General features: G+C 41.4%; 1 protein-coding gene across 1 annotated transcript; it reads left to right on the top strand.

Annotated features, from left to right (window-relative positions):
- Positions 1–35,454: 35,454 nt before the first annotated feature.
- LOC137282741 (LHFPL tetraspan subfamily member 2 protein-like) lies at positions 35,455–68,906 on the top strand. The gene is made up of 2 exons (XM_067814531.1): positions 35,455–36,759; positions 66,241–68,906. The coding sequence occupies exons 1-2, from the start codon at positions 36,393–36,395 to the stop codon at positions 66,465–66,467; spliced, it is 594 nt and encodes a 197-aa protein (XP_067670632.1). The 5' UTR covers positions 35,455–36,392; the 3' UTR covers positions 66,468–68,906.
- Positions 68,907–72,089: the final 3,183 nt, after the last annotated feature.

Raw genomic sequence — 72,089 nt, 5'->3', positions numbered from 1 at the left:
TTTCCCAGGTTCAGGATCCCTGGTTCCTTTGCAATTTTAAATGGGTTTGATTGTTACTGTCAAAATTATATATATTCAGAGACTAGGCATTAATCTACGTCTCTGTTTACAGTCGGTAGTTAGATGCCAAATCGCTTGTTACGAAACGTTATTTTAAGGTGGTACTTGTTTCCTTGCCTGGCGCTCGACCCTATGAGGGGCAAAATGACCTACCAGAAAAGGTATCGCCGTCACTCTAAATATTTGAGCTTTATATGGGGGGCGGGGTAGCCCAACGGTTAAAGAGATGGTTATGGACCAGGGTTCGTTCCTCACATGGGTATAATCTGTGAAGCCTATTTCCGGTTTTCCCCATCGTGACATTCCTGGAATATTCCTAAAAGCTGCGTAAAACCATTCTCACTCAAATTTGCTCTTTAACGCCGTTTTCAACAGTATCTCAGTTAGATAAGACGTTTCGGCATGATTACAGATACGATCCCAAAGTGATACACGCTTCAGATTTTAGTCAAACCCACAAGCACTAGTATAAGATTTAATTCTAACTAAAGTGAAACGCTATAAAAGCCTGAAGCCTCTATGAACAGTGATTGATAGCCCAAATAGTGTAATATACTGTTACAGTACAAAAAGCCCAAATGAGTTAACCTGTTTCAGGAAGTAAACAGAAACGTCTTGCTTTTTAAAGGTCTAGGTCATATTGACTCCCGATGACGTGGACGTCACTCAAACGTCGACGATCCAACTGAAGTGGCATGTAATACTGCTGGTGTGGCGAGTCCTCAAGCGACTCCAGTTCAAGATCAGTGTACAAATGCTGCTGTGAAAAAGGATGAGATTGAATTGAAAAACCTAATTCCCATTTTTTATATGTTTAGACCGACATATTTCATATTTGAGTGTGTCAGATGTGCTAGGTTGTAAAAGGGTATTAAGTTGTTGAGTTGAGAGTGGCAACCACTTGAATTAATGACATATTTCATTTCCAGATCATATTCGGCAAATTGAATAAAAAGGTTCACCGTGAATTTCTGCTGAACCTGTTATTTGTTGACAACTGACGAGTTGGAAAAACCGGTAGTGCTTCGAATCGTCTTCATGTGAAGAACAATTTAAGAACTGCAATAGCAATTCAATTTTTTCTTGTTGTTCGGACATTAGCATTGCTCCAAGGCTGTACTGAATGCTGATCCCATGGAAGTATAGTAATTCTATCCTTTGATGATTTCGCTATTCTGTCCTTCCTGGGGGCAAGTCTAGATAAACGGACAGACTCCAGTCTGTTATTTATTATTTGTTTAGAAATTCTCATTTAAATTATTAGTTTGTTGCCCTAGAGACTTTTACCTTGGAATGCAAGTCTTCTGCGACATATACAAGACTGTATATGTTTTAATGCGTGCTGTTTAACGCTGCGAGGAGCAATGTTACGGCTGTGTGACGGTGGTCTCAGCACAATCGATTCTGGACCAGAAAGCCCAGTGATTGACACGATGAACATCGATCTACGTAATTGGGATATCCTGAGGTGCATCGGAGACGTCATGAAGTCTGATCACTTCACCCTGTCAGTCGCCTCCTGCGTCACGAATACGTTGCAGAGGAACAAGCTGTAAGGTTATGTTAAGCTATGAGAGGTAAGACCACCTTAACCCTAAGATCGTTTTGTACAACGGCACCCAAGTCTAGCATGGCTGGCTCTTCACAGGCTGTATGTAGCCAAACTCTCAGGCTGTCCATGATGTTCTACATCAATGGTTCTTTTGGTCTGCCAGAAACTTGCAGTTGCGTTTAAGCTTGTGTTTCCAGGTGTGACATACTTACATAACGTCATGTTCGTGATCGTCTTTGATTCTGGGTTCGAATCCCGGTTTGCCCCGATAATGATTCTGTTTGTCAGCACCGTGCGCTGTACACCTTTTAAATTACTCATTCAGAGAGTTTTTAGGCTAAGCCCGTTTTGTAAAACTACGGTAGAAGCTGCTTTTGCCAGATGCTATCTTTATATTGATGTTTCAAGAAAACTGACACGCATATGGTGCTGGGAGAGTAAGAACCTCTTCCCGGAAGGAACTCAGACATGTGACAAATTAACATATCGGGCACAAAATCCTACCTAAAATACAATAAAAATACTATCTCAAGATATGTTTACAGAACCACGACCCACACCCACACCCACACCCACACCCACACCCACACCCACACCCACACCCACATCCACATCCACATCCACATCCACACCGAAAACCACACCCACTGTACCCCTTTCTCTTTACGCAATCGGAGCTATCGTAATGAGAGTTCTTGAACTGAATATCTTTCAACAAATTCAAAACTTCCCCTCCTCTCCTCACGCCCTGTAACGTGTTCTTCTGCATGTAGACATGCAACGACCTCGCCCACAACCGAATGTTCATATCACAACCAGCTTTATTTGAATTATTATATGTGTATTTACATACCATTTCTTTGCGTGTTTACTTATCTGTATGTCAAGGTCGTAAATTGCACCCTCATAACTGTGGTAACAAGCATTTGGTTATGCCAAAATATTCCAAATATTGACATATTCCATTCCCCATCTGACATAACACAGCTCACTGCGTGGTATTCTGGTCACGTTAGCTTAAAAGCCGTCGGGGAAATACAGGCACAAACATTCACCAGAGGCCCGGTGTAGATGTCAGATGATATAACAAGTCGTCACCTTAGCAGCATGAAGTAATCTCCCAAGTCGGGTCAGCATTCAGAACATCCTTTTGCCATTTGGCGGTCTATTAGCGCCAGATCTTCGCGAAACACGACACAGACGGGTTGGTCCGACACAATTGTAGTCAGATGTAGACCAGTGACCATAATTATCTGTACAAAACATGCCCCTCTCGCCACAACTCGCCAGTAATTGTACGGTCATTTGAATTACATTCGTAGATTAACGCCATACCTAATGCGACGTTGGCGTGTGAAGAGTCTAGTACATGCTACTTACTTACGACTGGCGCTCTTAGAGAGTGGATGTATAAGTCTGGTTTGTTCAAATTACCAAGAAGCATACGGCACTTAGAACATGTCATTCTGTATCGTGAGGAGGGCTCTGGTGGCCTAAACGCTTTAAATGTCCCTGCTGGATATTTCTCGTCTGGAGAAACTTTCTCGTAGCCGCTTGATGTGTATCCTATCCTGTAATGTTTTCATGGATAGTTGTCAGTAGAAACGAATTCTGTCTTTTCTTAGTGCACCCATATTTTGTTACAACTTTCAACTTTCATTTAAACACGGGCGGCGGGACGGCTTTGTGGTTCAAGCGTTTGCTCGTCACACTGAAGTCCCGTGTTCGATTCTCCACACGGGTTCAATGTGTGCCCATTCCTTGTGTCCCCAGTCTTGATATTGTTGGAATAACTGCGTAAAACTAATGTCAACCACTCATTCACTCATTTAAGCAGGATTGGCATTATTCTCTACTTAATCACCAGAAAACAATCGCAGGAATTTAACGTGTATTCTGAATGGAATTGTATTAAAGTAGGACACCAGAAATGGGCTTCACACATTGTACCCGTGTGGGCCTGTCAAGCGAACGCTTTGGCCTCTGGGCCACTCCACCGCCCCAGGGTCCAGATTTTCGAAGCTCTTTCAGCGCTAAGACAGTTGTAAGTCAATGTTAATGTATGGCACTTACGACTATCTTAGCGCTAAGAGAACTTCGAAAATCTAGACCCACAACTGTTAAAATAACCCACTTCACACACAGTTAGTCATTCACTCAACGTACAAGGCAGGGGAATATTGTGATCATGATTATGATTATCCTAGTGCCAAAATCCGATCGTGGGCTCGAATCTTGATCATGATCCTCTAAACGGATAGGACATCTGGGAGTTCCCCTGACAAAGCGCCGACCCGTCGTGATTCACTATTCTAAACAGAGTTAAACCACACTCTTTGATTAACATTATAGTAGGCGAGTGGTGGTGTAAATCGTTCGCTGTTCCTGCTGAAGATGGGTCAATTCCCCAAATGGTTACAATGTGTTTCGCCAATTTCTAGAGTCCTCCGCTATGATATTGCTGGAACCAAACACAATCGGTCTAGTGGACGATAGGATAGGCTCATGGTGAAAGTGTTTGTTTATTAGGTTCGATTCCCACCATGGGAGTAATCCCGTGAAGCTGTGAATGTGTGATACGTCATGAAAATGCAATAAAAGCGGCTTAAAACATGCCTAATTCACAATTTATCAATATTTCAAACATAGATCTAATGACTTTACATTGCGCGAGTATTGGTCTAATTCGCATAGCTATCTAGTTGTTGTTGAAGATGTGTTCCAATTGTGAAAACCATTTTCCAGAGGCATGCTTTCTGAAAAACCGTTGAAAGCTCTGTTCCAAACCAATCAAAAATTGAAAACATACGACTTAAAATACAACTTCAACAAAGCTGAAAACAAAATCAATTCTGAAGATGAAACATACAAGTTTTTTCAAATGTCAAAATTACCTCGTTTATGTTATAGGAAAAATGAACCCATACAATCATTATGAAAAACATTTTCTAAATAGAGCATCGTTATTCAGCAAACAAGATACTCATTCCATCTAGTTTGAACCGTTACACGGCAATACTTTTATCAATATTTGCCTTGATCGAACGCATAGTGAAACCCAGAAAAGCAAAACCAAATCCTTTACTCTTTTTCTCAACATCCTCGAGACCAGGATTTAGACATTTTTGGAGCCTACTCGTGTACGTCGAAAAAAACAGCGTATTTAACTTGATAACAATTTAATGGCGAGATGGTCTTTGATGTAAACCACGTAAACCCTGGCCAGGAACGACATCGATTGCTTGGTGAGCGACAGCGTCATCTTTCATCGACATATCAAATACTACGAGTTTTTGTATTCATCAGTGACGTGTAGGGATGAAAGAAGTCTGTAGCACGTTTATATCGTTGAAGACGTGGTAGAAAGGCTAAGTTTGTTTTAGTTCACGGTATGATCTTTATGATTGCTCTATGTTTCATCATTTATTTAGCTTGATCGGATCAATGTCAGATAGCTCGCTTCAAACAAACTCAGCATGTTCGCGTCGTTGCGTCATGTGTTCCCGGCTAAGCTGGGACACCGTCTAGTGATGACTTCATCCTGTTTGTCTGGTTGTGTGTGCCTGGGGAATGGTGTATGTCTGTAACTGATCATATTCGTCCAAGGGAATCAGGAAGTGAAAGGGCAGTTGGTGAGGTAAGGTGAATAATACGACGCAGTTGGGAGATGTTAGTTATGTAATGCATCTTGGGATATAGAATGAGGGTTTTTCCACTTTTGCGAATAACAAATCTGTGATTCTAATAAATGATTTACTCCCATTAGTTAGACTTACTAGTGCATCCCAACTGTCAGACACTGGCATGGTAATTAATTACTGCAACGCCCATACGTAAATGTTAATGTGCAAACTGGATGTTTTGCAACAGCTTTCATTTTACAACAGCAGAGCCCTAGATAAGGCACGTATTTGCGTAAAATACTATTTAGCTCAATAAAAATCACATTTACTCAATTAATTAAAAATTTGAGAGTACGAAACGCGTCAGAATCACTTAAAACCAAATAGGTCCAAAACACTCAGTTAACTAAATTGGCTTGCGTATGATTCGTCGTGCCGCACAAACTCTCCAACAACATTAGCTAATGGTAGCGATGCCTACTGTCCGCGGTTTACTCTAATAGTCACATGACTTCCATGTTGAGTATTTAGAAATAGCTGCCCAATGATTGGAGATATGACAATTACTAAAGAGTTTTAGTCTATTGAGATGCATTTATGTTCATGTATTAAGAAGAGTTAACCACCCAATGAAGAAAAGAGAGTCTGTGTAAAGGTACTGAATTCTTTTAACTAGTGGGAGTATAGAAAATGCTAGTTACTCCTGTAAAAATACAAATACTCGTACATAAACAGACATGGAAGTAAATACCCAATTGCTTGAAACATTATCTGGAGCTCTGCAACAGTTTGCATAAATCAGTTATATGAAGCTCATAAAAACTGTTCCCAGTGTGTTTAATGTGCCTGCTCTGTTATCAAGAACAATGATCTTTAGTAAATGCATAGTTTGGGTCAACTTATTGATCATAGTTAATTTAATGTTTATTAGAACTATGAAGGGAAACCTTTCATACAAAACACTTTTAGTTTCACTGCAGCTGCGGCACCAGAGCAGCGTAGATGCAAAACCAGTCATTCTCGTTAAAAAAGAATAGGGTTCGATGCCTGAAATTTGACGACAATTATCGGTGCCTATTCTCTAGCTATTGCATCTCTAAACTCGGTATATATACTCAGTCCCTCACTTACACAATCCTGGAACCCGTGATCCGCGTTCGCATTAGTCTTCAGCGATCCATCCTGGCGACTAACAGGTTAAAAGGGTCAGATTATCCCAGAAGCTTAGATCAATGTTCATGCCTTTGATCACCGGATTGCCTGGTCCAGACTCAAGTATTACAGACCGCTGCCCGGTGCGGCGATAAACAACAAACACATTTCACGAACGGCATATATGTCAATCTAACGAATGCTTGAAGATATTGAAGTACACAGACATGTTTCTACTTGATGTAGAACCCGCGCTTTTTGTTGTGACCTTGGAAAGAATGTGGTAAGAATTATCTATGGTCTCAGTTTTTAGTTCTTCTCTTTCAAACATGCGACTTTTTACTACAGTGTTGAAGGCCACACGCATAAAGTCGCTCATTCGCTCCCGGAAATACAGGAATTCCTGGTTTTATATACACAATAGTAATTCCTTCGCGACAGCACATTGTTCTGAAAGTGTGTGTGTGTGTGTGTGTGTGGTGGTGGTGGTGGTGGTTGGGGGGGGGGGGGGGGGGGGGGTAGTGACTGAAACTAAACTCACTCACTCACTCCGGAAGGGAGAAGTAACATATCGGCACTGACAAGAGAGTGACAGATTGATGGAATACTGCTGTGCACGGTGTAAAAGAACAAACGCAACATGTCATTGATCAAGGTTTCCAGACCGATAGAGTTCACAATACAACCTAGTTTGACTTACCGATTACTCTGTATTTCATTTTAATTGTATATTGTAATCTGCAAGCACTGCACGTGTCCAATATGCTGGACAAAATAATTTAAGAATATTGGTATTTTTATGACTGATGTTTCTTCAGATTGTCAATGAATAAAAGGATCATTAATCATAATTTCAAAATTTACATATATCCCTAAGTATATTGTCCAGTACATTTTAGATTGTGGCGTTACACACCAAACACACCAACAATCAACCAACTGTATCAAGATTGCGACAATGATATATTTGAAAAAGAATGTGTCAAATCATCGCTTAAATTATGTCACGCTTGTTTGAAAGACTTCACTGATCCGCTGCCCTTCACATTTCGCAACAGAGGTGTCACAAAACGATTTAAATTTTTATCGTTTACGCAACAAGTGTCGCTCTCTTGCCCCGCGACGCCCAATTGTACTTAGAGACCGCTAATAGGAGACCAGGAGACCGTTAGTCTTTGTCGTAGAGGGTGATTTGACGTGACACGCATGAATAATGGAAGGCACAGTGTCGTTTCCGTAACCCTGACGTAACCTTGTAATCACCCTTGACGTACACGTCCCGCTGTAAACAACACAATGATGTACCATCATGAACAGGAACGATCATGGCCACGATCTATTGATTCATCCAGTAGAGATTGTATCAGTGTGTTTTATGATTTATGAAAACACAGATACGATCTATAATCTAAAATCCCTCAGAGTTAACCATCCTTTAAGTCGTCCCACAGGCAAATCCGAGATCGGGTTTACGTTTTACTATCTCCACATGACGTGGTCCCCAATGCGCAGTAACAATATAAAGAATTCTGTTTATTGCCACGTTTTCAGTCACATGTTCGACAATTTCCCCTGTGTCGGTCCCGTAGTAGGGGCATTAATTACAAGTATGTTTGCTCGGGAGCTCGACCTTTAGGATCATATTAGGCAGAACTGCTAAAAAGCTGCGGCCATGTATTGTCGTAGAGTAAGCGTGTCTTTCTAGGCCAACTGTCATTATACGACTTTGAGATCAGCGTATTCGGCTATTGTGCGCGGTAATTGACTTGGCGAGTGCTGGATATTGCCATTAGATCGGAACTGATTGGAAACAGGATTTTGTGTGTTTCTTCTAGAGGTATTGTGGTGTGGAAGGTCTGAAAGGCAACGAAAATGTCAACTGTCAATCATTGTGACATTGTGTATAGTTGGACCTTATTAAACCAAATCTTTAAATTCCTCCGTCTGGACATTGTTGGCATGAACGAGGCAATGTAAAATTAACAAACTGAAATTTAACCTTGTTTGTGCGACCCTTTCGTATCCATAGCAAGGATAGTCCGGAAGAAGGGATATGACATTTAAATCTATTCATGTACATGCTGCATGTATACGATATAAGAAATCACGTACATTTCAATGTAGACGGGTTGTTAGAATTTGATGGTCAAGACGTGCGGGTGTCCGGACAGGTCCACGATAACCTTTAACAGGAAATGAGTCTTGTTTATCAACTTTCAAAAAACGCCGCTGTGGTGTTGCTGGAAATCTGTAGCCTGCAACAACATACCTGACCAACTCGCTGGAGGCATGAATGGAACCGTCTTCCAAAAAGCCAAGATTTGAACTCGTCCACCCACTCAACCAACGCGCTCTCCATACCAGTACTTACCAAACCACCAATTAACTCATCTACCCACCCGTCCACTCACACACCGCCTCTCACTCACCAACCCACCACGCTCTCATGCAATCTATTAACTCACTCATCCACCCATTCACCCACCAGCCCACCCAGTTTGCTCACTCACACAGCCACCTCCACACTGACCCGCTCAGTGTACTCATCTACTCACCGGCAAGCAACCAAACGCCCAACCCACTCACTCACTCTAACAGCAGCGTAGACACAGTTTAAAGTGTAGCTGTTGTTTTACGCCGCACTCCAGTTATTGTTCCACCTATTTAACGGCCGTATGTAATCAATCGTGTCTAAACCAGGCACCACAGTAATTCACATCACGACTATCGATAGGTGCAATTGAAATAGGATGTCAGCGAGTCTGACCACCCGATCCCGTTAGTCGCCTCTTACGACCAACACGGATTGCGGAACACCAGTTCTAACCCGCATCTTAACTGGTTCCACAAAGTCAGCAAAATAACAACAGAAAACAATCTTTAAGAACATAATAATGTGAAAAAGACGTTTGGGTATATTCCATGATGTACTTAATCATTCCATAACAAGCAATCAGGGCAATTGTTTTCGTCAATACACCCAGGAGTGTCTCAATGCATTAGTGTTAATTATAGGAGTAGCCACGATCATGGCGCTACCCATGCCTTCATCATTGGGAAATCAATGTCTGGGCTCCATACACCGACGCTTAGCCTCCCCTCACCTGTGGTAATATACAGATCAGAAATAGAACAGTTCACACATGTTTTCATCCCTATCCTATGTGTTGCCGATGCTGTTAACTAAAGTGTTTTGCTTTCTATACAATATTTACGCATCTTCCACATCAAGAGACAGAGCATACGTCATGTTAATCCTAGCACAAAGGGAACTCAGGCGAACGCACGAACTCCGCGCGGTCCATATAGATTTGTTTATTCGTGTTTTTCTCACAGTTTTCGTTGAAGGTGTTATTTGGTAAGTAAAGTAAGCAGGCTAGAGGTACTCCACCTGAACCCATGTATACGCGATGAGTGCAGTTCACCATGTCAGTTATCAAAGATGTATGAGTGAGTGAGTGAGTTTGGTTTTACGCCGCTTTTAGCAATATTCCAGCCATATCACGGCAGGGGACACCAGAAAATGGGCCTCACTCATTGTACCCATGTGGGAATCGAACCCGGGTCTTCGGTGTGACGAGCGAATGCTTTAACCAATAGGCTACCCCACCGCCCCTCAATAATGTATGACACGGCGCAAATTGAAGGCAATTACAGAAATATAATAACTAAAGTAAAACGTATAGTGATAGCGCATGTTGAAGGCGTAGTATTACTGATGAACAAAGGAGCGGATCGCTGTCAATGCTATGGGTATTTGGGGCGGTGGTTCGAGTGGGGCGAGGGTCTGAGTTCGATGAAGCCAATTTCTGATTTTTCCTGCTGTGAGTGAGCGAGCGTGGTTTTACGCCAATATTCGCAATATTGTTATACTATCACGGCGGGGAGCACCGGAAATAGGCCTCACACATTGTATCTGTGTGGGGAGCGAATCCGGGTCTTCGGCTACCTCATCGCTCCCTCTCCTGCTGAAATATTGCTAAAACATTCCTTCATGATATATGTGTTCAGATCATTCCGGAGAACTGAACTAAACCTGTTGGGCTGTGGAACTAAACACTGCTGCAGTCAACGTTTAGTGCAGCAATTCCTTCACTGACTTACGGATCAGTGTTGCTCACGTTTTTTTGGTTTTTGTTGTTGTTGTTGTTTTTTTTTGTTTTGTTTTGTTTGTTGTTGTTTTTTCTTAACTTAATTTTTTTTAACTAGCTAGATTACCTATTTCCTTTGCTTGAGTACGTCTATGCTATCCTTTGCCGCTGATAAGAACAATTCCGCTGCTATTTGAATAATCAAGCCGAAAACCAGTGGTTGATAGCACAAACAGAATCAAACAGTTTGATCGTTACTATTTTCCGCTCATGCTACAATGAATGGACACTGTGGACGTGCGAGGAGTGGCTGAAAGGCCGATAATCGTTCGTTGTTTATTAAACAGCCATAGTCTTGTGGCTTGGACCTGACAATCCGGTGACTGGCATCTCAAGGCTTTGATAGAGGATGTTTGCTTCCTATTTTCCCTCATAATGGTCTCCGAGGTCCACATCCTTCTGCCACGTATGCTGTAGTGAGTGAGTTTAGTTTTAAGCCACTTTTAGTAATATCCCAGTAATATCTCGGCGGTATGTGCTGGTAAACTAGGTCCCATTGATGTGGAAGGATTTCTCCTAGTGAAGTAACTAGTGACTAAGTAATGATATAGTTGACAGAAGAATGATATCGTTTTGCGACGAAATTACTCACATGCGATGTTAAACATGGAGCCTTTCCGGACAGGTGCTTTGATATCCAGGGTGCTGTAGTCTTTGACTGTCCGGTTCATTTCTTAGAACGTTGTCAACTGCTGCATTGTCTGTGGTTGTTTGTTTAAATCCACATTCAACACTTTTCCAGCTTGATACTTCACGCTGTAAATATTATACAATGTAAAACTGTTCATTTTAGGCTGCAGGGAGTGTTCTTGTGTCCGACTGTGACAGTGTCTTCATTATAAACTCATCGGTAAACATGAATTGCTGAAGATCACTTCTAACCCGGATCTTCACGGGTCCAATTGAAAGATCACTATCCATGGATCTTTAAATGAGATAGTGAGTGAGTTTATTTTTACGCCACACTCAGCAATATTCCAGCAATATGACGGCATTCTGTAAATGAGACTGGATCAGACAATCCAGTCATCAACATGAGCATCGATCTGCGAAATTTGGAAACGATGACATGTGTCAACCACGTCAGCGAACCTGACCACCCGATCCCGTTAGTCACCTCTTACGACAAGCATCTCACCTTTGTAAGGCAAGCATGGGTTGCTGAAGGCCTATTCTACCCCGGGACCTTCACGAGTTCTTCAGGAACATAAAAATATGGAAAAATAGACGTTTTAGCATATTCTGTGTTTCAGATTATTATTCCACTGTCAGTCTCATCTTCAAAAGGTTCATTGATATGAAACATGAAAGACAGATATGTATTTAAATGATGCAGAGCAGAGTCTGTTATCAAGTTATATAAATTGGAACAAAAAAGTGGTCAAATGAAGATGAAATACATCCACAAAGATGATTGATGATTTACTCTCTCCCTTACATCTCTGTTGTTGATGTACTTCCACTGACGTAATATGATGAGGCAATATTTCATAGAAACAGACATCAACCTGGCAGTGTTGTGCTGCATTATCACAGCCGTCATCTTTTAAATCAGCTGCCAGAGCCATCTGGTGGAGTCAGATCCGTTCTCTGTTTGCCGACGACGGAGTGAAACCCCCATATGGCTAGTTACCGTAAATCCTTGACTATCAACTACTAGTGTCAGTGTCAGTGTCAGTGTCAGTGTCAGTGTTAGTGTTGGTGTTGGTGTTGGTGTTGGTGTTGGTGTTGGTGTTGGTGTTGGTGTTGGTGTCAGTGTCAGTGTTAGTGTGTGTGTGTCTGTGTGTGTGTGTTCGTGTGTGTGTGTGTGTGTGTGTGTGTGTGTGTGTGTGTGTGTGCTCGTGTGCGTGCGAGTTTGTAGGTGTGTCTGCATGTACTAGTCGAATGCCTGGCTTATTTACCTCTCCTGTCCACTGAGATACTTTTAGTCTGTCTAACCATCCCTGAACCGCTTTAACCTTTCCTTAAGCGCTGTTCTGTCTGGCGTACTTAAACCCTAAATGAAGCAAAGCTAGATTCCCTCAGGTTCTGAATTTCACTTCTCACCGGGGCTCCTTTCCAGTTAATAGGAATTATTTATTTCCATCAAACTGTATCTATTCAAGCCCTCAGATGTTTACCAGGTTGATAAAACCCACGTGCGCTGACGTGCTGAAAACGATAGAAATACCATCGCGGCAAGCCGTGAATCAGAGCCAGAATCAGAGCACAAACATGATGTTACGTAAGCATGTCATGCCTGGAAATACACGCGTAAACGTTGCTGCAATTTTCTAGCAGGCCGAAAGAATCACTTGTGCAGAGCATCAGGCCAACAGCTTTCCTCTGTAGACTGTTTCCGGTCCCACAGTCCCTGAACCACGTTATTTTGCCTGCTTGTTTCCAAGAAATGAAGCAAGTCTAGATTCCAGCATGTTCTGAATGCCCCATCTCACTGGAATTATTTTTCAATTCAAAAGAACCTAATATTATTTATGTCTGTCCAAATTGTATAAATTCAACGATTATGAGATAGTATCTACTATCCACCAGTGACATGCGCCCATGTGTTTGAGTAGTCCGACTGACTTGCTTGATACATGTCATCGTATCCCAGTTGTGTAAATCTATGCTCATGCTGTTGATCACTGTATTGTCTGGGCCCTGACTCGATTATTTACCGAACGCCACCATTTAGGTGCAATGCTGCTGTGAGTGCGGCGTGAAACAGCAAACAAATGAAAACTACAAAAGTTTCAAAATAGATAAATACATATAATTAGAATAATTCAGCAAAGAAACAAACGAATATTCAATTATCTCATTTCAATTTCAGAACAGCATGGGGAAGTGAACACCCTGCTGGGACTGACAAGGAAATGAATTCTAAGGAAATAGCCTTGATTATTTAGATAATACTTCTGTGACTAGATAAAAACCACAATTCCTTTCGGTCACATCCGGCCTTTATTTAACAGCGGAAATTTAGAAAGGGGGAACATGTTAAGTTGTTTTCATTTTACTGTTTGACCACGTGACGTTTCAAGGATGGCGTCGGTTGCTTCTGCTTTTCATTCGGACAAAAGCATCGAAATCCTTTGCAGAACCGTAAGCAACCATCTTCTCGCTGGATCTTATGCTTGTGCATGGCTGCCTCAAAGAACTGGCTTGGATTTAAAACATGGATCAAATTGTTTGTTTTTTAAAGTCGCACTCAGCAATATTCCAGCAATATAGTGGCGCTCTGTGAATAATCTTGACCTGATAACCCAGTGATCAACAACACAAGCATCCATCTACGTAATTAGGCTACGATGATCCTTAAGGCGAAGTTATTTCACGTTATCTACTTTGAGAACCAAACAATTATACCCGTGAAGGTCCCGGGGTAAAATAGGCCTTCAGCAACCCATGCTTGCCATAAAGGCGACTATGCTTGTCGTAAGAGGCGACTAACGGGATCGGGTGGTCAGGCTCGCTGACTTGGTTAACACATGTCATCGCTTCCCAAATGTGCAGATTGATGCTCATGTTGTTGATCACTGGATTGTCTGGTCCAGACTCGATTATTTGCAGACCGCCGCCATATAGCCACTAAACTCACTCACTCACTCATCGTATCCCCAATGTGTAGATAGATGTTCACGTTTGTTAGTCATTGGATTGTCTGAACAGCCCGCCATCACATAGTTAGAATATGGCCCATTACAGCTTTCAATAACAAGCAAACACACAAACATAATTATGTCAGCATGTGTATATGACAGCATCATTATCGATGCGAATGTTTGTTTATTTTTTCCCCAAACAGTTGCAACAGTCTGCGTATAACATAATGATAATGATGCATGTGCATTTGTAAACGCAGAAAGTCACCAGTTTCAATAACAAACAATAAACACCACCATAAATATGTATCTGTGTGTGACAGCTTCTTAATCAAGTAAAGTGTTTTTTAGAGGAAAAACGGTTTTTGTGTTCTTGGATAACTGCACGTCCAACTCCACCGGGACCTCATGTTTCCAGCGTTGGTTTATGAGACGGAATTGATGCTGAACAACTGGAGATGTCCAGAAAACATATAGATTAGCACAATGAAAGGATGGCTCAGCGCTACAATGAGATGATGAGATTTACACGAAGGAAAAAGAAGACAATATATTTATCCGACACGTCTCCTTGGGGTTGTTTTCGTCTATAAGCTTTCTATTTTCAGTCATGCTTTCGTCATACATTGCCAACATTTCGTTTTGTCGGAATTATAAAAAATGATACGTTTGCGTGGAATCATGGATATACTAGTGTTAATCTGTGCCGTCATGGCGTTCTGTTCAGGGGCATGGTGACCTGTAGTGTTATCACCGGAATATATGGTCTTTGTCCATAATTGTTTTGAAACTGTGGGGCGGTGGGGTAGCCTAGTGGTTAAAGCGTTCGCTCGTCACGCCGAAGACCCGGGGTCGATTCCCCACATGGGTACAATGTGTGAGGCCCATTTTCTGGTGTCCCCCGCCGTGACATCGCTGGAATATTGCTAAAAGCGGCGTAAAACTAAACTCACTCACTCACTTTGAAACTGTTGTGGTGAATTATATCACGTGACCAAATCACCCAAACGAAAAAATAAAACTCCAGATATCATCCTTGGACCAAGCCCCATAACCAGGTACTTCTCTCTTTGGAAAGCACCTTTCTTGGCATTCATTCCAGACACGCCGTTCTGGGACCACAATTTCCCGGCACCAAAGTTTCATAGACAATCCTTGGAGACCATCAGTATCACTCAGCTTCCCACACAATCCCATCACTCGGTCACTACATACCTGAGATGATCCGGATCAGAAGATCCGGGTCAGAACTGATCTTCAGCAACCCATGTCCGTCGTCAGGGACGACTAACATGATCGGGTGGTCAGGCTCACTGACTTGGTTGACACATGTCATCGTTTCCCAAATGCGTAGATCGATGCTCATGCCGTTGATCACTGATTTGTCTGTTCTGGACTCGATTGTTTACAGATCGTTGTCACAAAGCCGAATTATTGTTGTGTTAAGCAGCAAACAAACTATTTTGAGTCACTTCACCTCCACTCATAACTCTCCCTGACGAGGAAAGCAAGCAATTTGTGCTTAACAAATTGACGTCCCTTCGTTGACCTTTGATGGCCTTTCTTACATTAAAGTGCCTATGTGGCATTGTGGTCAAACAGTTCACACTGTGGTTAAAGCCCGGGGTTGATTCCGTAAATAGGTACAACGCGTGAAGCCAATTTCTGTTGATCCTAGGGGTGGGATTGAGGGAATATTGTTCAAAGAAGCATTAAAACCAGTTTTACTCAGTCGCACGCCGACTCTGTAGTGACACTCCACGGTAACATATGTGAGCAGAACTCAGATGCTGAGATATTTACTTACAAATAGGTTCAGTGCATAAACAGAAAGATAAAATGCTTCGTATGTTTATAACACATCACAAACCATATCATGAAAACCTTTCGTGTCCGGTTTAGACGAAAAACTGCTTTATCTCGATGCAACCTTCACGTGATACCCTTTCCTAGAATTTCACATAATTGTGAAACCTCTTTAGACATGTTTCCGCGATACAAATGAACAGAAAAAAAACAACTCCTCGCCTATTGCTTTCAAACGTTAAAAAACCACCGTTCTGTAAGCAGTCCCCCCTTAATAAGCATGATTGATTGAGAACTTTATTCCAGCGCTGGGAGGAATGGATTCCAAGAGGATACCGTGATCCTTGTATATCATTAGACGAGAGCGACCGCTGGTTCAATCGCTCGTTGAAGTTCCTGCGTACATTATTCAACACATGTATGCATAGAGAGTAATAGTAGACAGATTTCCTCCAACAGCACGGGCTGTCGGGAAATAAAGCACGCATGTCGATAGATTTACCTTAAAAACGTGACTCAGATAAGTGTTTTGCGATGAAAGGCTTGTTTTACGTAATTCTACTGCGCGTGCACCGAATACTCCCTCTGCGAAAGGACGCCATCTTGAAAAACTGTCAGAACATATTCGGTCTCCAGTTTTTCTTCAGATGTTTCATCCTCTACTTTTTTAACTCTGCTAACATTTCTTGTGATGATAGGTGTTGCTTCTTGCCCATTCCCGTTCGATCTCGCTCTGCACGAGAGTTGATCATTATTCACGTCACGAGGGACGCCGTGACGTCATTACGAAGCAGGAAGTTGTATAATTGATGTGAGGGAGCATGATGGGACGGTCTGTCCCGCAACCCCCTGCGTTGTAATCGGCGGGAGAACGTGATATGTGTAATTTGTTCACGATAGGATGTAATTAACGCTCAGCTTTTTTCCTGACATCATTTTCAGGGAGATCTACTGGGGATAGAGTCAAGTATTGATTGCGGTCAGTGCAAATTGGAAATCAAACGTTTTGTTTTTTATAAATTGATTCAGCACATTTTCTAACATTCTTCGTGATTCTTACATTGGTACAACTTAAACCTAGTCTCACCTTTGGCGGTGGGTTTGCGTTTTGCCAATTCTAAACTTTCGATCCCAAACACTGGTATATTATGTGAAACCAACGTTAGTGCACCGAAAACTGAACGTCAATCACACACCATCTCCGCTCGCGGTCGATATTGCTTGACAGGTATCAAATTGGTTAAATTCATTCTCACATCTGATGTTTTCGGGTTGTATAAAGAGTAATTGTTCTGTCTACACCCATTTGTTTAGTTCTTTGATTTACCCACAGAAAGACGTGTGGTACCATAAGCCAGTGTGCGTTTTCTCAAACACTGAAATCGTTAGTGATGATCAAAACACACTCAAGTCAAAGCCAAAGACGTTTATTTTACCTAAGGTCTCGGACTATATACAAGTAATGCACGTATACATACAACAAATGTTACAGACATTTCACAAAACAAATAATTGCAATTTAGATAAGGGATTGCTGAGGATAACAGCATGCTTTACATAAAGCGTTAGATTCAGTATTACAATTTTTTTATTTTTTTATTTATTTATTTATCTATTTTATTTATTTTTTTTGGGGGGAGGGGGGGCTTCCTTTAGTTACTGATAAGTTCGACGACTCCAGTCGATAATTGGCAAATATGCGTCTGATATTTCTTCATAGATGGTAATACAGATAGATAATTATAGTTCTGGTTGAATACATACACTCAACGCTTATATACACTCAACCAATGCTAACCTTTCTATGCAAGTATACAGATTTCATATAACAAATAGTTCGGAACCTTAAAGGTATAAACTGCCAACACGTCTTCAATACATATTTAACAACTGACGTTCACTTTGGGTTAACTGCATTTGAGTCCCATCACCTCCGACAGGCTGTCGGCCGAACTGTATCAGCGTCGGAGTGGCTACACACAGGCTGACAGCCATGCAGCAACAATCTGTTTCTCAGACAGAAATGAGATATGACAGGAGCTTATGTATGCCCAAATTGCTTTACAGTCACATTAATATAATGTCGGTATTAGATGAGAAATGTCTGTTTAGATCTATGTCAGTCAGTTAGACGGGGAGCTCGTTGATATACATGTACATCGATCACGGGGGGCTCCTTTCACGAAGCAACCTTTACTGAGGTTAGCCTTAACTCCCATTCTTTAACATTACAGTAAGGTTACCTTAGTGACTTACGATAACCTTAGTGCTTTGTGAAAGGAGGTCCAAGTCTTCCTTGCACGAATCATATCGCTAAGGTTGAGGTATGTCTGTACGTGGCAGTTACGGTCGTCGTAGTGGTAAAGTCGCGTTGTGTGAATGGACCCAGGGACCTGCTTCACAAAGCGATCTCAGTTCTTCGACTTTCGTAAAGTTCAAGTGTAGGAGATACGATAGTCGTACCGCTATTTGATCGCTTTATAAAAGTTAATGTTAATGTATGGTACTTACGACTTTCTTAGCGCTAAGAGAGCTTCGAAAATGCAGGCCCAGACACGATCGACATGAGACATTTCTGAAGCTCGCAATATACTTGTGTCGATTCAGTGTGAGAGGTCTGTATTAATGTTGATTGTGAAAAAAAACAAAACACTTTTATATTTTCATGCCAGTGGATGCAAGGTGCATTGACATTATATAAAGAGTAAACTCCATTTAAAGCGAATTCAAAGTGACCACTAATTTTAGTTCGGTATAGCCGTAGTTTTTGTTTGAATTTCGACTAAATACACCGAGTGGTCGGGGCCAGAAAGATCAGTTCGTCAGTTCCGTATGAGCGAGTTCGACAAATGCATACTTTGCTGTAATTACAAACTATTATTAAGAAATCAGTGGATATGCAGCGTGTGCAAAACCAGTGCTAATACGTTTCATTAATTGTTTAGGATATTTCTTGAAACCTTCTAGTGGAGTGTTTTTGAAGAAAAGACACCACAGACATATTTCAGGGGAAGACTTTTCATCCAGACACATTTAAAAAAAAATAATGATAATTATAATCTCATTCATACGGCGGCGTATTAGGCCCACGGTGAAAAATTGTTTTGGTGTCACTATCTCCTACGTAGGACTTACTATCTCTTAGTCCAGATGAACGATCATTCCGAATTCATTATGAGTGAGTGAGTGAGTTAAGTTTTACGCCGCACTCAACAATATTCCAGCTATTTGGCGGCTTTCTGTAAATAATCGAGTGCAGACCAGACAATCGAGTAAGCAACAGCAAAGAGCATCGATCTACGTATTTGGGAACCGATGACATGTTTCAACCAAGTCAGCGAGCCTGACCACCCGATCCCGTTAGTCGCCTCTTACGACAAGCATAGTCGTCTTTTTAAGGCAAGCATGGATTGGTGAAGGCATATTCGACCTTAACGGGTCGAATTCATTATGCAGATGTGGCGACCAGCTGATACTTCAGCGAAATATATTGTTATAAACTGTTGTTGAATAGTGTTTTGACAAGGCCTGGATCGACTCGAAAGTCTGGATGTGAATTGCTACGTTTTGCTCACTGGGACGGCTGGTAGTGAGAATGTTTGGCCACGGGTATGCATGCAGTCAAATGTACAAATGTATTAAAAAGAAGGGTCAAGATTTAAGGTTTCATTTATCAGAAACCAAGCATCTGCATTTACTCGTGATAAGGTATTTTCGGGTTTTTTTCTCGGGAATTTGGAAGTATAATCAAGAATATAGTCTCCTCGCGGCAAGAAGGCTTCTTGATAGCACTTACGTATTCAGCTGATGATAACACGGGCATGGAGCCAAAACATGGAGCCAAAAAAAAAACAACAACTATAAATATGCGTTTGAGTGCGTGATTACCCGTGTGTTTCTGTTCGCGTGAGTGCGTGCACACGTATGTGCTTGTGTGTGCGCGTTTGGGCACGTGCATTCATGTGTATATGTTTGTGTGTGTGCATAAGAATGTGTTTCAGAGTTCTATTCACCACTGTTCAGGAACAGTCCCCGACAGATGTATATAAATATCTCACCGTGCTAGCACGAGTACATAAAACAATATCTCCGTGGGGAATGTCTCAAGGTATATATCGGATTCTTGTCAGGTTTTTATCGGACAATCTTTCCACCATATCACCAACATGTAACATCTAATTTCTCCGATGTCTTGACAACACGTGCGTTTCACGTTCATAAGTGCATCTGTGCAGTATGCATCAAACATTGACGGGTTATGTTTCCAGGTAGCTGGTGTGAGATGAAGATATACACGTGTACTTGATATCGGGGTTAAGCCTGAGATAAGCTCTCTCTGCAGACAAGGTCAAGACTATTGGCATCGCTGCTACGTACAGCCCCGTGTACTGTTTCGATTATAAACCCTGAACATTATATTAAGGCAATGGAATTTATCTAAAAAATGCTCGTCGGTGAAGAAATCTCATTCCGTTATATTAGGTACTGCTGGTTACTGCTTTTATCATCAATTCAGGATTTTTCAGGACGTAAAATGGCATAAAACTGAAATTGCTTTTGTCTTTTTGAATTTTATATATATTATATAAACAATCACAGTTTTAACAGGATACAATTTACATGAACTGAAAACCCCATTTCCAAATATCTTTATTCAATGTTTGGTTTTTAAACAAGGAAAATTCCACAAAATGTGTATAGATGCGCAAATGTCTCCTGCTGTTTGTGGTTTGCACTGAGATCACCTTTGGACACCATTTCACGAGCAAGAAGTCAAATGAATTACGGGGGGATCTGGCAGAGCGGTTACCCTGGGTCCCTCTATCACGTGCGGGACCCCCAAAAGTGTTACGTACGGATCTGATACGACTCACACCCTTGGACCCCCTTTCACGTGCATGTTCCCATGAAAGAATTACAGAGGGAACTGGTAGTATGGTTATGCGTGTCCCAGTTTCACGTGCAGGACCCAAAATACGAGTTACCGTTGTTGGAGCGGTTACACTTGTACCCCGTAGCTTTTCGTCAGAGGCAGAAATGTGACGCCATGGAATTGTGTCCATCATGTCATCAACGAGCATTACATTGGATGAACCGTTCAGAAGGAAAAGGACAAATCACGTAGTGAGTGAGTTTTGTTTTACGCCGCACTCAGCGATATCTCAGCAACATGGCGGCTGTCTGTAAATAATCGATTCTGGACCAGTGGTCTGGACAATCCAGTGGTTAACAGCATGAGCAATCTACGCAACTGGGATACCACGACATGTGTGAACCAACTCAGGGAATTTGAGCTCCCGATCGCGTCAGTCGTCTCTTACGAAAAGCGTGGGTTACTGAAGATCAGTACTTGTCGAGATCTTTACGTGACGTCTAATCAGACAGATTATGTGTTGGTTATCCGGTGCTCAGCACTCCTCAGACAACGGCATCGACTTACAGATGCACTTTATAATTTTAAAAACTTTTTCACTGTGTCAAACACAAAAGGCTCAAGCTGCTTGTGCTCGTGGGTTCGATACCTAACAATGGTAAGCTGTGCGGGTCCTATTTCTTGTGTCGTTGCCGTCGTTTTGTTAAAGGCGGTTGTAAACAATACCCACTCGTTAAGTCAAATATTCGATGACCCAGAGACTGATCCAGTTCATCGTGTTCAAACTGTATCCTTAGTGTCACTTATGACAATCGAAGTAACCAATTTATGGCCTCGTCCGACTTCGAGTTAAGGGCATATAATAAATAAATGAATATACAATATATACAGAAGAAATCAGACATAATCCTGCCTTCGTCTCAAACGGTATATCCTGTTGAAACTGTTCGAGTTAATGAAGTTACAAACAGAACTTTTACCACTGATAAGACTCGGAAGCAAAGTTTGAAATTCCGATCAGTTATATCATGTGCCGTCTGTGTTATCTCAAAAGCATCCGATGTTGTCCCACTGAAGGCTTTCCTTTTTTATTACTCCCTTGTTTTGAAAGAACGCACACTTAATCACACATAGAGATATACCCCCTGTATACTCCTTGCTTCTAAACTGTCTGTATCAGACGCTCAGGTTCACCTCGGTACTGCTTCCCGCATGGAACTTTGACAGAGAAAGTAGGTTTTCTTGTTGTGCTGAGTATATAAACAAGAAACACAATCCCGATAGAGTCCTACTTGATGTGTTTAGGCTCCTGCATAAGAGGGAAACGATGCTACTACACACTCTGGGAGGCTGTCATTGTGAAGGCTCACAGGCTCTCGTTCCCCTCTCAAGGGCTATCGATTATGGGGAACGTTGGCCGGGGGAGGCGGATAACGTCGCCTACAGCTGTATACAAAGCCACACTTACAAAGGTCAATCGCATTATATCTACCTAAGAAACAAACTGCAGACATTGCATGGGGATAATTTGGCAGGTCGTGTTATTATAATTCCTGATAAAATCGACTCTGGTATACTGCGAACTGTGTGATTGTTCGTAATTTACATGTGATGGTCTTTAATGCTGGAATATCGCCAGAAATGAAGAAAATCCGGCTGGTGAATTTTCTGATTTTATCACAGCTAAACTGAATCTATTTCGTTTTGCTGGTTAATTCCGCTGAAGAAAAAAACTGATTTAGTACTTGATATGAAATTAGATCTGATGAAGCTTTCAAATGGATGATATAGTTACAAATTTCGATGATAAAAAAAAATGATTAGATGTCAGATGACGATTTTTTTGTGGAAGACATTTTTTTCACTTTTATTATATTTTTCATGTGTTTGTTGTGTAACCTTGCTTTCGGCAACAGTACAACTTTGTAAAGGGGATCAACAAAGAGAGTATGGACCAGTTGATCCAGTAACTTAAGTCGTGAGCATCGATCAACGCAGTCACTAATTCGGATTGAACGATGTACGATCTCACAGCCCCTTCCTCTTGCGATGAGCACAGGTGGCGGAGCAGCTACATATTTACTAGGATTCTCGAGGTTGTATTCCACGCTACGTGTGTGAAACGTTATAAATTAATGATTTCAGTTTATTTACCTCAGATAATATCAGGTAAAAACGACAGAAACAAACGTCCTAACCTGTTTCTCACCACTTAAACAAATGAGGGTGGCACTATGGACCCAGTCGTCGACAGTGATTTGGTTTATGTACTCCCAGATTGGCGTTAAACATATTTCTGTCTCTACTTTATACTGTTATTGTAAACTTTATTTCTAGGATTAAATGTTTGTCCCTACGTGCATCAATGCCGCAAGCACAAATGAATTTATTTCCACGGTTTACAATAAGATCAACCGTTTACAACAATATCACCCGTTTACAACAATATCACCCGTTTACAATAAGATCACCCGTTTACAATAAGATCATCCGTTTACAACAATATCACCCGTTTACAATAAGATCACCTGTTTAAAATAAGATCACCCGTTTACAATAAGATCACCTGTTTACAACAATATCACCCGTTTACAATAAGATCACCTGTTTACAATAAGATCACCCGTTTGCAATAAGATCACCTGTTTACAATAAGATCACCCGTTTACAACAATATCACCCGTTTACTATAAGATCACTCGATTACATTAAGATCACCAGTAAAAATCCGGTTTAGAAATAGGTCTTCAGGCACCCTTGCTGTTCGTATGAGGCGACTAACGGGATTGGGTGGTCAGGCTGTCTGACTTGGTTGACACGTGTCATCGGTTCCCAATCGCGCAGATCGATGTCTTTGATGTTGATCATACGGCGTCATGCATCTCGAATATTACCGAGTGCAGCGTTGAATAGCAAACAAACAAATACAATAACATCAACAAATGAAAATGCTATCAATCTGTCGAGCATGTGTTACTGCCTTGTCGTTTCCTAGTAACGTTCAGTTCCACGATAATTAGTTTTTGTTCTCTGAAATACTGATCACGTTTATACCTTTAAATCTAATGAGAGCGATGACAGGAGACTCAAGTTCAAGTGTCTCAAGAGGCACTTCACTCGTCACGGTCTACCGCCGACGTCGCCGCTACGTTTATTGACGTTATCACAGACCGGAACGGCGTCGTCGCTACCCGCGGTGCGTGGAGCCACACAAGACGACCAGAAAACATAAACAATTTAAACTCCTTACAGTGCCGTTAATGAAGCAGATTGCATTCCGCGTGTGAATTTTCCATCGTGTGTTTGTACAGCATGGCATTAGGATCTTGGAGCACTGGTTTCGCTCTGCGAAGAATATTATTACTGTGTCTGATGGTTGCAATAGTTCTTCGTGTAAAGAACTAAAACTTTAACTATCTGGCAAAACAAGGTATACACCCATGTGTAATGGATGAAGAAAATTAAGCAAAACAAGAAATGGTTAATCAATTGCGATGTATTTTATCAGGTACTTTAGTTGTATTTTTGGCATTACCTTTGAAGTGTTACGGTTACAGTTTTTAACCAGTTAACATTTGGATAATGTTTGTAACTTTTTGGCCGAATGTAATTTTAAGGTTCATGTTTTGCTGCCAGACGTTTAGTGCATACTCCCGTTGAAGTGAGACCTTTCTAACTCGAACCTATTGCATATTTTATGATTATGCACCTCAACTGTCCAAGCATAATTTTTATCTGAACCACATGAATTTCCCTACTGTTAAGCCCTCCCTGCAATGCCTAAAGCCCTACGTGAAGCAAGCTCAGATTTCCTCAGGTTCTGAATTTCCCATCTCACTGGGACTTCTTTTCAATTTAAATCTCTTTGTTTACAATATTATATATATTCAGAGACCAAGCGCATATCAGTTATGGTATACGGTTGACGTCGAACTTGTATGAAAATTTGGTCATTTCCTTTCAACAAGGCTGATAAGAGTCGAACACTGCTGTTTCAAATTTGAAGGAACCAGTTTTCATACTTGATAACAAATAATGATAACAATTACTCTATACAGCGATGAAACCCATCTGGGAGATCCTCTGTGGCGCTGTACACGAATGAGAGATAATAATTTCCATATCAGATTTGAACCTTGTGGTGGTCATTGGCGTCCTGAGTGATAACGGACGACTGTTCGAGTTATCTGAAGTTCAACACAACCGCACAATGATGACTCAATGCGGAATATGCAGAGAACCAGCTTCGAGACAACGGTGTTCGACTGTGTGAGGTTGTCTTTGAACTCAATGAAATAAAAAACATATTTACGACAGAACTGTCATGTTTCGATATCCGGAAGGGCGGTGGGATAGCCTAGTAATAAAGCGTCCGCTTTTAACGACAAAGACCCGAGTTCGATTCTCATATGGGTAGAGTGTGTGGAGCCCTACTTTCGGGTGCCCTCCGCCGTGATATTGCTGGATATTATTGCTAAAGGCGGCGTAAAACCAAGCTCACTCGGTCAATCGTTTTCCGGATACAGCTGAACTGTATGAGGGTAGTGAGTAAATACCAGACACAGCCACACAGCTGACTCATCGAACCACACCATGATACCATGACATGCCATCTATGTGGTACCGAAACAGTTTCCAAATTTTGCTAGCCAGTCGGACTAGTTATGACTTATAAAATTATAAACCCACAAAATAATTCACTATCCCTAAATTTGGCTGTATAAACCACGCAAAAGAGAATATGATATTGTCAGCATGACACGGCCTTCATCACTGAGCTGCGAATATCATGAAACTTTTTATCGGTCCATATATCTTGCATGATTTAAAAGTGTATTATATTTTTACAAGTCGGAGAGAGTGATATATTTTCAATATGACCCCATGACTATAGAGAATTACTGGCCCGACTGAACTGGCAAGTGGAACAGTGGCTTCTTCGCACACTGACTTGAAGGACAGGATATGGGGACCTGTTTTGATCCCCTATGTAGTAGCTACGGTAGACCAGTAGAAAGTCACTTAAAAGTTAAAAGGATTTGCTGCTGCGAATGGAAACCATTGGTTGGGTGAATTTAACAGGTATATATATCTTATGTAATCTTAAACCCGGGTTAGAACTGGTCATTAGTAGCCCATGCTTTTTGTAAGAGGTGACTAATGGGACCGGTGGGTGAAACTCGCTGACTTGCTTGGCACATGTCACATATCCCATTTGCGCAGATCGATGATCGATGACTGTCGCCATAAAACTGCAATATTGCTGAGTGCATCCATGTTTCTTGCGTTCTAGTCAGCCTCACAGTCCCGAACCACAATATTGTCCCAACTGCCTGTAATGCTAAATCCCTGCTGAAGCAAGTCTGTGTTTCCTCTGGTTCTGAATCTCACATTCCACAGGTGCTACTTTTCAAAAACATTTTTCTCAAATAAAAATGTTTCTTTATTTTCAAATCATATATTTTAACGCAAGTGTACATGGGTTACAGGCCTGGCCCAGAGTGTTTGGTGAAAAACATGCCTTCTGTCATCAGGCAGTAAATGGGTACCAGGTAGTTTGCAGCATAAATGTGGTTGCTAACCTCTTGGCTTATCACAGGCTTGTGTACTCCTTATGAAGCTGAATGTGAAATTCGATGGCACGCAATGTCGCTGAATCTTTTAAACATATAATATCGGGCATATAGATGACCCATACTGATGGAATATTCATTGGGAGCTTATACGCCATTGTCAATTATTTTACAAACACTGTATTTGAATGTATTTTTTCATGATAAACACATGTTTGTGTACGGTGCAAAATGGCTGATGAAAAGAATGTTCCTAGATATATTAAGACTTAGTATAATACTGACCGATCTAACTGACTGAACGCAACGCTTGCTAGTAGTCCACTTACGTCATTGGATTCAAGAACGGCGACTCTGCACAGGTTTCCAGTGATGAAGAGTGAGTGGTTATCTACAATACATCCTCTACATTCCGTCAATAAATTTACAATTGCATTTGAATGGAAATAAATATTAATCGATTCCCAATGAATCGACGGGATACCGCTTGCTGAAGCTGAGCAACAGATCTAAAACACATAAAGTTTATCACGTGGGTTTCTCATTTGAGATCCAAGTTCCAATAAATGTAACGGCTTCTGTTTATTTCTGCAAATAACATCCTCAAAGGTACAGTCCAGAGTGTTTATTTCCTTATTTTGACCATCACTCCCCCAACAACGTACTACTTGGCCCGTTCCCTTCAACAAATAAAGAGACGCCGTTCCCGCCCTGGCTTTAATTCCTTTCCTTGGATCATTTCCACGGTAATAGTGGCCGCAGCGTCTGAGACAACATGTGGTCACTGTCTTGTCCGAACTTCACAGACAGCTTGGACACTTTAAAACCGATAGAACAAGGACCATGCCTTCTGACCACAACGCTGGACATAAACCGTCCACCATTAAATCGGCCATCTTTGAAGACTGGCCTCAGGAGTGATTACCTGATTGTTGTAATGTGAATTTTAGTACAGTTCCCATCAATATCAGTGACCTGGTCAGTTCGGCAACGCTGACCGCACAGATGACCAGGAGATAAGCCCACGAGGGTCAAATCACGCCGATATGCATTTCAGAAGCATGTCCAATCGCGCTTTCTTAGTCTGCAATATCGTCTCGCTGTTAACGGCCATGGTTCGGTGAACCGGAGGATCAGATATGGCGCTAGGCAATTTGTTATCAAAAGGTGTTACATGTCTCCCTCTTAGGTGCAATGTATAAATTCTCTTGAATCGCGTCCTGAAATTATTCCACGGGTTCAGAATTACCCACACGTCAGCAATATAAACGAAATGCACTACACTGCTATAAAACCAACGATAACGCGTTGTAAATGTATCCCATATCAGGGATATTATCGTTTGAAGGTGGACAACAAAGGCGGTTGGGATATATTAAATTTCTTATATGTGGGCAATTAGTTCAAAACTCTCATTGTGCCAATATTGAAACATGATTCCAGTTGTATGGACATTGATTAAACGGCGCCCCTCGTGTGGATTATTTTCGACATATAAATAAAGGTTTTATGGCTGGGAGTTCCGGTAAAAATTGAATGTTTTGTCTGATATAGATACGAGTCTAATTGGATTCGACAATTTCTTCAGCAAATGAGTCTTTTTCGGCAGACAAGAATACGAGATCCTGCAGAGCAATAGATATTGTCTGTTTCAATTTAGTTACGTTCTAAGTTTAGCTTATGGACTTGTGGCGCCAGATTTATTGAATCTAGTTTTTTTCAAGACAGAATTACCGTAACTGTGATTACACCATATATCGTCGTTTCTACATTAATTACAATTCATTGAGACAAATATATACTTTTGCGAGTCAGAGTTCAAAAGGCAAGGTTCACGAGCTTTGGGCAGTCTTTGTGTAGAGCTAATGATAAGCTCACGGACGAGCTAGGGATAAATTCAATATCATGCGAATGGAATCATTTAGACAGTATTTCATCAAATGTCAGCTTTCTCTCTCTCACACGGGGCAGTGACGTAGACAAGGTTAAAGCTTTCGCTCGTCTCGCCGAAGATCCGGGTTCGATTCCACACATGGATACGTCCATTTCTGATGTTCCCAGTGATACTGCTGGAATATTGCTAAAAGCGGCGTACAACCACACTCACTCCTTCACTACAATGTGGATCTGGCGTCCACGATGTGTGATAACATTTTATGATCTCCTGACAATGTAAATCGGTGTTCATGCAATCAATCCCTCGAACCAGCTGCTTGATGTAACCAGCCCGTGTCGACCTTGTCACGACAGCCTTAGTCATATTAGATTCTCTCTCGTCCAGTTGGTTGGTTGGTTGGTTGGTTGACGCCGCATTCAGTAATATTCCAGCTATAAATAGTCCAGTCTGGACCATACTGTGCAGTGTTCAACAGCATGAGCATCAATCTACGCACTTGGACTTTCGCCCATTCTGTGATGAACCATGATATAGGTTAAATTCAAATCTTTATTTTCCCGTGTTTTACCATATGACTGGTTCTCCTTTCCAATTATGCAGTTGATTGTCTCTATGAAAATGTCATATTTTCTTTGAGAACGTATTTGGATATTGCCAAGACTACAGATTGTTGCTTTCTGCGGGGGCAAAATATTCACCCCTAATATGAAAGTTAGCAAATTTGTCCTCTTACGTTAATGATAGGACAACAATAATTCATTTAGTTTTAAAAGTACAAATAACACAGTTATGTCCCCGAGCCACCGCTCATTAATTCTGTATCATAACAAGCACATACTCTCAACATCTAACCAAACAAAACCCTGTAACGAGCTTATACTTTTTAAAGCCCGCATATACATCGATCTCAACATCAAAGCAGATGAAAGGCTACTGCAGCTTTCAACGTGATTCTTGTTTGTTTGGTAAGAAGGGAAAAAAAGGTTTGTGAAGAATAGAATAAATATTTCTGATGTCTCTTTCCGAAGCAATGTAAATTTGAACGAGAGCATGAATTGTACCGTGCATCAGGGAGTTGTCTTACTTAAGCTATTATACTGTTAATTGCTTGTTAGTCAATTTTACAAAAGTGGTGTATGGAGTTTATCAAAACGACGGAATAAATGGATGGTTGCTGAAGCGAACAGCGTGTAAGCGTTGATTAAATTAGGTAAAAATAGAACCCGTTTGGAAGCGCGGCAGATAATATTGAGTTTAACTATGCCATACTGAAGATATCGATGCAGTGTCAAATCAAATGTTGGTCCATACCGTTGAGAACATTTCAGATTCCATAACAGTTACCGTCGACAACACTTGGTAACGGTTTTTTTTATCGTTGGTGTAATACACATTTACCGACTCTGTTGATAATTTTTATTTTCTTTGGCAATGAACGTTGTCAGTGTGTATGAACTGATGGTCTGGGTATTGATTAAGTGAACGGAAGCGATCAGACCGTTCTAGAGAAATCGCGCGGTTTCACACACACGAGTGTGAGTGACGGGGTGTGGTTTCACGTCACGTTTAGCAATATTCCTGCAGTATCATCACGGGGGGCTCCCGAAGTGGGCTTCACACAATTTACCCATGCTGGATTCGAACCCAGGGTCCCGTTCCTACAAGTGATTTTAATGCTAAGGTGATCGTAACTCCCATACTTCAGCATAGGCTTACGACTGTCGTACTGCTAAGCTCCCCAGGAACGAGGCCCAGGGTCTAGATTTTGGAAGCTCTCTTAGCGCTAAGATGGTCGTATGATATGTTAATGTATGGCAGATACGACTATCGTAGAGCAAAGAGAGCTTCGAAAATCTAGGCCTTGCACTTCGGTATAACAAGTGTACGCTTCATCGCAGCTGGGGACACCATAATGGGCTTTGTAAATTGTACCCATGTGCGGAGTCGAACCCAGTTCTTTGGCGTGACGAGTGCACGCTTTAACCACTGGTCTATCCCATCGCCCCGTTTGAAACGGTAAAGATCCATGTTTCATGACGTTGCATGCTTAGTGTATGCGAAAATACATTGTCTATCTGTCTTAAATATTTTCCAGTGTTTTGTGTGTCTCATAGGCCAAATGACCGGATTTTATATGGGTGAGTGAGTTTAGTTTTATGCCGCACTCAGCAATATTCCACACCATCGGTCTATAATTAATCGAGTCTGGACCAGACAATCCAGTTATCAAACACATGAGCATCGATCTGCGCATTTGGAAACCGATGACATGTGTCAACCAAGTCAGCGAGTCTGACCACCCGATCCCGTTAGTCGCCTCTTACGACAAGCATAGTCGCCTTTTATGGCAAGCATGGTTTGCTGAAGGCCTATTTTACCCCGGGACCTTCACGGGTGATTTTATATGAATGCTGCAATTGTGCCATTATGTACTTGTATTAGCATGTTAAATGTTACTTTCTTCTTCGTCTTCTACTTCTATATTTTATACATTGGATCTAAACAGCCTCTCTGTACGTTGTATTGTTCGGCATTTCTTCCTGAAATTGTAGATGGTTTTAGCTGGTTTTCCTTAAGCCTTTTCAAGCTTCTTACGTACATTCGTCTGGGTCGTTTCTAAATAGATATATGCAGTTTGCGACCTGCCATTTTCAGAGAGGAACTTCATTAGTTCCGCCTTGATGTTTAAATTAGTTTTAAATGATATCATTTGTTTACGTCTGGTGTAGACAGGCGTCCCGTATATTACACAGGCGTGGGATGACAGTTAACATAACCTGAAGATTCATCGGAGGACCATACAACGAACCACTCACACGGCAACAGTCATTAGGCAAGTAGTATATCCCTTGGGCCAGGCTACTAAATTGGAGCAGGTATCGCTGAGTGTGGTGAGTGGTTACGAAAGTAGTATTTGTCCTCTGAAGTGGAACTTGTTCATATCAAAGCTGAATATTAGCTGTCGAGTTAATGGACGAACGCTGTGTGGAGTGTTAGGTATGCTTATGCAACGCCAGTAGGTTTGCCAGCACACCCAGCAATGTGGGGATTATCAGTGTTTATTGGTTTTAAGTTTTTTATGATTTTTACGAAACTTTATTTATACCCATGATTTTGCATGTCCCTGTTTCTAAGTAAATAGATTACAACACGAAGATCAGTTTGACTTTTGCCTCTGACGTAATTATTAATCATTCCTCTTGGACATATGTTGACGTAAAGATGATTTATTTCGTTATAGTTTTAATGATATATACTTTTTAACAAATACTCGAAACCACACGAGGTCTTTTCTGAAAAATATCATTGATATTTTCTTTTATTTCAAAATCAGTTTTATTGCAGTGTAAGTTAATTACAGTGTTAAAACCTAACGCGTGGGAAGTATTATCTGCGCGAGGGACTGACATTGCCAGCGGGTTGCCCTGGAGTATATTTGTCGAGAGACGGGTACTTATGGGAGGCAGTCGGGGCGCAAACACCTTCAAAGGCGAAGACAGAAAGCACGAGTGAGAGAATATGACCGCGCGATTCCCTCGCAAAAACATCAATCAATGTGGATCCTTCTCCGCATCCCTCTGAGTTTGTCTTTTCATAGAAACCGATACCTAAAGTCCATCCACCGATGCTCGAGCACACCCAAAATTAGCCCCGGATCAGAGGAAGCGGACTCGGAATGCGAGAGGCATGTTGAAGCAACACTCTAATAACAAGCTCTAGGGTTAAATCAATGGGACCGGAGCTTAAGTAAATAATTAACTAATGCAAAAACATTTTGTCTTGATTAAGATCACAGTGGTTTCATTTGAAAAGAAGAATTTTGTCAGAGTCGTTGAAAATGTCCGTGATACCGGTGCTCTAATTAGCGTGGCACAAGACCTTTGCAAACTAGATCCAGATTAAGATGAGGTCACTCACTAACCAGCCCAAAGTTTCTCGGACAAGACCGGAATTACCCGATTTGATCCGACTGGCTGAGGAACGTTTTGTCCTCTGGTTGTCATCATCGAAAGGAAAAGCAGAAAAAATCCCATTGGTTTATTGAAAAGTTGGATCACGCCATTCGACAAAGCGGACAAGAGTCTTCGTGGAAATGGTTTATTTGATTTACCGATCCAAGTAAAAAGGATTAATCTTTGAAGGTTTGGACATTATTTGAATGTGATTCTGGTAAAGTAAACGATTAGTTTGAAGGTCAAAGCAATAGCGTATTCCCTGGTTTGTTGCAAATTTGAGTATGATGTGGAAACGAAGCAGGATTCCTTTTAGCTCGGGGTTTTTAAACTTTATTTAAAGCTTAGAGATACTTCTGTTCCATGCCAGTTATTAGGTGTTTATGCCTAGAAACAAACAAATCCATCCACGTTGATCGCTCCCCGGGACAAATCCGATCTTGTTCTAATTTATGGCCTGAGGTAATGTTTTATTGGCTTTGCAAACACGCCTGAATATATGGAGACGTTCATTATTTGCTGCTGAATGGCCAGTTTAGTAATCTTGTAAGACTCTTTCACAAGTCAATGCTACATCGACAAGATATTAAAGTTCGAAAATCACACAATGGATTTGTTTAAGAGAATTCGTAAACGATGTTTGCAACCCGTATATCGGTTCTAATTGCAAACGTAACTGCTTATTAAGATCTTATTAGAACAGATATTTTCAATCGAATTGCTTCACAACACATCAGGCCTGTGAAGATTCGGACTTCAACCCATGATTGTTGTATAAGACGACTAACGGGGATCGGGTGGTCAGGCTCGCTGACTTGATTGACACATGTCATCGATGGCTATTTTCTTTAAAACTGTATATTTTGATAGTAAGTAATTAACAGAGTAGATTTTGATATAACCGTCAATTTCTTGTGATAATTAACAATTTTAAGGTCAACGACACGTATCACGATACGAAAATAATGTGTCGTTATATTTGCCGACAGGTAAAGTATCACGATTGTCGATACCACAATATATCGTCAGAGCTCTGCTAGGCATTATGGGAAATAATGCAGTTCAAAGACCGTGTGGCATGCTTCTGCTACCTGTATAAGAACCTGCAAGACGTGGGTTTTACCCTCAGCTCTAATCGGTCTTAAGTCAATGATTTCCAGCACCTAAACGTGTGTCTCGAATTCTCCAAAGCTTTCCTGAGACTTAGAGCTCGTCCGATTTTTAACAACGAAACAACGTCCCATCATCGCCTCAGGTCGGGTGGAAACAGACTTTCTACATAATCCTGAAACTGTAGAAATCTAGACTTGCCATACAGTCAAGACTTGTAACGGCTTTCTGGGATATATTGGTTTCATTTTCTTCCCGGTCTACCTGACTGTCCCTGAACCACATCACTTTCCCCACTGCCTATCCCTCCCTGCAGTGCTAAAGCCTTAAATGAACCAAGTCTAGAGTCAGGTCTCTAGGGGCTCCTTTACAATTTAAATGGGTTCATTTGTTCCAGTGAAACATATATATTCATAGACTAAGCGTTAGTCTAGACAGGCTACTGCTGCCTATTCTGACTGAATCCCGGAGGATGGAGATATGAAATTTCTACGTTCCTTGATCTGTGGCATGAGCTTACCATGTTCACCCAGTGACGGGCGGTTCTGTGGATCCTTCAAGAATGTCCAACCATTGCTTACAGATATGCACGACTAATTACCTTCACTGACAGGTGATAATTGTGTAAGGGGGCTGGTTTGAGACCGTATTTACCATACCCCGAATTCCGTTATCTACTCTACACAAATGTTCGGCTTTTTAATTCTTCACATAAAAGGCTTTTCTCGTTAGTGTGAAAAGCTGAACGTTTTAGCAGTAGTAACCAGTCCGGATTTCCCGTCAACCTGAATGGTGGTGCCCATTCAAAATATAAAACGAACGCGAATTTCCTCCTTGTACTGAACGGTAACACCTTTTTAACATATAAAAAAGGGCTGAACTTTCTCCTTTAACTGAACGGTAGAACCTTTTCAAAATTTAAAACGGATTGCGGATTCCCTCGTTAAATTGAAAGGTGGATCGTATTTCCAAATATAAAACGGATTACGGATTTTTCGCCAGGTTCCGTTTTTGCACAACGCTCACCATTTTTTAAAGCATTAATCTGCTGGCGATTCAGTGTTCAGTGGTGAAGAGTCACGTTTCGCTACAAGTATGTATTCTGGGCAGCTGTGTGTGATTTGAGTCATGTCAGTTTCGCTGAACAGGCTAACAATTCACAATCAGGCTCCTAACACCCTCCGAAGTATGAAGTTATATTTGCAAATGCCTACTCATTCATTCATTCTGACATGGAGTGTATTTTCACCATCTGAGACGCTCACCAACGATTCCTGCTAGTTTAACATCAACCGCGTTTGAACTGAATAGATTGTCCTGTCTCATAGCCAGAGAAGCAACTGGTTCCTCGATCGACGTTCATCGCTGTACGTGCTTGGCGGTAGCGCGCACGTACTATACCTAGCCGTCAGCTGGGCTTCGTCGAACCATCTAAACTTGGCTGGTTTTTTTAAGTATCTAACGAGGTAAAAACAGAACTACATTGCAGTTTATTCACACAACATCATCTGGGTGGGGAAAAAGATGAAACTGTTTTCAAATTAAATAATAGTGTTTTTGAGTTGCATATTTTGGCTTAACTAAGCAATAAGATTCGAATTATTGCATTTTTGGCACTGGTGAGGTTAATAAATTGTGGTTTCTTTTCTGAGCTGAGAAGGTTATAAGTTTGTCACAAATACAAACACCCTGTAACTAAATGGGAGGGACAGGATGTCTAGCTAAGACAATGGCCTTTTGTTTCGATAAGTTTTACAGGCCATCATAAAACGGCGTTACGACTCTGCAACAGCACGCTAATCTTGCCAAACACGCAACAATGGCACACAATTGCACGATCAAACAGTAGGTATAGCGATGACACGCACGTGTTGCTCTTTACAGGGCATTAGGAGCCACATTCACAATGGTGGTGTGAGGAGTTAAGACCTAAACGAAAACAGAGCAACCTGGTGCTAATGCGTTTATGATGCAGCTGATCTGGAGAACAATTAAGATAAGCCATCTTATCGCGAACCCAGATTCCTTGTTATGGAAATGACAGGTTTCGCTTACCACAAGTTATGCAAGACGTGTTTGTTAACTATTACCTGTACAAAGCACGTGCGATAAAACTGAAGTAGTTCGTGAGCGTATCAGCATACAGAGAACGAGTCACAGTTCTATGCGCTAGAAATGTAGGGAATCCTCTGCACACTGTGTGGAGTTTGTGAGCTCAGAACGCTGCAGTCCGTGTTATCCGAGCGTCATTCGGCACGGCTCGGAGCAAACTGGACTGAATGGCTTTGTAGTAAGCGGTCGAGGTTGTGTAGTAAGATCTATACAGATCTGTCGAACTGACCACCCTGGTGATTGGTAGGCGGTCCGAGATCACGTGACTTTATCAGCACGCGCCAGGTCACATGGCTACTGCCAACTGGTGTTCGCCTGTGAGAGTGTAGTACAGGGGAATTCCTGTACATGTCGAAAGAACATCAATCAGCTGGTCCGTGGATTCTATAGGCTGTCGTTCACAGTCGGAAGGAGAGGGGTACCGTTGATCATTAGAACAGGACCGGGAGACAGAGCCGCTTCAATGAGAGGATAATCTCAAGGGACGCCTGTTGGATAGAGGCAACAGTGGACGTTATAATTATACCATTAAATCAATGAAAGGATTGAGAGAGTGTCCGAATTTGAGGATCGGAGAGTCATGCGGAATTGAAGCATGAATAGGATGTGTCATTGGTGAAAAAAGGTTATGGGGCTACAGACGACGAGAAGGTGTTCAACAGTTTGAAACCCGGTGTCATTAATTTCCTTAAGTTTTCTAAGTGTTGGTCGACAATCTCTAAAACTGGCGCTGAAAAAATTCTCTGCTTCCTCCTATTTCGGAAAGAAATTATCCTCGTGGAGGAGGAGGTTTGATGATGTCATCACTGACCAAATCCACAAGTGGAAAGCCAGTTGCTCATGGAGCAGACGACACCCCAACACGGACACGTGCGTTGCCAAAGCAACCGAGGCCAAAGAGACAGAGGCCCAAGCTGATGAGCCTCAAACACAACCACAAAGCATGGCCCTGACACCTGTGTCCATCCTGTGGTCACTGTTGTCCATTTTCGTCGCCTCAACGTGTACAGTGACCTTTTTCTACCCGGCCTGGGTGACCCACCCAGACAGACTCCATTCATTTGGGGTGTTCAGATACTGTGTTAGGAACCTTGAGATCCTCATCCCTACACCCAGGTGTATCAGCTACGGAGGCAACCCCAACCTGGGTAGAATTCCAGCGGGGGCATGGCAGGCCTCATGTATCCTATACGGAGGGGGGTGTATTCTTATGTGTGTGTCAGCGTTGTTGACAGTCTTCGTGTTGTGTGTGGACAAACCGAAACATAGGCGATTGGCTTTAATCAATGGCTATCTACAGACCGTTGCAGGTAAGACCCTGGTTAAGTGTTCATATATAGATACATGAATGTGTCTATTTTCAGACACAACTCCATTTCCAGCTTATAACTTATCTGTAGCCGTGGTTACGGGAGTCACATATCCACCTGAAATCAGTTCAAACTTCAGCGCTTCCACAAATGTAATGACCTCGGTGAATGCACGCTTACCATGCGCGGAAGCACTCTCAATTTCACACAAGAACTGAAACGTCGAATTTACACTGAAATGGTCGTCTGATTTTAGGCCATGTTCCCTGCCGTATAAAATAACATACTCTACAAAATCTAAGAGTATATACTGCGTACAGAAGTTCTGTAATCAGTATCCAGCTATTTTGATTCATTTCGTCACGTAATATAAAACGGGAATAGAAAATTCCGTTTACCAACATCCTGGGCATCGTTCTGTAATATCTCATCAGTCCCGATTGACCAGGTTTCGGATTAACAAATATAGGTATGAAGCAATGTCACTTTAAGTATACAAAGAGCGTTACGATAAAACAATAAAAGCATCATAACAGGGTTTCAGAACACAAGGGTTCGGATTACTGAGGTCTTCGGAAAGACAATGGACCGACTGATTATCATCACCGCCAGATGTTGTTGCCAGAATGTCATTTCTCATGTAGATATCCGTCTGTCCCACGTCAATTAATCACAAACGTCAGTGTTCAGTAGACCGACTGTACTCGTACATACAACTGGGGCAGATCCACGACAGCAGACAAATCTAAATCCCTTACAAATCTCATTATGACATCCACCGTGTTACCATACCCCTCCACCGTCTAGTCACCGTGACGGTCTGTTGACATGCCAGAGGTTTATGACTTGAATCTGTCTCACTTTTACTATTTGCGCTTTTTGTAACCATGTCATGAACCTTCTCGCTTCTCCAACCAACACGGTGCAACAGTTTGAGGGGTTTTTCACGATATTCCTTTGCACTAAGGACGAGTGGATGCGTGGAGAGTTTATTGCAAGGGCATGACGAAAAGAGGTTTCTGTTTTAGTCCAGCTGTAGGTGGTCATCATTATGCCACAGATGCAGTATTTATGTATGGCAATGATGATTATCAATGAGACTGCGTCTCTCTGTAACAATAGTGTAATTGTTTGAAAAAAAAAACCCGAAGACCTACATTTTTATTAACCCCAGTGATACGAGCGTTTTAGAACTTGTGGCAAATCAGTTTTTCTTTATGTTTTCGTTAATGAAAATTATATTGTTCAGAAACTGCCAGATGAAGTTTTATTTTATCAATCGGTTGGACATCAAGGCATCAAGGTGACTTGAGGTTGGGACACATAGAATATTATAGAATACCAGTATAGCCAGTTGTGCCTTTTTGACTATGAAATCAAATTATGTTAATTTGGGGATACGTCATAAGACTGCACATTAACACATGATAATCTGGTCGGTCAACTGTCTCGCTTAACAAATCCTGTGTATTTCGTTGTGCTCCTTTAACACTGTACGTTTGTGTAATAGACGTCCTAAGCGAGGAGGTCCGTACTAGTAAGGTTACACTGTAGAGGACTGTGTATTTGTGAACGAGATTTATGTTTCAAATGCGACAGGGTTGACTGTATTCAAGATATTATTCATCTCGAAGCCTACTCATATTCCATTCATCTAAGTCAATGCTATAATTCATTATCTCATTCAAGTGCTTTGATTCCTTCTCTTGCTGAACGTCTTACACAGCAGAATCTTGATCTTATTACGACTGCATGTAAATGGTTGAGTCTAAACCATACAAACCAGTGATTGATATAAGGAGCAAAGTCCTTTGCGTCCTGTGCGATGACGTACATTCAACCAAGTGATGGAACTTGCCCACCCGATTCATTTAGTCGCCCCTCAATACAGACACATATTGGAGTAGCCATTTCTGTTCCGGAATCATCAGGTCGAGCCGTCTTTTTTCAAACCCGAATTGTTTTGTATATTAAGTAAAACAAAATCTGTATTAGTCAAACTGTACCAAAAAAGTGTTCTCCCTCGTCCCTATCTTGAGCTAAATGGGCAATCAATCATCAGCGAATTACACCTGTATATACTGATATCCCTGTGTTAGCTCTGCATCACGGAGATCGGCTTACTTGATTGGCTTACTCTCTGCATCATTCCTTTAACCGATGCTCCTGGTGTGTACCACACCTTACACGCAACCAGTTTTACTACATATGCCAAATTCTTACCTATTGTCAACAGATCCCCGTAATTAATTCTGACATTTGATCAACTATACAATCCAGAGCTATACATCTTAGCGACTGTCAGTAAATTCCAAAATCCTGCTCTAATGGCGAGGTAGCGTTCATCAATCCTCCGAGGGCATTGTATGGAATCACGATAGCTGTGAGGCAACGCTCTCCTAAGCTTGCTGCAGGGGACGAAAGTCGCCCAACAAGAAGGCGCGATATGTACTCATATTATAAAGCCCCTTATGTCAATTAGAGCTTTGGGACAGTAATGCGTGGCCCGTATTGCTCGACATAACCCTCCTTACCCCATGTGGAGCTACACAACCTCCTCCAGAGCTCACACTCTATTCTACATGCAGCAATGGCAGGAGAATTGGTCTTTATTGGCCTCAGAATTAGTTTTCACTGCCGTTCTGTCATGTAATCAATCAAACTATCAATTTGAACAGGACGCTAGCAATTAACCCTCCTTATTGTTTATCGTTGGGGAAGGAGCTTCTTTGGCCTGTTCATCCTTGAGGAATGTTACGACCGCGTTTTGTCCATAATTGTTCGGCGACATGACAGAGGAATGCATTATACGAACAGAGTGTGCATTGTATGGGTACTTAGCTGGGCCAATTCGTGACGTGTTTATGAGGCATTGTAAATAAACAAACATACCTTAATTAGCTTGTCAGTTGGCAAATGGTAATATCAAGTGCTTTCCACTCTTAAGGGAACATGTAAAGACATAATGATGGTTGTTTTTGTTGCATGTTAGTGTATCGTCTCAAGATATACCAGCTATGTGTTTCACGCTAGCCGTTTATGCCATATCAAATGAGCAAGAATGATTCGTATTGACCCAGGAAGAAATAACTCGTAAATCCGGACGGATTTTCACGAGTACAGCGTCCGGTTTTACAAGTATATGCAACCACATATGCCTCTATATGTTCAGATTAACGGGTTCCGGACTGACGAAGTTTCACTGTATCGGTGAATTAGCACAGTGATTGTGCGTTCACTTGTTTAGAAGTTAAACACCGGGTTCGATTCCCACAATTTATATACATGTACACCACTCAAAATTGCTTAAAGTACACTCGATTGTTTCAAATTACAATAATCAGCATGTCACGAAATGAACACATATTAAGCATAGTGATATGAGGAATTTGCGTGCTCTTTCATATCATGATAGTTAGGTATGGTAATGTTTAATGGTGTTTTTTAACACAGTGTAGTGTCTAATAGTTCTAATACCTCCAGGCCCATGAAGGTCCAGGGTAGAATAGGCCTTCAGCAGCCCATGCTTGCCATAAAAGACGATTCTGCTTGTCGTAAGAGACTACTGACGGGATCGAGTGGTCAGGTTCGCTGACTTCCCATTTGCGCAGATCGATGCCCATGTTGTTGATCACTGGATTGTCTGGTCCAGACTCGATTACTTACAGACCGCTGCCATATAGCTGGAATATTGCTGAGTGCGGCGTAAAACTCAACTCACTCTAATACCTCCACTGCCGTGATCGTGAAATTCTGGTGCACATCCTGGCATTTAATCACTATGAAAAATGTCTCACTTACTTGCTCTTAAAAGCCAATAGTGACATTTATACCCAATAAACTACGTTTATTACGAATACCGACGTAACGAAATGGCGAATAGAACGAGTTGTTTTTTCTGGGTCCATGCCGCTTGCTGTTTCATGTATTCAAACTGCATATAACGAACTACGTTTGAACTGAAATCAGTGGTTCCTTTAAGCTCGTTATAAGCGAACTTTACTTCGTGAGTTAAATCTTAAATGGAATTTAAGCCTCTAACTCTTCAAAAGACGGATACATATAATCGATCCATTTTTACGCGCAACACCTTGACGCAGAGAAATGTCACGACCAGACATTGTAGGTGCGCTTCAAGCAGTCATGTTACCGCGTTATCTTTATGTCAGGACCAGAACTACAGATGTTCATGGGAAATGTTAACATCCATCGTCTCATACAGATAAGCTATATCTCTAAGACATGCAGAGGAAACAGGATCGCATTCGTATCCATTTTATGCTTGTATTATTAGGGTACCGCGACAGCTTAATAGTCTGAATGATAGGTACGCTGCGACTGGGGCGGGAGTCGTCGATGTCAGTCATCAAATAGCGTGGCTGGTTACTGGGATGAGGTGACATAGGTGCCCAGATTAAAGGTAGTCATCGATACCTACTAAAAGGCTGCCAGACATAAGTAACACGTGACCCAAATGTATCACAGTGGAATTCCGTTTCTACACTCGCCAGCAGTACAATATATTTCTAGACTTGCATAATGCCCTCGGGTTTATTATGCAGAGTCTATACCCAAATCGTGTATGGAAAGGTTTCTTGGAGACTACCATTATACACTTCTACCAGGATTACATGGCTTCCTGTTCGGATGCACATAATGCCGATTACCCATGAAGATCCGATTAGAATTGATCTTCATGCTTGTCTTAAATGGCGACTTACAGGATAGGGTAGACTTATGCTTCGTCTCTGAATATATATAATTTCGATAGTAACAAACTAACACATATTAATTGGAAAGGGGCCCCAGGGAGACCAGAGATTCCGGAACCAGAGGACGTTCAGACTTGCTTTTAAGGCTTTAGCACTGTAGAGAGTGCTTGGACCTCGGGAAAATGTGATTCAGGGACTGTGAGACAGACTAAGGATAGGGTGGTCAGACTCGCTGACACATGCCACCGTTTCTCAGTTTCGTGGATCGATGTTCATGCTGTTGATCACAGTTTTGTCTGGCCGTGCTTCGATTATTTTCAGACCATTAACGTACGACTCTATTAGCGTTGAGAGAGCTTCGAAAATCTAGACTCCTGTGTTTACTTCGGGATAACGTCAAGTTCGACACGACTGTGGCGGAATGTATATTGAATTATATAAATGTATAACAGGAAGATTATCATTGTTAAGCCCACGCATATGCGTGGGTAAGGTCACGTGTGACGTCGGCATGATGGTCGGTCATATTCGATTGGTTACGTTCTCAATCTGACAATCATCCGTTGCTTGTTGATCTTTATGACCCCATACTTGCTGTATCTGTCAAACATCGTATATACTAAATGTCGGAGGTGCTTATTAACGCAACAGACAGTGTTTATATAAGCCCCCCTCCGTCCCAACGTTTACCCATCTCAACATCCGTTGATCAGGGTTTGATACGTTCCCCCTTGTTTGCGTCAGCGAAATATAGATACGTAGGCAAACTCTACTACAATCATCTGACCAAGGTTGTGTATGCGTGCTTTTGATAACATCGAGTATGTTTATATCATCAGCTTGTATATTTACGCTCGCCGTTTCCGTAACAGAGATCGGGCCTGCCGAATGCTTGATAACACATTGATAACCGGAACGAAAACCGCGTATCGTGTCCTTGAGACGGTCCCCGCTGACTTCTCCTGCTGCTGGTTTGCTCGTTGTAGGAGCCCCGTGCAGGGTTTTGGTGGTGTGAGGAGCCTGTGTTACCTATCCCGCTGTGTTTGTGGACAAGCCATAAAAATTTTCTTTCATTTCTCGTGCGTTGTGCCTGTCACGTGTTTTTGCACATCAAAATTCCGCATTTATATTAAAAATGTCTTGACACCTCGAAGGGTTTGTTATGCGAGTTAAACTGTGCACGTAAGAAAAACTTAAATTCCTGATCAATCACGTGGTCCGAAAATTAGCACGTGCACCACTGCGATGTATTTGTATCCGTAGATAAAAACTATTATTTCCAAACAAACATTTGCCAGCTGAAAGCAGCACGTGTGGACCGCCAAGATGTGAAATAAACAATCGTGTACATTGTAAGTGTTTGATGGCCTGTCAGTCAGCTCAAGTTTTTGTGATGAACATCCCACGAAAAAAAAGGCACATAACTTCATTTTCCCCAAAATATAAATATTTTAAACAGTTTGCGGATCACTGGCTCGTTAGGAGATAAAAACATGAATCTTTGACTCTAGGTAATATTGTCGGAAGCAACTTACTTTCCCATCCGTGCTGCAACGAATATTGTATTTATTACCCCGACTTTGTTTTTGGTGTGAATTCCTACAGTTCAGTAAAATGGGGTTTTAAGATGTTTCAAAAGAGAGAGTAAAACATAAAGTGTTACTCTCGATGCTGTTTCATACCAGTTTTATGAAATTCAAACATACTTCATATCCGTGAAGATCAAGGATGTCTCATACCGGCTGCCCTGTAGCATTGTCGTTTAAGGCCTCATTGGGGAATATTCCATCTATTTGATGGTGTCCAGGACAGAGTCTGGACAAGACAAAATCGGTGATTGACATGATGAGCAACGTCCCAGGCGATCGGGGTCACGATGACCGGAACTGACCAAGCCTCCCTTCCTGACCTCTCAATACAACCACAAAGTAACATACTGTGAATCCTGTTGTTCTGTTTTTCTTCTTTTAAACCCGATATCACGAAAAGCGATCCATAATTCATGTATTCACGTGTACTTTGAGAAACAGGAATCGATGGGGAAGCCAAGTGGTTAAAGCTTTGGCAAGTGAGGAAGAAGAACCTAGTTCGATTCCCCACACTGGTGGGGTGTGAAACCCGTTTCTGGTGTCCCTGTCCCCCAGCAGTGATATTGCCGAAATGTTGCTAAAAGCGGCCTAAAACTATATATTACTCATTCACTCTGGTGTCCCTGCGTGATATTTCTGAAATATAGCTGAAAACATATTCACTTTACAAAACTTTATTCAAATAGCTCGATGGACTTTGCGCAGCAATGCCGACACGTAATATTTCTTGATATACAGTTGACAACATAATGTTAAACTACAATGGCCGTCAACGCCGGATCGTGTACATTAACGGTTTATTTACCACGTGACATGATAATCGTCTAATCCAGCAATTTATAACCATCGCATCCAGACAATCCCTACTCTAACTGGTTTCAGCACTGCTGTACCCATACGCTTAGGCTAGATTACAACTGAACTACAATAGGTGTATATTGATTTATGTAGATCGGTCGTATTTGCGTGAATCCAGTTTGATAAGTTGGGATTGTACTTGCGAGCGTTATACAGGCCGTGGCAGTAGACGAGATTGGATTAATGCAGTTCTTATCATTCATGCTTCTGACTAATAACACTTGTGGAGTTAATAGAGCTGAAACCATCACCGCCAACAATCCCGCCTGTGTTAATCGGGTCATTGATAATGTATCTCTTCTCAATGAGGAAAAGCTAATACAATGTATTTGGGTCGAATGTAAACTATTTGCCATCAGAGACTTCCCCTCTAGCGCGTTTATCCGCTGGCTTTTGTCTTATCTTTCGTCGAGCATTGTTTGGGGAATAGTCCCGGAAGAACATCAGTCTTATCGCGTATTGATTAGTGGGAAATGCAATGAAAATCGCGATCATCAAACATTGATTGAAATCTTGATGTACCCATCTGAGAGAAAGGTATTGTTTTCATGTAGTGCTGGGCAGATCGTGATTGTTCTATTTTATAGCCGCTTTCAAAATGTCAAGGATTCAATACAGTGTATGATTAGAGGCAACAGATCTTGTCGCAACGTGGTTGCGCTATTAAATGATCTTTGAATGTGTCATTTGTCCATTCCAAAGACTTACAGGACATATTCAAGCTCGATAATGTTAATGTTCTTTTTCTTGTAAACATATGAGAAACCCATTTCTGGTGTCCCCCGCCGTGACATATCGCGAAAAATGGCTTCAAACTAAACTTACTCACTCATTTTCAGTGTTGTAGTGAAACCTGTACTGCTGATTTGTGTGTGGCGACAGTATGCATGAAGGACAAGGTAACGCTTCGGGTGTGAGCTGGCATACTTCAGTCATGTGTGTTTTTGGAGGTGGATCTCACAATCACGAAACGTTTAGAGATTATCTTTTCGCCCTTTCTCTTGATTTCTTGGTGAAACTGAAGAAAACAAATACCTGACTGTTTAGTCGGCGTTCTAGAAATTGGTGAGTAAATGCCTGTTATTTTGAACCATGGAGGGCATTTAGAACCAGGATCAGTTTGATCTGACACAAACAGAAATCATACTGCTGGTTGCAACAGTTTCAGTTCCTTACAGAAGACTGCGGCAATCCCCTCCCTCTTGAATATCGATTAATATGTAATCACCACTGAAACATTGGAATAGCTACGAATTCTTGACCATCATTGAAACACTTTTGAATAGTGACGAATACTTGATCACGACTAAAACACCTTATAATAGCTGCGAATACCTGATCATAGTTAAACACCTTTGGATAGCTACGAATTCTTGACTCTGATTAAAACACTTTTAAATGACTACGGCTACTTGATTACCAGAAAATCACTTTTGAATAGTTGCTAATACTTAGCCATGACTAAAACACCTAATAATAGCTGCGAATACTTGACCACGACTAAAACACCTTATAATAGCTGCGAATACTTGATCACGACTAAAACACCTTATAATAGCTGCGAATACTTGATCACGACTAAAACACCTTATAATAGCTGCAAATACTTGACCACGACTAAAACACCTTATAATAGCTGCGAATACCTGATCATAGTTAAACACCTTTGGATAGCTACGAATTCTTGACTCTGATTAAAACACTTTTAAATGACTACGGCTACTTGATTACCAGAAAATCACTTTTGAATAGTTGCTAATACTTAGCCATGACTAAAACACCTTATAATAGCTGCGAATACTTGACCACGACTAAAACACCTTATAATAGCTGCGAATACTTGACCACGACTAAAACACCTTATAATAGCTGCGAATTCTTGACCACGACTAAAACACCTTATAATAGCTGCGAATACTTGACCACGACTAAAACACCTTATAATAGCTGCGAATACTTGACCACGACTAAAACACCTTATAATAGCTGCGAATACTTGACCACGACTAAAACACCTTATAATAGCTGCGAATACTTGACCACGACTAAAACACCTTATAATAGCTGCGAATACTTGACCACGACTAAAACACCTTATAATAGCTGCGAATACTTGACCACGACTAAAACACCTTATAATAGCTGCGAATACTTGACCACGACTAAAACACATTATAATAGCTGTGAATACTATATTTGGACTTAACTCCTTACGTATAGCTTTAAATACTTGTTCATTATTCGGATACCTTTTAATAGCTGTGAAGACTGCATTTCCACTGAACACCTTTTAATAGCTGCGAATACTTGACCCCCACTAAAACGCCTTGAATAGCCACAAGGACTTAATCACCACTAAAATGCCTTGAATAGTTGCGAATACTTGATCACCACAGAAAGGATCCAACAAATCATCTTATTGGAAAACGCATATGCCGTTACTCGAGCTATTTAAACCTATTCAGCAGAAAACACGGAGAGTGGGATCTCAGCTACCGTTCATAAACTACAAACAGGAAGGCTGTTTACTTCAGTCAGTTAAACGTCATTAGAAGTTGCAGTACGTTGCGAAGCCATATGGTCTGTTTTTGTATTCCTGGAAACACTCTGGTAAAAGACTGTAGGAATATACACAACCTCCTGTTCTTGTTAATACCTCTGTTGTATAGATGCGTGGTAGCCTATAGGCGAAAGAATTCCGATCATGTTTTCAGCCATTTGTTTCAGTAATAGAAATGCTTTAAGTGGCATTATGTTAAAAGCGTTTTGCAATTCCAAGCTGTTACTCTGACAGGGTTTGGTCATTTCTAGTTTTCCACTAATGGGTATGAGTTCATCGAGTAATACAAACACATTTCCAGTGCAAACATAGGGGACGTGAAACGGACACGTACGGTATTTGTGTACAGAGGTATCCTATATCCGCAATCACTTCATCGCAACTTCTCCAGGGACAGTTAGGTAGCGTTGCGGTTAAAGCGTCCGCTAGCCACACCTAAACCCAGGTTCGAGTCCTAATGTTTGAAGAGTACTTTGTTGTCCCCCGCTGTGGTATTGCCGTAATATTGCTCATACCGGCGTAAAACTACATTCACCCACTGACAATATCCAAGCAGTTTGAGAAACCAAATCTAGATCTGAATTGCCATTATACGGGTGAACATTGCTAAAGGTGGTGTAAATAATACTCAGTCAGCTAGTTTTCCGGTTTCACTTCAACCGGTGTTTCGCTGTGATTGGATGCGAATTAAAGGATAATAAACAACTAATACATGTCAAAGTATATTATTCTACTGCCATCACTTCGAACGGTCTTTTCAAGGTATGGTAGACGAAGGTCTGCGATTTTACATTCATAATCCGTTTGTATAACCTATTCCCTTTTTTAATATTAGCTGTTCCAGCAATGTTACGTCAAAATAGGCAAGCTGATATCAATAATTTCGATTGAAATTTATTGATCACATGTATGTATGTATGTATTTGCGTGCGTGCGTGCGTGTGTGTGTGTATGTGTAGGTTACAGTCACTTGACTACCCCTATAACTGACGTGCCAAAAATAGTGATCATCTGTGTGTGATCGCTGCATATATTATCGCTTGGTGTTGCCTATTTACGTTTGAACACTGACTGCAGTAGCTTTTGATTAGCACGACAAAGGGCTTAAAATAGACTTAGTTCATATTAACACCTAGCCCTGTATCAAGAGAAGGCAATACATGTACTACTAAAAATCAGTGCATTTGGTATCGGGTTTGGTGTCCATTGTTTTTTGTATCTACTGTTTAAGATTGGAGCATCGTGGTGTCCTTGCCACTATCTCGTGGCAATCGCTGCGTGTGACACGATGTCGCAATGCAGGCTAATGACGTACGTGACAGAAGAGAAGAACACGGGGGACACGTGAGGGGGGCAATAGATTCCACGGGGATATCGACAAAAGGGACAAAGATGGACAATACTTCGTGATCACGGCGCTCTGAGAACAATACAGGGCTATCTGAAATTTCTAATGGAGCTCGCATCGACAAGCGTCTTAACTAGAATTATTTGATTTGTTGTAATAGACTGCGATCGTGTTATCTAACCTCGTTCAAAGACGAAGAATGGGGCTTGGTGCGTGTGAAGTGTGGACCGTTAGACAATTGGGTGTAATTGTGCAAGTTCCTGTGAGAAAACTTTTGTTGAAAGAAGACAGTCAAATGGAGATTTCTTCCGGATCATCTTCAAGGTTTCGGTTTTTGCTATCTTTCTATAAATAACACAAACGTAAACACGAAACGGAATGTTTTCTGCTCTTAGTAGAAATGCATTTCGCACCATCGTGTAATTGATACCGTTCTAATGATGCAAAGATCGAGTCCTCGAAAGGAGAAAAATAGTCTCAAATCAATTCTTTTCGCTTCGATGGCTATTTTTATCGGTATGCACGCAAAGCAAAAAGTATTATCTCCCCTTGACAGCTTCAAGCATGAGGTTCTCCTCATTAGTGGCATTTCACAGGCCGTAGTTGGTAGCGATTCCACGGTTTTTAGTTCAACTGTTACATTAAATGAACGCTAAGAGGCAAAGAAAGTGGTACTGTCCGAAACAAGTTGACGAGATAAAATATGCTGATGTGAGGATGGACAGAAATAAATTCGAAATGTCAAAAGGATCGGTGCGAATCAAGAAAGGTGATTAAATTGAAATTCTTTTGGTCACACTGCTTGACGTATATATTTTTCTGCATGTTTCGTGCACATCGTTTAGTACATTTCACCGTAAAATGTCTCTTGTACATTTTACTTCAGATCTACTTTTCCAGTGAATGCTAAATTTCACTGGAACATGTCACTTAATTATAAACAGCTGCATATTTCAGTTGTACATTTCAGTTGTACATTTCAGTTGTACACGTAAACTCCATATTTAATTTGTACATTTCACTTGTGCATTATTTTAGTTATGCATTTGACTTGTACACTTCACATTGTCGTTTCAGCTGCATGTTTAAGTTACACATTTTGCTTGTTCATTTCAGCTGCACTTTTGACAAACACATTTCAGTTATACAGTTATCTCATACATTTCTTCCGATGATTAATCATCGTCGATCGTACGCACATATCTGGCCTCATCAATAACACATTTCTTTCTACGTCCAACTTTGACATTTTGACTGTGGATGTGATGGCCAGGTCGATTTCCTATGATATCACAACGCGCTTCAGATTAAAGATAAGAAAAAAAGACAACGCTTCTTTGCCTCCATTTGTATATGCCTTTCTTCGCGGTCTTCATTGACCATCCTGCTGTTGTCGTTTTCATAAGCCCTTTCCCAAAGACATGCTACTCATTACGTCCAATGAAATATTTCCTTACGGATTAGATCTTCCTTTTGAAGTTAGATTTACAGTGAGTTCCCAGCTGGTGTATGTTACATACTTATTAAGATGGGTATGGTAACTGTATGCATTTTGTATGTCCGCTGACAGCAGCTTTTTTAAATGTCAGTCGACGTCGACCGAAGTGTGGTCTGCCATTAGTCGTTTAAAGGTTAACGAGGGTCTTCCCTGACCGTAGGCAATGAGCAGATGCTCCGAATCTCCCAGGACTACTTTTCTTTAGATAACATATACGTCTCATATGTAGCCAAACATTAATCAGCTTTAAGATGGAGATTTTTTTTGTGTTTGAAGAAGCGTTTTATGGTTGGAACAAAGCTGAGTTATTTGGAGTTTCTTTAAGTGCTCTATGATAGGTGAGCACTTGCTTGTGATCTCCCAGAAGAAAGAAAACCTACTGGATAGTTAAACTGAGTGGTTAACGCCCGTTTGGACATTGGTTCGTGTATTTTATGCGCTAATGCTATTGTGGAAAAAAAAACTAAATGGGTGCATTTCGTTGGTTTTTGTATGGGGGAGCGGGGAACTGGGGAATATGTTTCTGATGGTGAATTATAATTGGGGTGAAACTGGGGGATATGTTTCTGAGGGTGAATTATAAGGGGGTGAAAAGGGGATTTGAACCCACAATCGGACCCTGGCTTTCTTAGACGTAAATTTCCTCCCGGCATCTTGCAGTCTATGATGGGATTTATGTCTTTCTTCACTGTCAAAGTTTCCCAGTCTTCTGTCAGTCAGACTTTCTGGCCTCTCCAGAAGACCAGTCTCTCGTCTTCTTGAGACGCCCATTATCCCCAGTCTCCTATCCTCCCCAGACGACCAATCATCCATAGTCTCCAGTCCTCCAAAGACGCTCATCATCCCGTTACCCATCCTCCCAGACGCAGATCTTCCCTTGTCTCCCATTCACTTAAGATATCATCCCCATCACCCCCACTCTCCCGTCCTCATCAGACGCCCACCATCCCCAGTCTCCCATCCTTCTCAGACGCTCATCACCCCCAGTCTCCAGTGCTCTAAAGACGCCAATCATCCCTTGTCTCCCATCCTTGTCAGACGCTCATCACCCCCAGTCTCCCATCCTCTTCACAAGCCCATCATCCCTAATCTCCCATCTTCCTCTTACACCCGTCGTCTTGTGCTCTCCATGCAGACGCCCATTTTCTCCTTCCGATCACCCGTCCCCAAATGTCCAGACATTCCAAACACCCAGTCTCCCTATCTCTACAGCCTTCCCGGACACCCAGATCCCCAGGCTCAGACTCCCAGAATCGTCAGACACATCGCGTGGCGTCCAGACTCCCACTTCTCAAGACCCAACCACTCCAAACGCCACAATCCTCATGATACCAACATGCCCTGATTTCCAGATGTACCAAACATCCACCCCTCCAGTCTCTTCGCTCTTTAGTCTCTGCAACCAGCAGACACATTGTGTGGAGGAATCCACCAACACCCTGTCCACATGTAAGTCGACACATGACCTTCAGACAAAATACCAGTTCCATTGCCTAACGCTATGGTCAGACTTACTGACAGCCAACTCCTCGAGTGAAAGCAAGGTTTCAGGTGAGTTGAGATTAATCGACAACGTGTAACCTTACAGACTTGACCTTTCGGATTTGCGAGTGGACATGTATGTATTTTAGCCTCTATTGAAAGCTGGATTATCGGGGGGTCAGATTTCTTCGTCACTTTGTCTCACGACTTCCCATTGCCTGCCACCCATACATTAGACCCCATGAAGGATCACGGTCAACAATTAGTGTATATAGAATCTCACCAAATCACCATCACCACAAGGAGACCAGCCGGCTGCTGAGGCACTTAAAGCAATTGGACTAGGGGCATTATCCGGGCGTGGACTGTAGGTATGTTGCAGAGCGGCGGAAGTCTGTGAACAACAATTAGACCCAGGAAAGCCTTCTGACTTGGATCAATACATCGTTTCTGACAGAAGGATCACGTTTCCAGCATCAATGCCGTGGTCGATATGGAACTGGAAATTGATCGATGGTAAACAATCAGCCCGTGGCTGGACATGGGTGGGAGCCTGGACGAAACCTTTCAATGATGACTAGGACTTGGGTACCAGGACCTCACCGTGGTCTGCTGTCTCTGCAATTATGTAATGATTTAACTCTAGGTAAACAGCATTGGTCAATTGTCAAACAGGATGTTTGAACGGTGTATTACGTACACGGCGCTTGTTTGAAGAGGAAATAGACTATGGGCTTGTATTGAAGCCTAAACAAATGTTGTGACTAAGACTGATATTTGCAAGGGGGTGGGTTTCTCTGTATTGTCCAAGGGTTAGGTTTGCAGGTCTTGCGATAAGACAGCCAACACATTTCGCATGGCTTGTCTTCATATCAGACTACTCTGAGCGTACCATGTACGTGTCCTGTCCGCTAGACATTGCTACGAGGCGCAGACAGGCAAATAAGTGACTCAGTAGCTTGTCCATTTATTTCTGCAAGGAAATGTTTTAATTATATTTGTGTATGTCTCGACGTACATATTTAACAACGTAGGTTGAAGTTGAGTCATTTTGTCTGTCTATCTGTGAGGTCTTTTCGTTTTGATGGCGTCAGTACGGCTGGATATCAGTGATAATTTGAGTTTGTTAATTGAATCCCGATAACCATTTTGGCATCCATAGCAATTGCCGTTTAGGTTGTTGTCCGATTTCGTATTGTGATGAAACCTGGCCTTGGGGCGTCTGAGATTGGGTTGATCGTCTTGCACTGTTCGTGCGAGTACTGGCAGACTGGTGGGCTTTGTGAAGACAATCATTCACTTGGGAATGCTTTGTGGGATTAACGGACACACATGTCTAAATTTACAGCAGAGGGGGTAGGGGTGGGTTGGTCAAGGGAGGAGATGCGGGTGGGGGATTTAGACGAACCAGCCGGTGCATCTAGCATCTTTTGAACGTTCGCTCATCACATATGTATGAATCCTGAGGGATTTGAACTTGATATCAAATTGACACTCACTCATCTATATCTCCATGATTGTATTATATTGGGGTAAAAAACTATTCTATTCTGGACTAACTGTTCATTAACCTTTAAAGGTCATTCCAGCGTGGTATGGGATGCTCGATTCTGATTGGTTGATTACTAATCACGATCGATCTTAAAACTAAATCAAACACTCATGAATACTTAGAGCGCGTTAACACGTTCGGCTTTACACAACATTTGCTGTCTTAAATCGCATACTAAAGGGACGCCAATAATGAAATAGGCTCGCTTCATCACTTAATTCCAGTATGTTGTGGGACAGTTTATTCTTCAGCTTCCCCTCCCCACCTCTTTACCTCCCTCCCAATCTGATCTCCCGTCTCTCCACCTCTCTCTGGATGTATCCCCCTCACACCCTCTCTCTACCCGTTACACTCTCACGACTCTCACTCATCATTCTTGTCTCTCTTCCCGCTGTCTATCTTTGCTCCTCCCCCTTTCCCTCCCTCTTTCCCTCCCTCTTTCTCACCTGTTTCTCCTACTATGAACTACCCCCACCCCCCACCTCTCTCTCATGACAGAATGTTTTTGTTAACTAACATTATCACATGTTAAATTGTTACTGAAATGTTCGTATCGGATATAAGTTGTTTTATTCATTTCAGATTTTCTTCATCACATGTAATTTGTTTTTACGACCTCATATCATCAAGATATGTTATACATACGGAACACTTATTTACATTAGAAACATTTCTTGCTTTCATCTGACACTTTTTATTGCCTAAGTAGAGCACATATATCTGTCTCGTTTTTTCCAGACAGAGTTATTTTTTAACCCCATAGCCTGGACATGCTTGAACTGACAGTGCACTCGAGTCTCTTTGGGGGGTGGGGGGAGGGGTGTGTGTGTGTGTGTGTGTGTGTCTAAAACTGTGTTTACCGTTTGTTGCGTTGCCAGGATATTGATGAAATAAAAGAAACTACCGGCGGAGTAATCGTGAAACCTTGATCAGAGTGCTGTAGGGTGTTTTGATGAAGGTTACGTCAGTAAAATTTACTTCACAGATGAAAAATCTTGCAGTTTTATTTGCCATTTAGGTTATTTATTTCTAGTCTGAAGCTCTGTCAACCATAATGGTTTTGTTTACTATCGGAATTATCATTCAATAATGCGACTTTTATGTACGTGATAAAAAGTGTCGATATAATTACTCCATTTCATGCAGGAAGTGTTTTAATAGTCGTGTCTGTTTTTAGGCTCATCGTAAACATTCAATTACTGACAGGAGACGAGCAGACTCGCTGCTACGGTGCGGTTTGAATAAACATGTATTATCAGTTGTGTTGTACCGTTTTTTTACGTGGCTCTGTGTTTTGTAATTTTAAAACAACCCGCTGCGTTGAAACAAACTGGCTCGTCAGTCCGTTGCCGTTTTTATCTCGGCTTGTCTCGGTCCCAGCACGTCTTGCGCATCATGTGATTTCGCACGGATTTTATCCCGGTTGGATACAAATTTGGGATCGGAAACAGATAGGACACGAACTTGGATTCTAGTGCATTTATCAGAACGTTATCGCAATACATTGTAAGGTTATCGTGTGGCGAAAGTTTATGAGATGCTTAAAATTCCATTAAGACTTACGAATGTAGATCTTACTGTCAGGCGGGAGAGGGGTGAACGATTCCTGTGGGGTTAGAGAGTATGAATGAGAGACCGAAGATAAGCCCTACTTCGTGCTCAGCCATAGGAACATTAGATCCGCACCCCGTAGGTCTTTAAAGTGTTTTCCTACGTCTGAATCAGTATTCCCTGTCTGAGATTGTGTTTATCGTGACCATAACCATGTCTGGATTGCATGTCAGGGATAGATGATAGCTGACATGTAACCATTTCGACGAGAGGTAAGCGCTTCAAGCTGCTGCGCAAACATGTTTAGTAGACGGAAACCAGTCAGGCTTGATATGAAGACATAAGTCGTGCTCAGTACTGTTCAGGTGGGACGGTGTGGGTGGTAAGGCGGGAGTTGGTGGGGGGTTAGGGTGTGGGGCTTTGGTGTTTGGGGGAGGTTGAGCGGATGGGTGGGGGTGGGGGAAGTAGGTAGAGAGAGCCTCAAATTGATTGCAAGGTGGCTTGTGTAACTCTTGTCCGCAACACCGCAGGTGTTTAACACCAGTGACATATATAACACGTTAATGGCACGTTTACGCTCGGCAGCCAAAAATCCCGTCTCGTAACCTCAACACATGGCGCTGGAAGACGACTGCAGCTAGCAAGAGATAGGCATTACGTGTTAGCACTATCCATAAAAAATGTCAAATACATGGAACAAAATTAAAGAAAATAGTTCAGACCATTATCTACCGCTGCGTCTGTGCCAGAGATACGAACAACACTTTAAATAGTTTTTTTAACTTTTATTATCAGACGTTCCTTCGCGGAATTACACCGTTGGTTGTGTATATATACAGCGTGTATTTACCGATTGTTTACATTTGAAGCGATGTAAGGCCGTTCTTAAATCTCTAAGTGTAAATACACTTCCGTTTACTTTTTTAGGTCTTGGTGCTGGAGTTCTTCCACCTGTCTTTTGCGTCCGATTTCTGACATTACTTCCGCAGGCCGTTCATCTTTACCGATGAAGTAAAGAATTCCTAACATCAGCATATAGTATGTGGTACGGAAGGTCGTGAGCGATCTGGGATTCGAACACGCACCTTGCGGACACACTTCAATCTAATATCAATCGACCAGAATAAAATGAACTGATTACATGCAGAAGTTGTGTACTCCCCCAATCTACCGGTATTGTTTCAAAATATTCATAAATACCTACATTTCGATCAATTTACTTTGGTAACAATTTGTCAGATTGGAGTTCGAACCCAGAACTGGAGAGCCCTGTTATGTCCATAGAACGCAGATGTGCAACAAATTGTCAGAGATACAGAGAATTATTCACACAAAACAGTCTTTTACAAACTCGTGGAATGTTGTTTATCTGATCACATAACTGAATCTGAAAAAAAAATTCATCTTTCAAATATAACTAATGTCATTATGACTCGTCAAATATCCTTTGCATATGTTCTACTTCCAATGACATTAAACCCTGACATTTCGTTAGCGCCCTACTCAATAAAATTACCACCGCGACTTAAAACCCAGTAATGGCACAATGATTTCAACTGACTCCGAAAACATCATGCCTGCAACACAATCGTTTTCAATGCATTCTACATTACAAGCAATACATTATCTTAGATAATTGATTGTTTTATCTGTGAGCGAGCGCCTTTGATATTTGATGACAACTTAGAAATGTGTTTTGTTCGATCGTATCGTACCGATGATTGATTAACTCTTTATTCGGAATAGCCTGGCATAATAACATGGTTTTAAACATTATTCTATTTACCTGTCTAATCCTTTCATCAAACAATCCAGACAGCTCAACGCAAATATGTCAAACATTGATTTATACAAAACAAACATGGTGGACGTAACAAAATCAACGGATTATTCCAAGTTTATTATTTTATTATCATACGGAGGCTCCCAAGTGTCACTTGCGTCTATTCTTGGACGTTCCTACATACGGCTGTCCATGATTCAGTCTCCGTACGACTTCCCCGCAGCTACGTGTGGCCACGCACGACAGATTTTCAACGACGACGTGGACTACAACCAATTACGTCGCGACGGTGCGCAGTGTTTGCACGGAGCTGCCAAAATAGCCTAATGTATTTGTGCAGCCACGGTGGATTAAACCGAATCTATTGACACAAATTTCCGTCTTATTACAAGAAGCCATAAGTGTTTGAGGAGGCCATTGTGTTGCACGTGTATCTTATACGGACTGAAAACACACGGGTTTAAAGTACGGCTTTCATAAACCGTAGAAATGGAAACGTGTGGTCGATACTCCCTCTCTGTCTGAAGAGGCTAATTATGGGAGATCCCGGGGCATTTGAATTCGATAGGCAGTGTTTACACATGTATAAAAAGAATATTAATACGGCGAGACGAGGCTCTGCGAATAAGGCTTCGATAATGATGCCATGATATCGTCTTATGTGTTTTCCCATGCTGTTAGCGTTACTTCCCCAGCTAGGAAAACGGGACGGGCGACTATCATATTAGCCTCCGTTGGAAATACAAATGTGGCGCGTATTCCATTAGTATTAGCCGTAAGTCTCAAATTAGATACCTTGTCGACCCCTAGGGTTTCCGGAAAGGGATACCCCGCCCACTCTCAAAACATATCCGTTGTTTTTGTGATGTGAGGGGGCGATGGGGTAGCCTAGTGGTTTATTCCACTGTTCGTCCGATGACGGGATTCTGTTACCAACAAAACAATGTCTGATGTCCAAAGCAAGCTGAAACACAGTTTTCGTACTCGCTCAAAATTGCGACATTAGACATTGGTTTTACGCAACTACCTCCAGGACAGAAGACGCCATAGAATGGCTTCACGCCGTTCTTGGGAAACGAACCTGGATCTTTTACCGCGAGGAATGATTTAAAACGTAGGCCATTCCAGTGCCACAGTACCAGAGGATGGTAACCTGGAATTGTCCCAATAATAGCGACCTGTCAAGTGTATCGTTGTTATAGACTGGCGTCTGAGATATAATCGAGTCGGTACCTTTCAAACTAGTGGTCAGTGGTATAAACATCGGGCGACCTCATCAGACTACGTCATGGGCGACAGTGTCATGTAAAACAGTCAGGGTTAGAGCGTTTGTTTAAAATCCCATCTTACTAAAAGAAGTAAACGAGGCATGTTTATGCTTTACGTGTCCGTCTTCCTCGCTTCTCTGCTGTATACTAAAAGTCTGTTTCTTTCTGTAAAGTGGGTCTATTCGTCATCGGCGTTTCTTACGGGGAGTGACGTCACCGCCAATCTCATGTGCGAAATAAAGCACAACGTTTTTATCGTGTGTAATTTGATTTGAGAACTATTTTTGTGTCGTGCTATTCAAACTCGACACAAATGAACCAAGCTGAGGCGGTAAATCGGTTTGAGGTGTATCGTTTATACACATAAACACACTTGATAATTGGAGACGGTAATCTCATTTTCCAAGACTGTACTTGTCAAACTAATTCTAGTGCACCTGTCATCTGAAGCACTGCGAATCAATGTACAGGGTAATGTCCCTTGGTCACGCCAGGAATCGCTCGCTTCGCGACCAGTATCACATCAATAGGGCTGAAAACATCCTCATTCTACGTCACACTGGGCTTTCTGTGACACTTAACTGACCAGTTAAGTGATCCTACAGCTGTTCTAAGAGGGCGGAGGGGTAGCCTAGTGGTTAAAGCGTTCGCCTGTCACGCCGAAGACCCAGGTTCGATTCCCCACATATTGCTGGAATATTGGTAATGCGGGGTCACATTAAACTCACTCAACCACTCGTTTTACTGTCGGAAATTTCTGTCGTCTCTCATCAACAAACAGCAGCGTTATGTTCTAACCCGGCGGCACATCTGATTACTTTGTACTCTTTAACGCTATTTTTTTTACCAAAATGCACTGAACTTTCCGGTTTCAAGTTAGAGCTATAGCGTTTGCGAATTTTTTTGTGATTTCATGGCTTTCAGGGAAAACAAATGGTGATGGGTAGTGTTTCAGAACAACAAAAAATATTGCTGTGACTTATTATTTACAAATTTGATGCAAGAAAAGAGAACTTGCAAGCAATAGCACTGAAGAAACTTTTTTATTGACAACGCTGTCGGTAGAGATGAAAAGAAATATTTTTTCTCATTTTTGTTTGACACTGAAAATACTTTGAAATGAAAAGCAGGAACGCGCACCAAAGTAACCATTTTGACATCGGACACTTGGTGTGTGGGACACTGTGGCACTGGACCATAAATTTGAAGTGTCAAATATGCGAATTTACGAAATATATTGCTGGAATATATGAATAGATACACCCATTCACCCACAAAACGGGTGTATGCGTCATCCAACATTTAATAGGACGCCTTAAAGTATATGTCTGATGAACAGTACTTAACGTGGCATTATTCGTCGTTGTATCAGATGTGTGGTCAGTTATGAAAGTAGCGCCTTCAGTTAACATACGTGATTGGAAGGCGAAATGAAGACTTTGATTGAATATGCTAGGACACTTAGGATAGACGTGCTAAATTATTAACGTAGATACACAAATCGTGACCTCAGTTCTGTATTTCACTACGAAACAAGTTAGAGGTAGACATCGAGCGCTCGTGGCAATCGCTGCTTTTTGTAAGACGTGTTCAGCATCACTGAGTGTGGTTATACACATACGTTTTACGTCGCAGTTGTACATCTTGTGACGTGTGCATGAAGGGAATTCTAGAATGACGTAGTTATATCACGTGTTCTTGTAGGGCTTGCAGTCTGAGGGTATCGCTCAATGACATTCTTTACCACTGCGGCCGTTGTGAAAGCATGTTCCAGAATTGTCGTAGAGGCTGTGTCATGGCACATAAAAAATCGGATTTACGTTATTTTCAAAGGTAGTTTCGTTATATCATGGCGCGTCGATGTGTACGGTAACAAGCGCAGGTTTCGGAGCTTATTGCTTTTAACCCAACTGGACACACGTTCCCTGTTGACATTCCAAAGAACAGAATCAAGCATGTCTTTGATTCTTATCCTTAAATAAGTCTTTACTGAGAAAGTCTTAAAAACATAACGTCTCGGTTTTACGACGTTAATTAGCCATCGTTAATATAAAAAAATCAACTTTGCGCTAAAATCGCTTTGTGAATGTGGCCCCTTCTGATGTTTGCACACCAAGGGGACACAACTCTACGTGGAAAATACGGCGTCGAATTCAAGAGTATCATGGAGCGCAGTAAGACAGTTATATTAAAAACTGAAATAGCCTTATTATTTTAGATCAGCCAAAAAGAAATTCCTTAGACATTGTGACTATGTTTCAGCGTATAAAACAGGCCCAAACAATAACTCTATCGGTAGTCACCGATATCATTTCCGGGAATATATTCATACAGATTGGAAATTAAAAAAGTGCCGTCATGTGCAGAGCTAAAAAACTAAATTTGTCAATAATCGATCCAGTGTGTTTCGTATTCCGGAATTCATCAGGAATCTGACAGCAAGTGAAATAGAACCCCACTAAAAAACGATTTTCAATTTCAATTCTCCGCCAACAACACGTGGAGATGTTGGTGATGGAGCGACCCCCGCGAAGATGCACGTGAGATGCGCGTTTGATTCTAAAAACAGTGAGGGGTCTTTTTGAAGGGTTTGCAAGTGATGAAGATAGAAGATAAAGATGCAATCACCATGGAATCTGACTCACCGTGGGGGGTCTCATAAATGGGCGGGGCTAATGCACATTAACCAATTAGCCGCGACCTCTAACGGGCGACAGGGCGATGCGATCACGTGATAGGTCGGCATGTTCTAACTTTAACAAGTGAGGCGGAAAATTGAATAGCAAATTTCAGTGGAGGTTAATCTGAGAAGCAACTCAACACACGAGCTGCCTAATCTCCTGGAATGATTGTTTCTGTGTTTGATCTCATAATTTGATAATGTAGTAAATTAGTCTTGTGACATCACTATCCCCATGTGAACAAGCCGCCGCCGTCTGTAAAATACTATTAGAATCAAAGAAACGCTTAAAGAATCCAAATAATAATTATCTCGTTAAAAACGCATGTCACAAGGACAGTGGTAATATGACCTTGTGTATTTTGTGCCGAAACACCAATTTAACTGAAGATTTTCAGAGTGAGTGAGTTAGGTGTTACGCCTTTTTAACAACATTCCAGCAATATCACAGCGGGGGACACCAGAAATAGGCTTTGCACACTGTACCCATGTGGGGAATCAAACCACGGTCTACCGTGTTACGAGCCAAATTTTTAAGCACTTGGCTACCCGAACGCCCTTGTCTTCAGAGAAGGAACGCGTTAATTAATTCAGTAATACAAAAGATAACGTGTTAATGATGATAGTAGTGGTGGTGGTGGTGATGCTGCTGCTGCTGCTGATGATAATGAGTGAGTGAGTGAGTTTAGTTTTATGCCGATTTTTAGCAATATTCAAGCAATATCACGGCGGGGGACACCCGCAAATGGGCTTCACCCACTGTACCCATGTGGGGAATCGAACCGGGCCTTCGGCGTGATGAGCGAACGCAGTAACCACTAGGCTACCCCACCGCCCCCTGATGATGATGATGATGATGATGATGATGAAGATGATGATGATGATGATGATGATGATGATGATGATGATGCGGGTTTATTGCCTAATAACACGGTTACCTCATCACATGACCTGATAAAATAAGAATTTATACATTTAGTCGCGCCAGGTATGGTAATACTGACTTTGTCTTCGCCTTTTGCCAAGAGCCATATATGTTCATCATTACTATTATGAACGATATAACACACATGATCACAAATGATACAAAATTGCTTAAATAAAACAAAATGTTTTCAATATCTGAATGTTGGAAAGCATTTGTTCAAATTGTGAATTTCGGAGCTTTAGACGTCCCTGCTACCGTTTATTTGATTATATGCCAGAATATTAGTATTAAATACTAACTGCCTGGACTGTCGAAACCACGAATGCGTTCTCTTGGTCAGATTCAGTGCTGGAAAATATAATATTTCTCCCGATAGTCCGATAACGTTGACTTGAGTCGTCAGAGACGTACCTGACCTTTGAGTCGTCAGAGACGTACCTGACCTTTGAGTCGTCAGCGACGAACCTGGCCTTCTGAAATCATAAACCAGAATCTTTGACTGTTATCATATTCCTTCGCTCAGTTGAGAAGCTAGTGACTTTTCTAAACTAGCCGTCTCTCAGGACGGACAAAAACATATATTCCTCTCTATTTCTAATTTTCCGGGCGCTTTGCTTGAGAATAAACCAGTATCAATTTCTACCTCATCAACCGCCAACAATCGACGCGCAACAATAACACAATCTCACAGCGTTGACCAAAAACGCTATCGAGGATAAAACGAACACTGAGTGTATCAGTCACGAAGCTTTCAGACTTTCGAACAAAAGACTTGCATTATATCATGTCTTAAAGCAAGCTAACTAATTCTTTGATGAAATGCTTTATGAATTTTCATGAAATCAACGAAATCATCTCTAATTCTTCTCTGTCATCGTCCATGGATTAATTTTGGCAGCGGCGTCTCTTTTTCCGTTTTTGACAGTGCCACTTGTTCCATCTTTTGATATTAACCACTCTATCATTTCAACGATTGCCATTGGTGCCCGAGATGTTATGCGACGACCTGCCGCCCGTCCGTCACAATGGCGGACCATGACATCTCACAATGGCGGCGAGTTCCCCGATGAATATCCCCGCTTATTCAACCCCAGCCAAGATTACTCATAATAGGAACTGTCCCTCCCAGTTCTCATTCCACCCAAGATTGAAGTTTTAATGGAATTGTTGAATGGGATGTGCCCTGTGCGGGCGAAATTGCTTTTCCAAAGATTAAAAGCTAATTTGAAACCTTTTTGAGTAATGGCGTCAGTGATTGACCACCTGACAGCCACTAGAGGGAGCTGGTCACCACGTGCTGCACAGGCAACACGTGCAACTAATGCGATTGACACTAGGGGTTATGTCAACAGGCAATTGAGAAAGAAAAACACGAGATGACATTAATACTGCACTTATTAACATATTACTGTTTAAAGAGCAAGCAACGGCCGAATTATTGCCAGTGACGTACAAGAAGAATTATTCAGAATATCTTTTTTTCAAACCAAGTAATTACTAATGTTATGCTGTAGACATTCATACCTATTCTTTCCTTAAAATGCAAGCAATCACTTAGATAATAACATGTTACTAGCAATACTAAAAATGACGCGCATGTTATATTCCGTTTCGTCCACTTATATGGCTAAAACAGATAGAGCAGGAAATCATAAATGAATGAATTAATGTATGGAAATGACTAGATATGTTCAAATGTCCTATAACTAGATCTTTCCTGGTGAAATGTCAATGTTGAGTGAAAGAAGGTCGATTATTGTGCATCGAAACTATGCTGAACAGCAAAATAAACGCAATTTTCGAAAATAAATGAAATCTTTTGAAAGTGAGCGTTCATGTGTAAGTCCCCTATTTGAAAACTTGACAAAAACCATGGGTTGGGTTTCTTTTGCTGTTCAGTATATGAACAAGTGCATGATAAAGAATAGTTTGTACCATATGTGTTTATGTACTTTCATCCTCCTCATTATCATGATGTTCCACGACTTGGGTCATATTTTAGATTGCATTTAATCACTAGCAAAGCACACCTAATAAACCATGAAAACTTTGGATTTGTGTCCTGATTGTAACCTTACCTGTTCTGATAGTTTTGTTCCGCGTGAAGGAACAAGACAAGAAATCTTATACCCTGTGTACGGACGTTTATGGCCATATTTATGAAATTATGATGGTATATGTTTTGTCTGATCTATAATTTGTCAGGTCTGCAACCCTAAATGACATTTTATACACAATACTTGAGAAAATACTTAGTATATACCCATTTTGTTATCCTGGGCGGTGAAGTGGAATATTCCTAAAAGCGGCGTAAAACCATACTCACTCGCCCGTCTTCTTATCTGGATGGTAGAAGATTCGAGTTATATCTCTACATTAGAAAAAACCGTAACGATTTATAGTGTGTATCAAACAATGTCGAAACTTGTTACGTGATAAACAGCACACAATGCAATGCGCCCGATGTGTTTAACACTCTCCACGGTATATACGATGCATAATGCACGGTAAATGTCACACGATGCAAAGATCCATAACAGGTTCATATGTTGCTTAGCGCCGCAATATTCCAACTGTTTCACGGCGGTCTTGAAACCGGCATCTGTCCTATCCAGCAAGTTGTCAAAACCGGCATACAATCTCAGTCGCATTCGTAACCTGTGCATTTATCATCAGCTCTACAACCCGGCACGTTTTCTAAACTGGATTACTTCTTCAGTCTTCAATGGGTGCCGGTTTAGACAGATTCCACTCTAATCTAGTCGAATCGAGTCCGGAACAGTAAACGTATCGATCTACGCAACTGGGATACGATGACGTGTCTGATATGGACAACCTTTATGGATGAACAACTTCTTTATTCGGATGATGCGACGTTTCGATACAGATTCTCGTATCCTTGTCCAGCAACAAGTTAAGAATCTGTATGCTGACGTAGCTTCACCTGTTCACAAAGATTGTCCATATCTGGTGATCACTGGATTGGCTGGTCCAGACCCGATTATCTACAGACCGCCGCCATATAGCTGGAATATTGCGGAGTGCGGCGTGAAAGTGCTCACTCACTCACTCACTCACTCACACACACACACACACACACACACACACACACACACACACACACACACACACACACACACACACACACACACATATATATATATATATATATATATATATATATATATATATATATATATATATATATATACACGAAACCCTACATTAGTAGTAGCTTGAGTGTCGCACTATGCTGTGAAACACTATTATCACTAATTTTTCAATGAACAGTTCTCTCTGCTAGAAATAGACATGGATCTAATCTCTAGATTCATATTAGGTTTCCCTTATGCCATCATTTGAAAATGTCAAACATACAAAGGAGAATTTTTATGTTATTTCGTTTCAAATTCGTTTCAAAGAATAACACTTTCAGCCTACCAGAAGTAGGTTTATCACCAGAAGTAGGTTTATCAAAAGCCATATATATCTCTATATTGAGGAGATGATAGACCCAAGCCCACGCATTCTGAATAGTCAAGACAAATATCACAGCTTGAGAGAAGCCGCTTTCGTGGTATAGTGGTTGATAGTCTGTCCGGAGAGCGGAAGGACGCGGGCTCGATCCTCGATCCCATACCAAAAGGCGTTAAAATGGGGTACTTGTTGGTCCCTGCCTGGCGGTCGGCATCAATGGGTACAACAAGGACTGGTGGGCTCAGAGTCAATGTAATGTGTCAGAGTGGGGCTATTCATGCCTAACTGCAGCATGGTATCTCAGTGAGCTAGGACTATGAAACCAGCATCAGTCTAGGCTGGTACAAGTAGCCGCACATACACAAGCATACATGTCGTCAAATGAACGAAACATTCTTAAGTGCGAGGTTAACGTTACTCCCCATTCAACCTTACTTCTTCGTGAAAGAACGAGTATTGTTTTATGCAGCTTTTAGTCGAATAGCACCGCAATCGCTTTAGGGGGAAATGTTACAATCGACCCGGGATCTTCGGTACAAATAGGAGAGAAAATTTTCTTTCCAACATATTTTTGTTCTTTTTCTGTGATCTTTAATTTTTAAAAAAAAATCCATTGATTTATTTCATTGCATTTTTCCCTGGCGGTTATAGTGCGTCTTTTCTTAAAACAGTCTTTCGTTACTTCATTTCATCATCGAAAACTGTCTTAAAGCTTTTTGTAAATGTATCGCCTGCTATGAGGTCGTCTTGGAGATATTGCAACAGAAAGACTGAATCACAATGATTTGAGAAGTTGCGTTTTAACACGCAAGACACATGTTACCATTTACCAACTTTTAAAAAGTTGAAAGAATGATTTTAGCTGATTCAGACCCTCGTGTTTCTTGATATCAAACATAGCACTTGCCTTTAAAAGTTTTAAACACTTTTTGGTCGAAATGATTATATGTGATATTACACAACATAAGCGTGAGAATCTGTAAGTTCTGAATTTGATTTGTTCGTGTATCAAGCGGTGCGAGGGTAGTATTCACTCCTCCGTAATTATATCGACTCATGCTGATACACAGTCGAATAAATTACGTTAACAATAAAAAAAACTGACGTCGGTCCTCAGGCCCGAGGCCGGCTGAAAACCATTCGGACCCACGTCTTTTGTTTTCTGCAGTTCCTTATGGCGTTGTTCGCTGGGAATTACTTATATTATACATATTCTGATCAAGACCCACACCCTGGATTTTCAAGATTAGACTCATGGTGACGAAAAACATGTTTGGCTACAGCCTGTTCGTCTCCCCTCGCCGCCATCTTTGATGATATTTATACCGTTTCAGGATACTATGGTTGCCGTGTTTGGACGCTGTGACTGCCGTTTTGTGCGCTCGGCGACCGTTCTCGGATGCTGTTGTAGCTGATTCGCGAGTTTTGTTTCCATTTTCAGACGATTAGTTTTCCGTTACAGGGGCTTGTTTCGGTTTAGAGGATATTGTGGCAGTTTCTTGTGATTTTTGTTCTGTTTTGGTGGATATGGGTTCGGTTTTGATGATTTGTTCACCGTCTGTATGGTAGGCCTGACAACGTGTTATGAGTCTCGGTCCTTAGGGCCTTGGGGGCTTTTCGTAGTTAAGGGCAAATACTGTTAACAATGGACCTAAAGGGATTACTAAATTTAGTTCGTAATTACCGAAATCGTTCACGCATTTGGGCTGATAAATTTAGCAAAAGACAGGGGTCAAAATACATTACCAGTTTGTTATATCGTTAAATCATTGGACTCTGTTTATATCAGCCAATTCGGTATAAGCATCGTTGACTTTAGTTTACATGGGGACACACGAAAGTGAGATTCTCAACGTCTCCACTTAATGTCATAACTTCCTGATATTAATATGACGTTTCTCCAATACTACTAATAACTAGCTGTTAGCGTAATCTATCGTATATGCTCTATTTATTGAATGTACATTGTATATATGAGACACGAAGATGAGATTCTCAATGTCTTGACAAAATACCATGCTTTCCTGACATAAATATGACGTTTCTGCAGTAATAATCATAAACGTCTGTTAACGTAATCTACCGTATATCCTCTATTTATTGTATGTATATATGAAGACACAGAGATGAGACTCTCAATGTCTTCACTTAAAGTCATCATTTCCTGACATTAATACGATGTTTTACTGTTTCAGTGTTAATCATGGCGGCCGGGCTGTTGATGTATCCGCTTGGTTTCTCGACGCCATTTTTCCAGTACTACTGTGGAGAAGCCGCGGGCCCCTATTCGACTGGACACTGTCAGATTGGCTGGAGCTACATGTTGGCCATCATGGGCGTGTCTCTGTCCATCTTTTGTCCAATATTGTCCAACTTCGCTGACGTCAAGTACGATGAGGACGATTATTTAGCGTTTGTATGACGTCATGTGTGACGTCACTCTGACGTCATTGGTGATATGGAACAGACTGAATTCGATACACGTATAGCATGTGATAACATGTATCACGTCTTTTACGACATCTAAGATGTATATTTTCCTATGTACAGCTTATGAATTACTGTAGAAATTATCACAAAAATGTATTTGCGTCGAAGTCATGTCAGCGTTGCCGTCTCCACGAGGCAAGGGGGTAGCTAATAATAAAATTCCAATTTCCACGCTTGCCGACCTTGGTTTCAATTTCCCAGTTATAGTTTAGCTGCACAAAGGAGTCTTTACATAGTCCTTTCAAAGTCACGTGGCAGAATCAACATCCGCTTTGTAAGCAATATGGTGACTACCGGTCAGTTGCAGGGTTTTCAAATCATTTGTACATTTAACTTGGTGTCGACAGATAATTTCCATATCTTTTCACCAAGGATCTCTTGTGTTGTGCTCCAGTCCACTTCAAGGGGTGTTGTTGACATCTCACTAGGTGCGAAACAGGGAATGAAAACACATTTTTATCAATTAATTCGATCTTATTGTCCTGTCTTTGACAAAATATAATTCTGAAAGTAACAAATAAGCCCAGTGAACCTGTGGAAATATAAACTCGGTTCGTTTTGGGATTTGGCATTGCAAGAGGGGTAAGTGGTGGGGAAAACAATCTGGTTTAGGGACAGTAGGACAGACGTGTCTTGCCAGGCGTCACCGTTATGTTTGATATGAAAGACGGATTCTGATTGGTTAGTAGGAAGGACATGGAAGGAATATAACTCGTGATAGCCCTTTGTGGCGCTACCTTCGCCAGGGAATTCCAACCGCAGCGGAAGCTTGACTTTCGCTGGCTCTGAACTCCCTTGCCTATGGAAGATGTTCTTTCTTCGCATAAACAATATTCGCAATAACATATTCAGCACTGTCAGCATCAGAATAGGGATACTTGCCTCTGCTTGTCGTGAGCTATTCCTGAAGCGTCTCCAGTCAATGAAATGTGATGAAGAAGAAAGAATATTGACAGACTGACGGCGCCTGTGAAATATCAAAATTGACGCAAGTCATGATGCAACATTTTATTTGTTTTTCATCCATTTTTTTAGAAGATTTATTTATCCTTCAAGAATAGCTTCAACAGAAGACAAATCAACAACTATCTGACATTGGCACAAGAACTTTGAAAGCAATCAAAGGTCAAGAAGAGTAAAGACCCATGTTCAAAACTTCGCGGAAAATACTTGATGAAGTGCTGCTTGATGAACTCTTAATTCAGATCTGCTTGAGCTTTATAGGAAGAACACGATCTCGGAATGTATCATATATGTGTGATAAGTGCAATGGACAGCTGTTGTCAATTTCCTATTATTTGTATATTTTGTGTATTTACCGTACAACATTGTGCTATGTTCACTTTATTAGTATTTTCGTGTACAGACAAATGTGCTCCGCGTGTGTCCATTAAGCAACACTGTATTAAATGGCACTTTTGGGTTTGTGCTGAAGGAACAAAAGGTACTTCAGTATAGGTACACAAATACAGAACATGGAGTTAGAGGTCATGAATATTTAGGGCAAATCAGTGAGTGAGTGAGTAAGGTTTTACGCCGCTTTTAGCAATATCACAGCACGGCGGAGGGCACCAGAAATATAGTGGAAGTTACTTTCAAATTACGTTTTCACGACAAAATAAATATCGAAGAATATTCATATTCTATAGGGTTCTTTGTTTAGTATATGAAGATGGTGAATTAACTTGTTTATGCATTTCAGTGCCCTGTCATACCAGTCCAAACAAAATTGAATAATATCATGCACATACAGTGAAACCTTGTCAGTACGGACACCGCACATTCAAGACCACTACTTCACTGTCATGACTCATTAAACCGGGCATGTCTACACCAGGTCAACCAGATAAGTTCGGATAAACGAGGTTTCGTTATTCACATTTCAAACCATAATAAACCATAATATTTATTTCCTTAAGTCATGTAAAAGTCATCACTTAATATAAAATGCATCAGATAAATATATATTATTACATGAAGCAAATATTGATCATATGTCTGGTTCTTATCAGTAACAGTTTGTGTTACGTTGTCTGTCATCTATCTCGACATCCCTAGTGTTCATTTCAGTGTCGAGTTACTGGAGAAGTGTCATTTGTCTCTCAGACACGTTGACTCACATAGTCGACGAAAAAGTATTTGGTGACGATCTGATATTTCGACCTTAGACTGTTGTTTTGATCATCGCTTTGTACAGTTTAATGATTGCGAATATGGCGTCTCGCTGTGTGATATTCGTGTTTCAAGATATTCTTTTGAACTGATATTTTATATTTATGTGAAGATTTACGTTCGAGAAGTCCAAATGTTATATCAAGCATTAAAAAAACATTAAATGTGTTTTTTAAGAAATAAATGATTATACAACTTATATGTGTTCTTAAGAGTGTTTTCTTTGGCGTCACAATGATGACGTGATAAAGGTTGGATTCAATAGGTTGTCAAAAACGGATATCAGAATAGAGTGGCATGGAACTCTATGATGAACACGTCTGGCTTGGGACCGACGGGGTAGACACGTGGTCAAAGCGTTCGCTCCTGCCACCGTAGACCCAGGTTTGAATCCACAGATGGGTACAATGTGTGAAGCCCATTTCTGGCGTATTCCGCCTTGATATTGCAGGAACATTGATGAAAGCGGCATATAACGACAACTCACTAACTCACTCTCGCAGTCAATAGCTACCCCGATGTCATATCGAGTTTGACATTATAATGAATGCAATGTCTTATGTTAAACTATGTGTGACTGTTTTGGGGTTTATTATGATTTGCCTTTCTGCACGCAAGGTCAATGTTTGACCAAAGCCTAAGTGAGTGAGTCTAGTTCTACGCCGCAATATTAGCAATATTATTTCAAAGCCTGAAACAATGTAAGCGTCAGAATTTTGGGTTAACCAACGAACATAGGTATGGTGCTAGCAACTTCGGGACATGTGAACGGGGTGAACAATGATTGCATACGCCAATCCTTGCTGCTGGCATGATCAAGGGAGGCGACTCAGTGCCGCGACCTGTGGCTTATGCGACTGGGACAGGCGTAGGTCTATACCTTTCAAACAAGATGAATTATCCAAAGGGGAGAGAACGCGAGATTTCGCCGAAAACAGCTATCGATATCGCATCCATGTATTGGCTGTTTTGACAAATCGGGAATGCGAGGGCGCGAGAACATGAAATCTCAAGAGTTTTAGTTGACTGTACTGGACAAATCGAGATTTGGAGATAGGATTTGGAGATTTTACAAGACACCGTGCATTCAGTATTCTCAAAAATTCAGGGATGCGTGATAGAGAAAGGGCATATTTACTGTTCTCACGATCACTCATATTCATGTTGTTTCCAAAGGTCGTAATCGCGAGAACTCGAGAACACTGGAATATCCCTTACAGCATTCCATGGAAACAGCCACCATTGCAACAAAATGTCAGCCACTCAAGAAAAAAAATGCTTATTGGCATGTTGTGGTCTTATTGCAAAAACGCTTGACATGGGCACGGAGACTCCGACACAACGGAAATGATACCGCTGTGCAACTGTGGTTGCTATGGACGCTCGTATCCTAGTAATTACGTCCCCCGAGGTACTATTGTGCGGCCGACTAATCACAACATGTCATATATATCAATAATTAATCTAGCGGCAGACATGATCCAGTGATATAATATACAAAAGGTAATCTCAGACGTGATTAATAAACCCGTTTCATTGGCAACTCTTCGTCGTTGCTGTCCTGGTTCTTCTCTCTCTTATTATAGCTGCCATTGTTCTCCTGATATTGGAACATTTCTCAACTGGCGTACATCTCGGTACAATTACATCTGGATGATGTACACTGTCTAGAGCAGTGCTGCACGTGTGTGTACCATGATTGAAGGCATGGTGTGGTTTCCAAGGAGTTGTAAACCATCTGACTGCAAACCTTTCGGTTTGTCGACTCACTAGAACCAGTATTCGATGATGGTGGGTTAAACCCATAGGTCGCTTTGAAGAGTTGTGTCCCTTGGGGCCGCAGGTAACCTATGATCCGATTCCCTCCACGATAACGGTTATAGGTTTGAGAGTATTATACTACTGTTTCGTGAGTTTCTGCAGTGATACGCTGAGATTTTTATAACCATTTTTACTATTGTTAAATTAAGCAATGATACGGAGGATAAGGATTGTTGCCACGTCTGTGTTTCTATATTTATCATGACAATTACCCATTGGCACTGAATATCTTCAGAAGCTGTACCATTTGCGTCTATTGATCAAAATTTAATTTGAGTGTGTGATCTTCGCCACTTGATGTTTAATTAAGCAGTCAATATACCGATGGTCACGGGATTGTTGTGATACAAAATTCTTTGGTACAGATTCCGGGCCAGAATAGTTCACCAGTAGGTCATGGTTGTCTGCAGTCAGTTTGGGTCAAAATGATAGCATTACCGATGAATAACATCAAGAGAGACAAACGTTATGAAACTTTTGCCAGAGGTACATTATGCTTCATCGTATCAGTTTAGGTTGATGTTACTATCACTCTACAATGCTTGTTGACATACATGGTCAGATACTCCAGAACTCCCAGCAAACTAAGGCACCCGGTAAGAACAGGTTTAGTGTGTTGTGTTAACGTCGCACCCAACATGGTCTGTAAATAATCGAGCCCGGACCAGAAAATCCAGTGATCAACAGCATTGTGATCACAATTGTGATACGATATGTGATACGGTTGATGCATGTGTCATCCAAGTCTTTAAGCCCGACCTCCTGATCCCGTTAGCTGCCTCTTACGACAAGCATGGGTTGGTGAAGACCAATTCTACCCTAGATATTCATGGATAGGAACAGACTCCGTGAACCCATGCTTATTTTTCATGGATGACTATTCACAGGCAGACAGTGGAAAGCGAATCATAATGAAAATTGTGCAACATTTTCATACTTTCTTGGACTGAATCTAAGCCTTGGCTTCACAACCTTGATCTACAGTGGCTCTTTAAACGTCAGCGCAAGATATCGGCGGAGCGCGGTGATAATACAAGGCCATTAACGGCTCGGATGTTGGACGTCGTACAAATGGCACCATGATAAAGATGCATGTAATCTGTCGCACTTTATGGTCATGTAAACCATGGATGTGGCTCACGATCAGGTTCACAAAGGGATACATTCTTCTGTAGTTTCCAGTTTCAAAGGTCGGGCTTTAAAGTTTCTAGTTTCTGAAATTCCGATTGTGTTCCTGAAAAAGGATCACGTTTGGAGTGAAGCGAGTGAGTATGATTTTAGCAAATATTCCAGCAATATCACGGAGGGGGACACGAGAAATGGGCTTCACGCACTGTACTCATGTGTGGACTCGAACCCAAGTGAGCGAGTGAGTGAGTATGTTTTACACCGATTTTAGCAATATTCCAGCATACGGCGGAAGACACCAAAAAGTGGATTTTCACATTGTAACCGTGTGAGAAATCCAACCCTGGTCTTCACCGTGACGGGCGAACCCTATAACCAACTAGCGACGCAACTGTGAATGACAATACCATATTCATCTAGAATGCGGTCAACT

Source organism: Haliotis asinina, chromosome 1, assembly GCF_037392515.1.
Source record: "Haliotis asinina isolate JCU_RB_2024 chromosome 1, JCU_Hal_asi_v2, whole genome shotgun sequence".
Lineage (NCBI taxonomy): Eukaryota > Metazoa > Mollusca > Gastropoda > Lepetellida > Haliotidae > Haliotis > Haliotis asinina.
Note: the sequence above shows the minus strand (reverse complement) of the source record. Positions and strands in the feature narration are given on the sequence as shown.

Excerpts from the sequence above, each read along its gene's own strand:
- LOC137282741 (XM_067814531.1), top strand. The coding sequence starts at position 36,393 with ATGGCCCTGACACCTGTGTCCATCCTGTGGTCACTGTTGTCCATTTTC. Across the intron at positions 36,760-66,240 it reads CTATCTACAGACCGTTGCAG|TGTTAATCATGGCGGCCGGG; the intron begins GTAAGACCCTGG and ends TTACTGTTTCAG.